The sequence below is a fragment of the Convolutriloba macropyga genome, chromosome 10, assembly GCF_964194025.1.
Source record: "Convolutriloba macropyga chromosome 10, txConMacr16.3, whole genome shotgun sequence".
In the NCBI taxonomy this organism is placed as follows: Eukaryota; Metazoa; Xenacoelomorpha; order Acoela; family Convolutidae; genus Convolutriloba; species Convolutriloba macropyga.
In genome coordinates this window covers 58,946,744-59,018,832 of record NC_134477.1, presented here as the reverse complement: position 1 = coordinate 59,018,832, position 72,089 = coordinate 58,946,744, and the positions used below count along the sequence as shown (strand labels likewise).

Sequence of the window (72,089 nt, the reverse complement as noted above, 5' to 3'; positions counted from 1 at the left end):
TGTGGCTGATTTCGCAGCTTCTCAACCGGAATCTTCTTTCTTAGCGTTTTTTTTTGTGAGTGCTCTGATGTTTCACAAGAAAGCGTTTTCGATATCACTAAGTGTATTTTTACCCTGCTTGATATTCAGTCTCCGTTTTTCTGAATTTTTTTGGTAATCCATGTACCATAAACTGACATCAGGTTTCCCAGTAAGCTGTGGGAGTATGTTTTGGCTGTTCTTGAGATGTCTGAGTTTTCCCCCGGCGTCATGTTACGGATGAACAAGCTAGTTTAAACAACGTTTAAAGAGGATTTGATTAATCTTGAACGTGATTTACAACGAAGTGATCTACATTTACTTCGTATTTTGGCATCAAAATGGTTAATAATACGAGGTCACGAACCAAAATATCAGTAGTTGTATAGAGCTAATGTTAACCCCTGTATCTTTTCCGTTTGTACCCCCCCCCACACCCAATACGATATGCGCCCCCAGCTACAGAGCACGTGCCATAACACAGTAACTCATTATGTAAAAATATGGCACGTGCATCTGGGGGTTAGAAATAATATGCACCCATTAGGCTAGGGGGAGGGGGGCACAACTGGAAGACCCAGCTAGCTTGATTGAGTTGACTTTTTGTCGAAAGAAACGAGAAAGACACAGTGAGGGAATTAACTCTCGGAGAAGCTCTACCACTATTGTCAACCCAATCTATCCCACGTAACAAAATCTCGAAGCAAAATCACGTTTGGAACACGCATGTGCAAGTTTCAAAATGCCAGATCTCACGTGCCAAATTCTAGAATGACTGATTCTAAAACCAGCGCAATTTTAGAACTTACTTTAGCAGAGTAACGTAACCTTTTTGAAACACGCGTTGTGCAAATTCAGACAAAAAGAATTTACTTGCAAAAGTTATTACAATTTTTGGTTCCGGAAAGAACATAACCTTGAAGATCTACAACCCCCATCCAATTAGTGCTGATAGTTACATCCACACACACACTATAATTGAACTATCATGCCGGAAAGCTAAACACCATATTGGAGGTTAGGTTGTAGGTGATTTGGGGAACCGAATATATAGTACTTTTTGAAAAAAAGAGGACAGGATAATCACTTCTTCAGACAATCAGCGCAATTTTTTTTCCTGATGAAACTTTTTTGATGAACAATTTTTTTACTTTTTGAATCATTTTGGGATCTTTTGTGGTTGTGCTCCCCAAGCAAAGTAGTTGCAGATTAATTGCAAGCAAATCCCTGACGCATGTGTCATATTTTTAAATAGTGATTCACCATATAATAGCACAGGCTTTGAAAACTTCAATGGCTGGAATAAATCTGAAAGATTCATCGAAGTTAAAAAACAATCGGATCTTAAATTCTTTAGAACTCCGATCGGCGGATCTTTGGCTTTTGAAGGAATTTCCAATTCAGGCTACTCAGCGTTGTACAAGCTTTTAGGCTATCAATTTAGTACCTATGCAAAACAAGGATCTCTTTCTTTTTGGATATTAAACATAACTAACGTTAGCAGCATTGCTTTCGAACGACTAGTTGGAGCTCGAACCAATTACAGCCTGCTCCAGTTGAAGGGCTGGCGGGGGTACCTAAAATCACTACGGGGACTTCAAAAGACGCGGGTTACATGGGGTAGCTATGGATGATGGGTGGGCAGTTAGCATCGTCAGTAGCTAGCCACGGTTTAGTGAGGCTAGCTTCTGCTTAATTAAAGGGGCGTGAGGTGAACACAGCGGGGGGGGGGGTGTTGTTAGGGGATCAACCTTTAAGAACCGCCCTTCATACCATAAGTGTAAGTCTCCAAAACAGTACAAGTTTCCAAGTTTCTGAGAATCGCATACTTGGAGAATAGTGAGCTGAAAGGCTTGAAGAGAACTTGACGCACGGTGGGCCCTACCTGTTTTTCCGTTTTTGAGGACGAAAAGGCAAATGGGTCAGACAAAAAATTGGTCAAGCGAAAAGTCGCATTAAAAAGACCAACAGAACAGGACTAATATAATTGCTACAAATTTAGTTTGAAAGCAATTAATTACTATATATGAGCAACATAGCTGGCAATTTGCCTGCCAGGAAATAGCCGCAATAGATACTTAGATATGCAGTCTCAAAAACGAAACAGAAAAATAAACCTTTTATAAAATGCTGAGATGTTATGCTTTGACTAAGAACCTAGATAATTATTGCCTCTTCTATTAGCTGCTCTCAAATAACCTTCCATTAGAGGGGCACTCTCATTTGACCTTATCTGTTTGACTTAAATTTCAAGAAGTCAATTTCAGAGTGAGTAAGTCATTTTGGAGTGAGGTAAGCCACATGTGACCAAAGATTGAATCGCGCGAATGAACAATAAAACTGACACCATCATGAACAAATGAACAAAAAAGAGATTTCTGACGTTAAATGGTGGTAACAAAAATCCTGTTGACGGAATAGAAAACCAAGAGAAGGCCAACAATAGCTGCAGCTATCGCTTTGCGGCTATTAAACCTCATGTTGGAAAAAATGCTCTCGAATGACAGGCGGGGAAATGCAATTCAGGATCAGGGCCTAGATAAAATTTTCTTTATGGGCGCAAAATCTACATACCAAGGCGGGGTTCGAACCCCGATATCCTGAGTCCGATTCATTCACCTCCACAGAGGCATTAACCAATCGGCAATCAGGGCCTTGTCATCGTCACTCTGAAAATCGTTTTATTTTTCACAACAAACTTTATTTAGGAGTAAGCGCAATCACTCAAAAATCAAAAAGTGTTTGAGTCATCTGAGAAGTCAAAGACTATTCTAGAGAAGCGCAAAATTGGTCAAGCGAAAAAATTGCATAAAAAAAAAACAAACTTCCATAATAATTGCTTCTCATATGAGAGCAATTGGCAAGCTAATCTACCGTTAAAGTGCAATATTCTGAAAACAGAAGTCAACGTTCAAAAACGGAGATAGGTGTTCGAATAGAAAAATGCCAAATGCAAGTCATGAACAAACTTGCTTCAGCTTAAAAAACCTGTAGAACACCAATACTCCTCTTCGAGTCGTAAATAAGACTAACACGTTTAAAATAATTGCTCCAAATTTCGTTCGAGACCAATTTAATGAGATTTCGTTGGACAAGATTTCTTTCACTCCATTTAATTCTTTTTGTTAACATGTAAATTATTCAGATTAAAACCCTAAGCTTAGATATCTACATGCTTTCTGACGTTAAATAAATTTATCAGTATTGTTATTAATATAATAATCTTAGAATTGGGGCTGTTCGTTCTCATTGGTAAAAATAGGGTTTGAAGTCTCCTATTTGTCTATTAACGGGTAAATTCTCGTACTGATCGAGCAAAAACTCGGCTAAAACATATAAAGCAAGTTTTACTGTTAAAAGTTCGCATTGAAGAGGGCAATTTGTTCCTTTTTTGAACAATTTTCAAGATCAGTCGTAGAAGCCAGCGACATAGGTGACATACAGGGGGGGGGGGGGGGAGCACTTGCAAAAAGATTTCCGCCCATCGAGACTCGAACAAGCGACATCCAGTGTATTGAGCAGGTCTTCTACCAATGGACCAAAGGTGCTAATAATCGTGGAAGCTATATTTGTAAACAATCTATTGTTAAGTCAGCTTTTATATGTTCTCCTGCTAAGTTGTTAGCTTTTATAAATGTCCTGAGTTGAGTGCTGGCAATCCTTCTGAACTTATTTTGTCGTTTGTACCCCATATACATTTGGGGGGTACAATTGTTAAGTTAGCCTGTATATATTTGCCTGCTAAGTTGTTAACTTTGATAAATGTCCTGAGTTGAGTGCTGGCAATCTTTCTGAACTTATTTTGTCTTTTGTACCCCACATACACCATCTCGAAATAAATATACCTTCATTAGACCGAAGAATAACAAACAGAAGCAAACTGACGCGACCTCATTGTTAACGCTTAATCACTGTTATATAGTGCATTGTCTAAAATCAGAGTCAAATTTTGTTTACGACCATCAAATTTTGGGTATAAATTTTTGTCAAAGTTCTCCGAAAATGTTGAGACAATATTGAACTCCTCTTCAAGTTTCTGACATCGTGATCATAATCTTCAAGAAAAATTCATCAAGCGTCTGGACGGAAAATAAGTACAAAATCTTTTCAGCTGACTCAGTTTTCGTTCCAGTTAACAAATCAAAGAAAATCAGTTTGTTCTACAATTATTCATTTTTTTGGTTGACCCAAAGATCAATTCTTCGTTTAAATTGGTGGATTTCATAGTAAGTTTAGAAACATCAGATTAAAATAGCAAGATGGTATAATAACTACTCCCAAGCAAAAAAAACTTTCATCCTTTTCTGTAGTGCAATTTATCCGTTTCCTGAACAAGTCCACCAATTTAGATAAAACCAAGGTATGGACTTCCACTGCAGAATCTTGGGTGCGATGAATATCAACTGATGTCTATGCCCCCGTTGTTCTTACATACTCCGGTAAATGTGACAGTTGTCAGACCAACTAATAACGATTGGACAAACTCAAATCAAGATTTAGATTTTTTGACCGACGTTGCTAGCGAAACACTAGAACTGTCTCAAAACGAACCAGTGGACAATCGAAATCGAGCGAGATGACGCTGAGAAAGATGTGGTGGAACTTGTTCTTATCTCCGATGATGAGAGTATTTCCAATAATTCCGAGCACAGTCCATCTCATCAAATTGTCCAGCTGGTGATGATTTCCATAGTGAAACAGACAAAGCCGACAACTCGGAACGTAGAACCCCGAGAGAAACCGAACAAATTGTAATTGCGCGACTTCCCTAGCCACAGAAAACAAAGAAAAAAATGAAAAAAAAGAAATCAACATCCAAGACTCATTAATTCTTTCGGAGATAATTTGGTTAAGAAATACTTTAAGAGAAGCAAACTTTTCACCTGTTTGTTTCAATTTAAAGTTTACAGGTCAACTTTTGTGTTTTGGATTTTAAGCTACCTGCTGGTTACTTAAGAGAGTTTTAATTTGTACATATCGAGAGTATTGGTGAAAAATAACTTGTGCATTGGCTGTTAGGCTACCTGCTGCATACTTAAGGGGGTTTTATTTTGTACATATCAAGAGTATTGGTAAAAAATAGCTTTTGTTTTGGATTCTAAGCTACCTGCTGGTTGCTTAAGCGAGTTTTAACTTGAATATATCGAGAGTATTGGTGAAAAATAACTTCTGCATTGGCTCTTAAGCTACATGCTGCATACTTAAGGGGGTTTTATTTTGTACATATCAAGAGTATTGGTGAAAAATAACTTGTGTTTTGGATCCTAAGCTACCTGCAGGATACTTAAGGGTGTTTTAACTTGAACATAAAAAAGTATTGGTGAAAAAAAACTTGCGTATTGGATGCTAAGCTACCTGTTGGATACTGAAGTGTGTTCTAAATTGAACATAGAGGAAGTGTTGCTGACAGTTTTTTGGAGCAATTCAAAATTCAAGTGGAGAACGCAAGGTGGAAAACCAAATCAGAGAGCAAGGGCTGAGAGCCAAAGCTGAGAGCAGGGGCGGAGAGCCGAAGCGGAGTGTACGGGTGGAGAGCCAGAGCGGAGAACAAGGCTGGAAAGCCAAAGCGGAGACCAAGGGCGGAGAGCAAAACAGGATATGTGCTCAGGTGGTCTGTCAAAAAGCATTTCTCGGTATTCTTCCCAACCCATCATCCCATATTTGGTAGAATAGCTTTCTTCAACTCTATTGGCTAATTTTTGTTTTTTTTTGCAACAAACTTTTTTAAAAAAATTGCAAATTTTTTATCCAAATTTTTTTCAATTTCCAGTTTTCACTTTTCTTCAAATTTTTTCAATTCATTTTTTTTCAAATTTTTTTTTCGACAATTTTTGGGAAAATTTTTAAAATCTTTTTATTCAATTTTTACGCATATTTTTTTTTCGAAAAATGTATTCAAATTTTTTTTCAAATTTTTTCAATTCATTTTTTTAAAATTTTTTTTCGACAATTTTTGGAAAAATTTTAATATTTTTTTTCTTTTTTTTCAAATATTTTTTTTCCAAAAATAATTTCAATTTTTTTTCAAAGTTTTTCATTGTTTTTCAAATAATTTGAAAAATTTTCAAAATTTCAAAAAATTTCAATAAATTTAAATAAAAATTTCAAAAAACATTGAAAACTTTAAAAATTTTTAAATATTTTTCAATTTTTTTCTCAAAAAAACTTGGAATTTTCGAATTTAGGAATTTTTTAAATATATTTTTCAAAACATTTTGAAAAAATTACAACAAATATTTTTTAGCAACAAAAATTTTTTTGTCAATTTATAAACTAGCAATTTTATAGTATAACATAACAAGAGCCCGCCAACGTTTTTTTTTTCATTTTATACATTATAAAATGATTTTTACAATCTTTTTTTGCTGTGTCTTGTTTATATAATATGTAACCTGTCCATTCAATTAATCTTTATTTAGTGGTTTTTAAATTTTATAATCAGTTCTAGCAAAAGGTTTCTCTAACTTAATCGGTTGGTTGGCTATTTCAAGCTTATTTCAAAAGCTCAAAATTGCAATGATAGACTGTGAACTCGGGAGGTTGAGCTCGCCGTAGAAGTTCTGGTCGTGAACATTTGAGATCAGCTTTGCAATGTATCGAGATGGAGATCAAGCAGCCGCTAGCAATTTAGCTAGTGGTCTGCAGCGAACGACGAGGGAGTTTTGTTTCTGGGTCAAGGAATTTTGATTGCGGCTTGAATCAACTGCTACTCGCTTCTGGAAAGGCACTTTTACTGAGAGAGTTCCTACTAGATATAGGTTTGAACAATAACTTTTGGAATACAAGAAGATGAGGGATCCGGGGTTCAGCACATCAAAAAACTCGAAAAAGTTCATCTCAATTGGTGCTTACTTATTGTATACTTCTGTTCGCGGGTTTTTCAATGGTACAAAACTCAGTTAGTCTGCCAGTATAAATACACAAATCACTGAGTTTATTATTCATCAGTTGAAGAATATTCTATAATGCAAGCTCTTGGTTTTTTCGGAGCTCCTTTTTTTGCTTTCTATCTCTTTTACTTTCCGGCGCTGGCAATATGTCTTGATTGTCACTTAAAAAAATTGCGTTATTCGATTCGACTGCTGGTCCAATATTTTGTCATCTCAAGCAGGTCTGTCGAGGATCCACTGTTTGACAAATTGGACAGTTTGTCAAAATCAACAAGGTTTTCATTCATTTCGTCCTCGCTATAACCTCGCTGATGAAAACCTGGGTAGGGAATACAACAAAAACTGTGATGTGGATGCTGCTCAGTTGTGGAAAGCGTTTGGTGTTGTTTCTTTTGCTGCATGTTTTTGTGCTGTCTTGCGCCCGGTGCCTGTTTTTCTGCTGAAATTTTGCTGCTGCTCTTTTTCGTTTTCTTCAGCCGCGGAGCCCCATTCAGGCTCGCTGGCTATTGTGTGGAAGAACATGACATCTCTTAGTGACTGATGTCCGAAGGGCAGAGTTGAGATTTGATCTCATAATGAATCGCTTGTCATCGTAGCCTGACAACGACTTTTCTTTCACAACATTTTTGTGGAGCCTGTAGTTCATCAAAGCAAAAACAGATCGAACGGCTGGTTCATTGAAAACCTATCAACACATATACCATAGAGTGAATGTATTAAGGAGACAAAGACTTCAATAATTGGTCAATCAGCTGCTTCAATGAAAGCCTATCAACACTTACACTATAAAGTAAAGGTACTGAGCGCTGAGTTACTGGTGGACTCTGCTCAATAGTAGATTCAGCGAAGTCTACTGTGATCTCCTCATCGCTCGAACTCCAGTCAGGATCATGAATCATTTTTCGCATGAACTTTTCCTCTCGCAACGCGTGATGGCAGTACGGTAGTGTAGTGATCCTATCATCAAAAATAAAACGTTTATCATCATAGCCAGACAATGATTTCTTGTCGCAAACTACAGTAATCAACTGGTGTTTGCTAGAGCCAGCTCTGGTGTTCACGAGTCCAACTGCTGCTCCACCGGTGAGAACCTGTGTGTACAACTCGTGAGTCATAGTACGTGTGGCGAGGAATGAGCACAAACTCCTCAGTCGGCATTTTTCTGTAAAAACTGTAGACATGATCTGGCAATTAATGGAATTACAGAATGACCCCTTGTTGTCTGGAACAGTTTACTTCTCTGTAAAACACTAAAATGTTTTTCAAAGTTGTCGCAGTTGAGATTCAAAATGTCGTAAATCTGCTTTGTTGATTGGGACAACACGAGAGAGCACGTTCATAACACAGTCACAGAGGAGCCAAATTAATTCAACAAGAAAATTTGGCTAAGAAAATTCTCTTGCTTTTCGATTTGGGGTTGCTGTTGATGCACCAGCGCTTCAGCATAAGCAAGTTTTTCTTTTTCATTCGTATTTGGTGTAACAACGACTTCCTCCGAAGGGATATAGGAAAGTGATGGTTCGGGACCAATGAGACAAGAAGAAAGTCGTAAGCCATGACTTGTTTTGGGATCTAGATCAATGATTAAATGTCCATAGGCTCGAACGGTTGATAATTTGTACGCTTCCTTGAGTAGTTGGAGACAGTTCAACTGTTTTCCGAGATATTCTATCTGTTGATTGTCGCGCAGAGATTTGAAAAAAATTATATGAGTTGTTATCAAGTCAACTGTTCGCGACCATTTACTTGGTTAAAACAAATATTACGTTTGACGTAGATCACATGAAGTTTTCCGTGTCTCCCTGACGTTGCTGTTTTTACGAACTCCTTGTTGAATATCTCCTCGCATGAGTCATCATAAACGAGCAGAGACTCCGAAAGCTTTTTCGTTATATCCAAGCCAGAATACTTGTTGAGCTCGATGTGTGGTATTTTACGCTGCATAGCTTTAAATTTGTCATGGAACTCTTTGTAAAGTAATAAAATTGTAAAGTAATTTTGGAAAGAACGAAGAACTTTGCAACATGTTGAACATTAGGTCGGTTTTCCCACAAGCACTTGGGCCTACAACTGCCATGAAGATTCTATCGTTTGTGAGAATGACTTTCTTCATAGTTTAGGATTCGGTAAAATAAAACCCACTAGACTGGAAAGCAATGCAATCCAAATTGTTTTTTTCTCACAACTTTCCGATATCAATAATAGCATAGCGAAACAGAGACTTATCATGAGCACTATGATACTCACTTGAACAAATATATATTCTCTGATCAGGGGACCACAGTATTGGAAGAGCAGCGCCATGGGGTTCTGTCCCTGTTTCCATAATCTAAGACTAAGTTTGTGATACCTCATCAATTTCATCTCTTACAAATCGGCGCGTCATTTTGGTTTTTCAAATCAAAGATAGGCTAGCGTTTTGTCAAGCGCAAAACGGGAAAATGGTTTTTTATTTTTACCTCGCTGTGTAGCTCAATTGAGTGGCTGGATTAGTATACTTTACATGTACCCATCGCGCGCAAAGGACTTTGAAGCAATATAAGCTTGAGGGAACATTTATTCTAAGTCCTAAATTTAAAAGTTCTCCCGCATTTAATGCATAATTAGCATGTAAAACTAAGCTTACATAACTAAGCTGGAATATATACAAAAATTTAATAGATTTTATACACCTTTGGTCCAGTGGTACACGATACACTTCCCAGGCACTAGATCCGGGTTCGAATCCAACCCATGTCAGACGTTTTTAGAAATGTGCCCCCCACTCGGTATGTTGCCCTAATTGCAACATTCTACTACTAAGATCAAAGATTTGATGCGCCACTTCGTTTTCATTCTCTTGTTTTGTCTAGCATTTTGGCGACTAAAAAACATTTTAAAATTTTCGGATGTTTCCCAGTTATATATCTGTGTCTTATATCTGTTTGTAGCTTCATTAAGCTAACTTTTGATATAAACAATTCAGCTGGCGGGATACGATCCCTAATGAGAAGATCAGTGGAGTGATCAAACTTTTCTCGAAAATAACAAACTATCATTCCTCAGTTAATTTGCATATTTACGCGTTTTATGATTTTTGCTGTTAGAGTTGGAAGGAATATTCCATTGAAAGAAAGAAGAAAGGGTACAACTGACTTGAAGACATTAACTCTTACTTTAAAAGGAATTTGATTTCTTACTACAAGATACAAGGAGTCATTTCAAGCATAGTCATGTTGCCTAAAACTGAGTTCCGGTGATTTTTAAAGGTTCAGTTTGAATCAATTTGTACTCCAGGATAACTACAAGCAAGAGCTGGTTTGATAACTTCACCTTTAAAAGAAAACTCTGGATCCGAATTAGTATGATTTGTAAAAAATAACATACCCAGCAGATTGCCGAAAACAGCCGCCGTTGATTCCAATAAGCATGATTGGGATTGAAAGAGTAGATATCGAAAAAAAAAAGATTTTTGTATAAAAACATTTTTAAGTCCGATTTAATTTGATTGCATTTCGTAGTTGAGCATACTTCTGTTTCTTAGAGAGAAGCTATTATCAATACCAATAAACAACAGAGAGGTAACTAAAACTTATAGGAACGACGTTCAAATAGCAGGCATCTAAAATTGTGCTTTATGGGTTTATCCCGTTTCTTTTTCTGATTTCATTTTTTATACTGGCTCTGTGGAGTTCTGTCTTGTAACTCATCTGCAACATTTAAAAAGTTTCGTTGACCAATAAAGATAAATAAACTCGGAAAATAAAAAAAAATCAAAAATATTTGAAAATAACCAAAAAAATTTAAATTGCAAGCTTTATTTATAAAATTACTTATATTTGCAATCTAAAAAAAACAGAAAACTATTTTGTTGCCACTAGAAACTCTGCAATAACTTACTAGCAAACTCAATAGCAGCAAAACCCTGGCCACTGACGAAAAAGACTAAAATTTCAGGAAGTCAAAAAAAATAATTTGACAATCGCTTTGAAAATTGAAAATTTTTTATATTAAGATCTTGAAACACATTCCCCATTACCACTAGAAAATTTGCAGTAACCTATTATCAAAACCTAAAGGAAAAGTTTTGGCTGTTCAGGTTAGAGAAACCTAAAAATTGACAACGATTTTTAAAAATTTGGAAAAATTGGCTTATGCCATGGCCAATAAAAATTTTGCAGTGAACTATTAGCAAATCCTAGACGAGATTTCTTGCCCCCTGGAGCTGGAAAACTTGAATAATGACAATTAATGTCAGAAAATTGGAAAAAAACTGCTAGATTTTTCAAAAAAATTGATAAAATTCGTGAAGTTGAAAACCATTCCATTATCACTAAAAACAATAAAATAACCTATTATTGTGACTCCAAGAGCTGAAACAACAAAATATTCAAAAAAACTGAAAAAATTTTAAAAATTAGAATAAATTACCGTGTTTATGTTTGGTGTAGCAATACATATAGCTCTTAAAATGGCCATAATAAGTAATTACGTCTTGCAAAAGACCTTTACTAACTTTAACAAACCTCATTTTCAGACTGGTCCAACAAATCCGAAAAAAAACGAAAAAATTGCAACATTTTGGGCTCAAAAATTTCTGAAAATGACCTGTTAACCTTGAATTACGGCCTTCCCAGTAGCTTCACCACTCTAAGTACTTGAAGAACTACTAAATGCGGCTAAGGGCCTCTAATGAAACTTGATGCCCGCTGAGCTTTACCTGTTTATCCCGTTTTGAAAGCTCAAAGTCATGAAAAAAGGTGTGAAAACATATTAAAAATGAAAAATCATAGCCGAAGAATTCCGGAAACGACTTGAAATGAAATACTATTTAACCGCCATCCAACTACTCATCAGAAAAAAATTGCCTCCACTAATTTATGATTTTCTCGAAACCAAACCAAAAAACAAAAAAGTAAAAACAAAAAAATCAAATATGTTAAAATATGATTAAAAAATCTGATCAAATTATGTCATAACTTGAGATCCCGAAAAAACTATCTCTGCCAAAATTACCTCATCAAAACAACTATGACTTACTAAAACCACTTAAGTGAATGTTTTAAAAATACTTGAGGCCAAATTATGAAAAAAGCTCTTAAAAACAACTTGCACTAAAAAACTGGAAAAAGTTAAATTTCTTAATTTTACAAAAGCATATAAATCCCAAGAAAAAGTCTTTTCAGCCAATAGGGCATCCAGATGCTCGCAAAACAATAGACAAGTCATAATAGTCTAAGAAACCTGTCCGAAAAAACAGAAAAAAACCCTAAAAACTGCAAAGAAAAAAATTTAAAAAAATAGTTCCAATTTTCGCCATATTTCTCAACAAAAAAATAATTCATATCCAAAAGTGCCCATACTTATCACTAAACAACTAGAACAACTATTATGAACCCTAAACTTTCACAAATGCCCTACACTTCCAAAAATTAAGGAATAGAAACGGCATTCAAAAACAATTCAAATTCAACAAAAAAACTATAAAAACTAAATGAGTTTTTTTTAATAGTACAAGGAAACAGAAAGCCGAATAAGGTTCTTTTGCAATTAGAGAAATGAAAAACTCGCAAAACAATGGGCAAGTTATAAAAGGGTGGGTAAGACACTTGTGTAAGATTAAAAAAAAAGAAAAACTGCAAAAAATGAGAAAAATGGTTTAGAATTTCTCAATTTTTCGGTCATTTTTCCTTAGAAAGAAATAATTTATACCAACAAAACTTTAGTCAATTGGTATCTGACAATTACTTAGGTAACAAGCTTCTATTCAAATCCCACTTAAAGCAGTAAAACAAAAAAAACGGGTAAAAAATCATTAAATTTCGTCTAAAAATCAGCAAAACTGATCAAAAAGCTCCAAATTAGCATTAAAACTCAAATTAACTACTTGAAACTTTCAATTCCTATCAAAACAAACCTAAAACTAATACAATATCATAAACAAACCTCATAACCGTCAAAAGTTGCAAAAAACTGCTTTTAAAATCCGCACGTGAACCAAAAATTTCGCTCGCTTAGAAAAAATTTTTTCACACATCAATTTCTCGCTCTCTCAAAAACAGCGGTGTGAACAAAAACCACTCTCTTTTCGCTCCGCTCTTTTTTTTGTTTAGCGCCAAAATCACTCCAAATTTTGTCACGCGTTTCATTTCCCGCTTCAAAAATCACTCCAATAAAACTGATTAAAAAAAGGACTTCTCCAATACTTCTCTTCGAGTCGTAAAAAAGACAGAGCACCAATGCAATTCAATTCTTGGATTGTAAAAAAACAGCAGCGCTATAATAGCCGGCTGAGAAGATGAGGGCGGCTATGAAACATCTGTTTTATCGGCATTTAAAGTGAGTTGATTCTGTCAGGTAATTTGATGTAGTGTACCCTGACAAACAAACTTCTGCTTAAAAAAGCGCTCACTTTTTTATTTTTACGAGGAGATTTTACCAGGCAGATAGAATTTCCAGCAGAACACTGGTATATAATACAAATTGGAAATTTATTATCAATATGAAAAGTGAATATATATGTATTTTACAATTTCAGCCGCCTTTTGTCTGATAAAAACAGAATGACAATGCTGGTCGGAAAAAGTTCAGAGCAATATAACTGCGTGTAGAGATTAAGATATCGAACTATTTTGTTACATTAAACGAGTACAATTCATATTACTTCGTTTTTAGCACTCGCATTATAAACACGGAGGGTAGGGTGGGAGCACCGACGGTACTCGTTTACTTCCACAAACTGTTCACAGGTAGCTAAAAAAATTTGGCAATTTCAGAGAAATATAGCCCACAAAGTGATGGTAATATAGCAAGTAGGGTAAATAAGGATTTCAAAAGTGGCCAAACTCAATAATGGAGAAGGTACAAGAAAAGAATTTGAGAAAATTCATGATTTGAGGACGAATTATGCAAAGTATAACTATCACCAGATTTAATTACTGTAAACCCGCGATGCAGAAATCTATATCACTATCTGAAACTAAATCAGTGAACATAGATACAAACTGCTATCTAGATTTAAGTTATAGATCTAGCTTCAACCCTCATTTCAAGTTCTTCTATTATTAATATTGTGCGTTCGTCAGATATTGCGTTAAACTTTTGGTTCAAAAAATTGTCATGTTTGTGAGTGAATGGTTGATTGCCTTCGATGTCACGGCTAAGTTGAATCCTAATTTTCCGTTCTTCAAATCGTCTTTGGTTCTTCGAGATTATCGATATTGTCCAACTACTGTTGACCAGCTGCCAGTTTTTGGTAGAACTCAGCCAGCACGTTCCACGCACTCGGGGCCATAAATCCATCTGGCGGAAGCTCCCCAGATCGGGCAAATCCCCTCATTTTTGTTCCCGAAATGAAGAGGAAATCGCCTTTTTTCTCGGGGTCAAAAAAGTCCATTTTACCAAGTTTCGTGTTGTAAGCTGCTACCCTTTAACAAAAAACGATCCGATACAAGCAAAAAAGTTTAATAAGATAGAAGATTAATGCTCCGCTACATTGCTCGAAATTTTCTGCAACTGACGATTTGATCACCATTGGGACAGAAACGAATACCATTTTTCTACTAAGAATCAATAACAATAAGCTCTAGTCCAACAAAACTCTAAACTACTCGTTAAGCATGTGTCTAGAAATGAGATAATTGGCACGTGAAAAATGAACAAAGACGGAAACCAATAGAATCTTAATTTAAGTTCAAAATCCGTCGGTTTCTGGTCTTTGGTATTAGTCACGTGAATTATCTCATTTCTGGATAAATGGTCCTTTTGCGGGAACGATAGAAGTCGCTAACGATCATGATTTGATAATTATGATATTGCTCAAAATGGTATTAGGAATAATGGATCTTTTCCGTTTGTGCCCTCTCTAGTCCGTCATGAACCTTCCATCCCCCAAGTTACATCATACGTGTATCAGGGGGTGCAAATAAAATACACCCACTCAGCTGAGGGGGGGGGTTGGTTGGACAAACGGAAAAGATCCGAAATACTATATTCGAGAGTCGTCAGAAATTTACCTGAAAGGAACAATCTCGAGTGAGTTGAGTCCGGGAGCCATGCCCAGCACTTTCCTTCCGTGAGTCGGTTCGTAGATGTCTTTCTTAGTTTCAGGGTGAGGCATTCCAGCTGGGTCTCTTCCCACAATGTAGAAGTTCGCACCCGCAACCATTCGCGTCTTGCAGTGCCATTGCACCTAAAAGCGAATCAATAGAGAATGTAGATATATCAACTGGAAAAAAAATTCATTTCGCCAATGCGAGGACGAATAGCGAAGTCTTGTGATCTTCATTTGCAATTCGCCCAAGTAACGGAATTTATACGGAAATTATTAAATTTAAACACTCGACTACCGTAGAAAGAATTACCCTCGAACAACATGCGAGGGGTAGGCTTTGATTCTAGCTCAAGCATTATGAGGCCAACCTCAGGTGGCGACGATAAAAGCGTTGAGGAAGGGTCCAAAGTCGTCATTCGAACCATGAATATCAGCCTTCTCAAGCTGAGTTTCTTGGCCACTTCTCAGAACAGTACACTTAAAAGATTTAGGAGAGCTGCTCAGAGACTTATGCACTAAGGCATTACCAGTTAATTCCGTTTTTCTTTTCGAAGAAAAGTGGAATCACTAGCGGAAGAACATTCTAGAAGAACACAGTCAAGCAAAAATTTTGCATAAGAAAGACACATATTTACAATACTTGCTTCAAACTTAATACGTTCAAGAGCAATTATTATTTATATACCTCACTAATTCATTGTTGCAGAGCAGATAGCAGCTTTTCAATTTGTTTAAGAAGTCTGTTATGCTCCTTTGCGAACGATTTTATTCAACAGATGAGATGATTTCAATTTATTAAAGCGATGCAAATCTGTTTTACTGACAATCTATATAAGCTTTCTTTTTTCAACTGCAACGCAAAAAAAATCAACCGAACTACCCATAATTTTAAATACTGCCAACTCATCAATGAACTACCGAAAGTTAGATTTTTGTCTAGCGCATTATTTTAGTAATACTGCGCTAGACAAAATTCTAACTTCGGTAGTTCATTGATGAGTTGGCAGTATTTAAAATTATGGGTAGTTCGGTTGATTTTTTTTGCGTCGTCTATGCACATAAATAAAATCAAACCTAAATAAAATTTTACTAAGTCCTCTATACACATAAATAAAATCAAACAAATTGCTCGCGAACGACAGGCCGAACAATTTAATTCAGAGGGACTGTAGCCTAGATTTGCTATATTTGCAAGAAATTCCGACCAAGGAGGGGTTCCAAACGTGAAAAAGTCACCTGAGAAGTTAAATCGAAAAAAAAAATGTTCTTGCAAACCTTTTCATGCAAAAATTTTGCACAAAAAAGACAGACACGCTTACAATAATTGCATCAAACTTCGGTCTATCGGAGGAGTAGCCGACAACGACCATATCGACATCAATAGTAGCTTCTAAATGTCAATATAGGCTTTCATACCTCAGTGGGTCCAGCGTACATCATGGGAGAGGGGAATATAGCCATGACAGTTGATTCTGGATCCAATACCCCCTCACTCAACACTGCCTTGTGTTGTTCCATCCTCACTGGAAGAGGCACATCATCGTCCTTCGTCCATCCACCTACACACGCACGTGAACAAGTCACAATACATACAAAGTGATGTCTTTTTTGTCAATACCACCCTTCAGTACAATCAACACTAGCACAATTTATCAATTTATAAGGTTAAAAAATTGTCACGTCCAAGCAGGTATAATATAACCACGAAGTTGGGGGGGGGGGGTAATCAATAGAGCCCAAGACCAAAATAATAAACATTAAAACATTAAAACTAGTGTTTATCGAGGATGCGGATATTAGATTGATTGGAGATCTGGGCTATTCTAATTCCTTCAGAAAAACCCACCCTCAGGCTCACAAAATACCCGATTTACACGGAAGTTTGCTGATTTATTAATTAAAGTCAATTATACAAGCAGGACCAATTTGCTGGGTAATCCTAGTTGTTGGAATTTCCGATTTTTTGAGCTTCAAATAAGAGTTGAACTATTTTTGGAAGATTATTATAAAGCAAAATTTGCAAACCACCATCTTAGCTTCGTTCTAATTCCAAACCAGAGCCAGAGACTTCTAGGGTGATTATGAAAGAAAGAATTAAATTCTCCGATTTAAATAATATCAACTTAAATATAAATACAAATACTACAAATATGGAGAGGGTGGACAAACGGGGACGTGTAGACCCACCTAAAATCTGCCCTGTGTTATATGATAATTTTTGTTTAACTTTATTCTGAAATAAAGAGAAAAAAACATTTAAACATAACCGACTAACGTCGGGCAAATTGCTCTCAAACGACCGGCAAGCAGTTGGCTTCGTAGCTCTAAGAAAACTTAATGCAACCTGGGCGCTACTTATTTATCCGCTTCTGAAGACGAAAGTCAAATGGCTCAGACGAAAATTAAGCCAAGCGAAAAAGTGCATAACATAGCCGGCAGATTGCCGGAATAGCTGCGAAAGAATAGACCTGCGTGCCATATAATAGAGATAGAAACAGATAAAGATCTAAATTGAAAAAAATTGACGCCGCTCAAAAAACTAGGTAAAAAACATTCAGCGATAAATTAATAAAGCTTGTTAAAATTCATTCCGCAGAAGCCTCTTATTAGGGACCTTTACTGCACAAATGAGTTCCTTTGACTTTAAACAAATTCAATTTAAACTTAAGTTTTAAAGTGCAAAAGTCATTTTATTGAGTGAGGTAAGTCACGTATGATCAAAATCTAATCACGCAAATAACCTAAAACTTTTGCTAAAGCGAGTGAGAAATGACGTCACGCGCGCGAATGCCGTTAGTGAGAGGAAGAAGTCAATCAGAAAATTTGACTTTTTCAGCTTTGCTGTGTGAACAAATGTAAAACGAAAAAAGAGCGTCAGACGACGAAACAAAAAAACCAAGAGCACCGCAATATAGCTTCGCTCAGCTTACAGCTTCGCAGCTATAAAAAGACAAACAAGATTAATATATTTGCTACAAATTGCTTTTGAGAGCAAATAATGATTTCCAAAAATGGCCTGTTAGGTCAATTATGATACAAACATTTCCACTATAACTCATTGTTAATGAGGATCAGAGATGACGACATTACGCCATTTAACAGCAGCTGAAGTGCGGCATCAACAAAAAAAAAGAGTGGGAAAGAGAAAACGTGAACGAGAAAGTGAAGGAAAGAAATCCTAACCGACAGATAAATATATATATATATGTATATATATATATATATATATATATGTATATATATATATATGAAAATTTTCCATGATGGGATTGCACTCTGCAACTTATAGTTTTTATAGCCTTGTTAGCAAATAAATCAAAGCAAAAAACTGAAAAAGGCAAAAATAAAAAAAGTTTTCAACTTCGCAGTAAAAACAATTTAAAAACATTTTTGTCTCAAAAGTTCTGTCAAGCAACCCATCTCCAAGACTTAAAAAGTTTCGTTGGCCACTAATGGTCGTTAACCTCAGAAAAGGACAAAAAAAATGAAAAATTTTGGAAACCATTGCAAATTTTAACAAAATCTTGCCAAAATTCAAGATATTAATATCTTAAGAGCCATTTCATTGTCTCAAGAGACTATCCAGTATCCATAATTCAAGCCTGAAACAGTTTCACTGGCTAATAAAGATCCATACACTTGGAACAAAAAAATTTTCTGCAAACTTAAAAAAAATGAAATTTATCAAAAAATTACTAAAACTGGAGTCATAAAAATATTGAACACCATTCCATTAACTCTGGAAACTATGCAGCAGCTTATTATGAGACCATGGAGGAGGTGTCAGGGCCTCTGGTGCCAGAACAAATCCAAAAACAATTGCAATATTTTAAAAAACTAATCAAATTCGTGATATTAAAATCTTGAAGAACAATTGCTCAAATTCGTGAAGAACATCCCATTACATCTATAAACTATGCAATAACATATTATTAAACCCTATAGGAAGTTCCGTGGCTCTTAGAGGCTAGAAAAACAAAAAAAAATGACAAAAAATTCAAAAAACCTATAAAACCCAAAAAGTTTTCTAAAACAAAATTGTTAAAACCCATAATATTTAGAAGTTGAAAGTTAACCCATGACCAACAAAAACTTTCCAGTAACTTATTATCAAGCCCTAACCGAGGTTTTCTGACCCTTAACGCTCAAGAAAACCTTGAAGGACTATGTCAAATAATTGAAAAAAAATGGCAAAAATTGTAAAAAAAACGCTAAAATTTGTGATGTTTAAATCATGCAAGACATTCCATTGCATCTAGAAATCATACAGTAACCATAGAGAAGGTTCCTTGGCTCTTGAGGTTGGAAAAACCTGAAAAAAAACAACGAACATTTTCAAAAAAACTTTAAAAAAATAAGTTTCATCAAAAAATAGCTAAAATTTGTGACATCAAACAGTTGAAAAACTATTCCCTGGCCAACAAAAATTTGTCAATAACTTATTATCAAAACCCTTAGGTTTCGCGGCCCCTGGGTCTGGAAAAAACCTGAATAAGGACAATTAAATGTCAAAAATGAAAAAAATTGCCCGTTTTGTCTAAAAAAAAAAGCAAAAATTCGTGATGTTGAAATGTTGAAACCATTCCATTACCACTAGAACCTATGCAGTAACCTATTATTAAAACCTAAAGGAGGTTCCTTGACATCTAGGGCTGATGAAAATCAAAAATTTTCAAACATACCCGGAAGATTGCCGGAAAATAGCCGCCGTTGATTCCAATAAGCATGATTGGGATTGAAAGAACAGAAGATATTGAAAAAAAAGATTTTTGTAAAAATATTTATTATGTCCGATTTATTTTCATGGCATTTCGTAGTTGAACATACTTCTGTTTCCTAGAGAGAGGCTACAGGGGCTACTACCAATACCAATGAGCATTAGAGATGGTAACTAAGACTTATAGGAACGACGTTCAAATAGCGGGCATCTAAAATTCGGCTTTACGGGTTTATCGTCTCTATTTCTGAAAAAATGAAATTTATCAAAAAATTACTAAAACTGGAGTCATAAAAATATTGAACACCATTCCATTAACTCTGGAAACTATGCAGCAGCTTATTATGAGACCATGGAGGAGGTGTCAGGGCCTCTGGTGCCAGAACAAATCCAAAAACAATTGCAATATTTTAAAAAACTAATCAAATTCGTGATATTAAAATCTTGAAGAACAATTGCTCAAATTCGTGAAGAACATCCCATTACATCTATAAACTATGCAATAACATATTATTAAACCCTATAGGAAGTTCCGTGGCTCTTAGAGGCTAGAAAAACAAAAAAAAAGGACAAAAAATTCAAAAAACCTATAAAACCCAAAAAGTTTTCTAAAACAAAATTGTTAAAACCCATAATATTTAGAAGTTGAAAGTTAACCCATGACCAACAAAAACTTTCCAGTAACTTATTATCAAGCCCTAACCGAGGTTTTCTGACCCTTAACGCTCAAGAAAACCTTGAAGGACTATGTCAAATAATTGAAAAAAAATGGCAAAAACTGTAAAAAAAACGCTAAAATTTGTGATGTTTAAATCATGCAAGACATTCCATTGCATCTAGAAATCATACAGTAACCATAGAGAAGGTTCCTTGGCTCTTGAGGTTGGAAAAACCTGAAAAAAAACAACGAACATTTTCAAAAAAACTTTAAAAAAATAAGTTTCATCAAAAAATAGCTAAAATTTGTGACATTAAACAGTTGAAAAACTATTCCCTGGCCAACAAAAATTTGTCAATAACTTATTATCAAAACCCTTAGGTTTCGCGGCCCCTGGGTCTGGAAAAAACCTGAATAAGGACAATTAAATGTCAAAAATGAAAAAAATTGCCCGTTTTGTCTAAAAAAAAAGCAAAAATTCGTGATGTTGAAATGTTGAAACCATTCCATTACCACTAGAACCTATGCAGTAACCTATTATTAAAACCTAAAGGAGGTTCCTTGACATCTAGGGCGGATGAAAATCAAAAATTTTCAAACATACCCGGAAGATTGCCGGAAAATAGCCGCCGTTGATTCCAATAAGCATGATTGGGATTGAAAGAACAGAAGATATTGAAAAAAAAGATTTTTGTAAAAATATTTATTATGTCCGATTTATTTTCATGGCATTTCGTAGTTGAACATACTTCTGTTTCCTAGAGAGAGGCTACAGGGGCTACTACCAATACCAATGAGCATTAGAGATGGTAACTAAGACTTATAGGAACGACGTTCAAATAGCGGGCATCTAAAATTCGGCTTTACGGGTTTATCGTCTCTATTTCTGACTTTAATTTTTTATACTGACTCTGTTTGATTTGAATTGCTTTGCTGAGCAACTGATGTTCAAAAATCACTTTTAGCAGAATCAGAGAAGAGAGAAACTAGCCTAGAGAAGTCCAAAAGATTTCACGCAAAATGTTGAAAAAGCGGCAAAATAAGGTAAAGCGAAACACTTTTTTGTTCGACGAAGTAAAAAAAATTAGGAGCGCTATAATAGCCGGCTGAGAAGATGAGGGCGGCTATTAAAAAGCTTGAAAAAAATTTTGCAAAATAGTTTAAATTTGCGCGTTATTAGCGAGCGGTCGTTCGTCAGTATCAAGAAACGGGTGGGGGGTGGGGGGGGGGGGGGGTGCACCGAGGGCTGATGGGGGGGGGGGTCAACAGTGGAGGGGTCTTCAACCTCTAAGAACCGCCCTTCACACCATAAGTATAAGTCTCCAAAACAGCTAAACAGAGGTGAAAGGCTCTAAGAGCGCCTAATACCCGCTGGGCGCTACCTGTTTATCCCGTTTTTGAGGACGAAAAGTCAAAAGCGTCAGACGAAAAATCGGTCAAGCGAAAAATCACATAAAAAAGACCGACAGGACCAATATAATTGCTATACTTCGTTTGAGAGCAATTAAAAAGGTTCTCTTTTCTCCCCCCTTTTTTTCATTCCTATGTGACGAATGAATGTCAAAATATTTCGCTCAGAAGGCTGTTAATCTTAGTTATAAACTTACCCAATGGGTGCAAGAGTAGAGTAGGGTTCTTGTACCCTCTCTCCAGCAGTCGTCTCCTCGTGTCCTGCATGAGAAGTGCATGTCCATTGTGAATTGGATTCCTCAGTTGGAATGCAAACACTGCATCAGCACCCAATTCCCTGAACCTGAACGCACGAACTCATCTTATTCACGCATTCCGTGTTGTTCCAGACGTAATTTGTAATTGAATTCATCTCAGCAGTTAAATTTACCTTTGATCAATGAGAACAAAATAGATCCCAAAATAGTTTGAGTTTGAGTTCTATTTCCATCCCATTTTTTACCATGCCTTTTTCTATTTACACTTTAATTTACTTTACACATTCTATTTACATTACAATTTAGTACATTTTATTACTTTTAACATTACCTGTTTCTGTGCTACACGAGAAGAGAATTACTAATGAGAACAGAACAGATCCAAAATCATTTCAACCATTTCAATAGCAAAATCCACATTCCAGCTCGGGACACCACCACCCCCCCCCCACTTCTAACATATACGCCCCATGCATAGAAACCGATTTTCACAAATAATTTTAATGATCATAAACGGGGCAAATGTAACGATTGTTGAAAGATATGACTAGAGTTGAGAACTGCTGCGAACATACCTGTCTCTAAGTTGGTTGGGGGTGAGTCTGTACTGATCCAATCCATCATTCCATGTGATTCTCTCCAACACTTGCAAGTCACCACCACACAGCCAGTCGCCTGAACAGCCAACAAAAATATACCAAGGCACTCAAACGGGTGATGGAAATAATTGTAACATAACCGACTACGTTCGGCCAACTTGCTTTCAAACTGTATACGGGGGTTCAATTGAGGGCATTCTTTAGCCGGTGCTGAAGTATAATGGCAGTAAAGGGCTTAAAATGATGGCATTAACATTTTAGTAGTAAACCGCCTCGAATTAAGCTAGCGCTTTAAAATCTGAACGAGAGCAATTTAGATCACGCAAAAATCAAAAAGTCAAACGAGATAAAAGTCACTCCCCAAGAGTCAAAAAGTCAGACGAAAAATTGGTCAAGCGAAAAAATGCATTTAAAAGATCACATGACTAATATAATTTCGACAAATTCGTTTGCGAGCAATTAATAACATTCTATATTCTAAGTGTCAAAGTGTCCTCATTTGGTGTGTAGATTCTCCTTATTCGGTTAGATTTTAAAATTACACTTAATTTAGCTTCTAAACTGAAGGCTATTAAGCATAATACTAATGTCAGCTACCAAAAGCTTAATGATCCTTGATAACCTAATGCACCTAATGACTTAAGGACCGGGCACCTTTTGACTTTGACCGTATTCACTACATTGCGTAATTCAATGCATGAAAGAATTTAAAATCCATTCAGTTGAAACAGTGAGTGAGGTAAGTCAGAAGTCAAACGTGAAAACATGTAAAACAAAAAAGGTGATCAAAAGGTAAAGCAAATTTAAAAAAACAGCAGGACAAGTCCTGACGTACAATTCAAAGAATTTTCATTGACTAAGCAACAACTAGGCCTAGAACGGACTATGAATGAATTGGGAAAACCATTTCTGAAAAAAAATCAGATAAATTAAAAAAAACTGAAAATCAATGTCAAAATGCCGCATGTGAACAAAAAATCACCAGCTATTAGCAGCATCAGATTAAATGATAACACAACAAAAAGTGCAGTAAATACTTGCAAACTCAAAAATTCACTAAATTTTTGAGAAAAATTAGTGTCAAAGTGATGAAAACTACTAGCTGTTAACTGGAGCCATTAATTAGGTTCTTCTATGCCTCATTGGCAACCAATTAGACCTGTCGATGATGGTACTAAGTGATAAGACAACAGATAATTTTAAAAAGGGGGCAAAATCTAAACTTCATATAGTGGCAAAGTCATAAAAAATTTTAGCTGCCCCATAATGAATTCAAGCAAAGGCAAAGAGGCATAATTACAACACATGTACCGTCTTAAAATCACTGAAGGAGAGGAAACTCTGAAAACAGAAGTCAAAATGAAAAAAATCATCTCAAAAACCGCCAAATTGTCAAACGCCAACTTCTCACTCCCCTTTAAATGTATTTTGTCACGCCCCAAACCTACTGGATTTTTCGCTCTCTTTAGTATTTCAGTGTGACCAAAATCACCACTCTAATTGGACTTCACACTGACGTGAAAAAGCCAAAAAAAGCGTGAACAGATCTTAAAAAAAAGACAGCGCACCAATACAATTTTCAAATTCTTTGAATTGTAAAAAGGACAGCTCCTAAATAATAGCCGTTGAGGCTGACGACGGCTATTAAAAACAATTAAATGAATGAAAAATTTCAACAATTCAGATGTCATCAAAGATTTTGGTTAGCAAGGTAATGACTTTGTTTCCATGAAAACGAACCCATGATTTTGAAAACAGGACCTGCTACCAAAAATATCAAAATAGTAGCGGAGGTTGTTCTGAATTAAGCCCTATCAGTTATCACTTAACGTTTCAAGCTTTATCGATCCCACTGAAAGAAAGTTGCGTTGTTGACTTTTAATCAAATCAGAGAAACAGCACTGACACTAACATACAGGTTTTGGAATGAATGCAGGATTAACAGAACTTTTTTTTACAAATTCTGTTCAACAAACTTATATTGAAAAACTGAAAAACAGGCTGTTGTCGAACAAGACAAATTACGTTGAAATGACAAGCCAGGGAGCAAAATTTTGACTCATTCAGCCGGGGGATAAAGGCTACAGCTTCCCTAAACGGTTCAAAATTATCCAATAAGAATTTATTAGGACCACGAATGAAACCAACTTTGGCTGAGTTTTACAGTAAACTGGCAACCACTCATACCAAAAATTAAGCCATCTTGCGTGAATAAGTCATTTTAAAAGTCAATTGGACCAAGAAAAAGTTGCATTGAAACAAAACGTCTCCAAAGTTGCATTGAAACAAAACATCTCCAAAGTTGCATTGAAACAAAACGTCTCCAAAGTTGCTCGTAAAACGGAAAATTTCGATGACGAAAAATAAACCGACTAACGTCGGACAAATTTGTCCCGAACGACAGGCGGAGCAATTCAATTCAGAGGTGGCTGTAGACTAGATTTTTTAAGGAGGCAAAAACATCCAACCAGGGTGGGATTCGAAACCGCGACCACCGGAGTCCCTGACAGACGAACTCATCACTCGGCTATGAGACCTTTGTATTTCCAACGCTACAATCGCGTCTACTCTAGCAACATACTTCAATTCGTAGTGAGAGAAAGTGATATCATTTAAAAATGAAAAAGCATACGAAAGTCACTTGAGAAGTCAAAGAAGGTTCTAGAAGAAAAACTCAAGGTCAGGCGAAAAATTTGCATAAAAAAGACACCCATTTACAATCAATGCTTCAAACTTCGTTCGAGAGCAATTAATAACGCTTAATTATCTTGCCAATAAGTGATTCTTGCGGACGTTGAGAACACCTAATTAATTATCCAAGCTTATCGGCTTCAATAAACATTTCATCGAGGTAGATAGTATTCAAACAACAAATTCTTCTCTAAATTCTTCGAGATTGCAAATTGCCTCAAATTTCAGAGTTGATTAGCATAAATTTATGAATGATACAACATTAAGCCACTCCAAAATCCAGAAATTATGCTCGTAAAAGATCATTAGAAAAGTCCAACGTCTCAGGCAGAAAAATCTACCAGACCTTGGGAAATGAAAATTCAACTTCTCAGCAAATTTGAGAACGCTTGTTCGAGCACGTTCTTAATATATCAATGATTTCGTTTGAAAAAACTCGATGTGGTCTGATTTCGAACTCCATTTAAAGGGAGGTTGGAGCACAGCGTAGTACAATTGATTCTACCTGCCTGGTGGAAATAAGCAAAAAAAACAGCAATCAACATTAAAAAATGAAGAAAATTATCAAATTACAAGTACTTCGATTACATGACAAAACAACCACGTGCTAATTGCAACAAACATTCGCTTGAAGGTAATTAGGTTTAAAAATTTTGCCGACAAGTTTCCGGAAAACAGTAGAGATCGAGTTTCCGGACCTCCATTTGGATTGAAACAGGCGACCAAATGAAAAAAGTGAGCCTGTTATTTGCAAAGAAGATAAAAATTTGGTGGGTAAATTCAGTAATTCTATTGATATTTTTTTTTTGGGGGGGGGGGGGGGTACAGTGCTTGAATTTGAATGAAACTGCGACTGTTAGATTTGCAGCTCTAAGTCTTACTTCATTTTACTTGCCATTAAATTGGTTTTTCTTAAGTTTACATCATAAACAATATCTAACTAGAAGGGAATAAAGTTGGACGAATTGCTTTCGCGCGACACGACAGGCGGGGCTAGATTCAATTGTAGTCTACAAAAGCCTGCGGGTGGTAGGTGGATAAGATGTCGAGCTTTCTTTAGACCACTACTAAGATTTAGAAGAGAAAAGAAACATCTTTTGATCCACTATTGATAGCAGAATAAGAAAAACGGAGATTGAACTTGATAAAATTTTTTCCTAAGTTTCAAAAATTGTTCTAATTCAGTGTGCAGTTTCAGTTAGATTCTAAACCTATACTTACTTCAGCTTATAAACTGAAGAGCATTAAGCTTAATATTAATATCAGCTAGCAATCGCTCTAATGAACTTTGATAACCTAATGCACTATGACTTACTGACCGGGCTTTATCGGTTTATCCCGTTTCTTTTAATTTTGCTCCTTTGACCTTGACCGTATTCACACGGTTGTTATCGCCACCGAGAAGTTATCAAACTCCGAGGCGAAGCCGAGGTGTTATGATAACTTCGAGGGCGCTCATGTTTGGTTTTTTTTAGACTACAAGTTTATCAAACTGTTTCCATCATTAGACTGCAAGTTTAGCACCAATCGTTTATCGCTACTGTTTACTTAGTAACGGTGGCGATAAAACTGTGATAAACTCGTAGTCAAATGCTGAAGTGTTTTTCAAGTGTCGATTGGGGATTAAAATTTATTACACTGGCAGTTTATTTAACTGCTGTTATCGCAACAGGTGTTGATTAATTGTTTTGAACTTCATTCGCGAGCGTTTAAAAGACCTTGAAGCACCCACAAACCTGACTCGTTGATCATTTTTATGTAAGGATGGTCCGGATGACTGAGTCCAAACTGCCTGGAGACCCTCTCTTCCTTCCTATGTTCGAAAAACTCTGGACTCCTCAAAACTGCCACTGGTTTCCCATCAAAATTGAGAGCAATAGAGGACGCATCTAAGAGTCTCTCCTTGTCCTCTGTTGAAACTGGCAGGACTATTGGCACTGATTGGTTGATCACTCCGCCTGTAACACAGGTGTCTATAAAACATGGAAACAAATACTCGGACTCAAAAACAGATATTGTAAGTAGGATATCCGATTCTTTTTGGTTTGTCCAGAAGCTAACAATTACTTGCTTTCTTACAGTTCGCTGCTGTAATTTTAAATTAAAAGATTTATTTAAAAATAATCAGATTTAATAAAAATGTCTTGGAATTCATATTTGAGCTTTCTTTAATTTCAAATCTGACTGTCAATTTTATTTCACTTTGAGTTTGCATAGAAATATCTGCACAGGATGTTCATAAACAACATACTTACCGCATTACCTGACCTTCAAAGTTAAAAATTCACATGACGAAGTACTACAAACGACAATATAGCATATCAATTACAAAAGAATGTCAAAAATTTCACGCTGACATTTCATGCAAAGCTAGTGAATCTAATCTATGCGGCAATTCATGCGTTTCTAACAAAAAGGATATCATATTTTTGTTTTAATACTTTGAGTATTTTGTCACAAATTTAAGCTGTGATTTTAGTTAATTTAGTTTTTTCACTACCATTGATAAATCTGATGCTTTCAGAAACTATACCTGCTATACCTGTAAACAATCAAACTTATCACACTTCGGCAAATTTGAGAAAATTATAAACTTTCCGATTTTAAAAACGGTGACCTGAAAGGCAGAAATTAATTACAAAAGCTTAGCAGACTGCATACTCTAATCTTTTGAAAAAAAATAGTTTCAAAAAGTAGGTACTACAAGACCATTTTTTGTCAAATCTAATTTTTGAGACGGTCTCCTGAACCGCAAATTCATCTTCGCAAATAACAACTCTTAAAATTCAATTTAACCTACAAAGCTTTGGCATACTTAAATGATACAGCCAACTTTTATTTTTAGAGCTCCACTAATTTAGTTGATATCAATTCATAGCAAACAATATAAATTTAAATAATCACAAATGCTGCCAAAGTTAATCATTCTAGGCGTAAAAATTTCATTATTTTCAGAATTTTATAGAGGCGAATCGATAACATAGCTGGCATATTGCCGGAAAATAGCCGCGATAGATGCTTGTGGCTATGACCACCAGTCCTCTAATAGACCACTAGACTTTTTGGGTTCGATTCGGACTGTCATTTTTATGAGACACATAAGCTCTATAAGGAGAAAGCCCTAATATGGCTTTTCAAAATTAATATTCGAAATCAAAAACTCAAGACTCTAATAATCAAGAACAACGCATATATGTCTGGCACTACCTAGATGCACACTTTGAGTTCAGAAGTCATTTTATTGAGTGTGGTAAGTCACGCAATTGACCTAAGAAACAAAAACGCGGGAAGCAGGGTAAGACGAAACAAAAATCTGTTAGACGCGGTTAAAAAAATAGAAGCGCAATAATAGCCGCCTGGAATTGCTGACGCGGCTATTAAAAAGCATTCATTGTTTCGAACTTTATCAGCAAATTAAGTGGATCTACAAATCACAACAAAATATATTCATAGACCGCTTTCTGTGCCACTCATTGTAAATCGTTTGTTACCAAAGTTATGCCAATTAAACAGTACACATTTTTAAGAAAAAAAGATTACCAAAGAAAAAAATTGCTAATTTCAAAAAATTTGCTCTTTTGAGATAAACTTAGACATCTTAGAGTTTTGAAAAACCATCTGCTCATGCTAAAACAAATCACTTGTAATAGTCTTTTAGTTGGTCAACCGAGAAAGAACGGAACTAGCCTCACATCAGGCGATGGTAGATACGCGTTCATACAGCTTATAAAAAATGAAATCTTGAAATTCTAACGTGAAAAAGAGTTACTAAGTCGGAAAAATTCACAATAAATCCTTAAAGATTTGAAACTGCATATACATCATCTGATCAAAATGCAAACATTGTAAAAATACATTTTTGGTGTATGAATCTTTTTTAAAAGTTCATAAGACCTTATTGTTTATTTTTCCAAACGTTACTATATCTGAAACATGCAAACTCAAATAAGCACGTGTTAAAAGTTACGTGTTAACAATTGCAAACCAATTGTATTTTGTTAACATACCCGGCAACTTGCCGGAAAATAGCCGCCATTGATTCCAATAACCCCTATTGGGATTGCAAGAACGAACAAATTAAAATTGATTTTTGCACAATAAGAGTTTTAAAGTGCAAACTTTTTTGAGGTCAATTCATAGTTTGACATACGACTGTTTTTTAATGAGGGTATACAAATTTTAGCAAAATTGCCAATAAGCATTGGAGATGGTAACTCAGGATTATTAAAACAAATGTCAAGTAGCTGGCTTTATGGCTTAGCACGTCTATTTTTGATTACTTTTTCGTTACTCCGTTCATTTCACATAGCTTTGCTTAACAACTGCTGTTTAAAAGCGCTTTGAACAGAATGATCGAAGAATGAAACTAGCCTAGAGAAGTCTAAAATATTTTTCGCAGTTTGAACAAGCTGTAAACTAAGGTAAAGCGAAACAAATTTTTGTTACACGAAGTAAAAATAGGGCCGCTATAAGAGACGGCTGAGCAGATAACGGCGGCTATTAAATACACTAAGATTAGGGTTAGGTTTCATCTCACAATCTAAAACATTAAAAAAAGTTTTTTCATCCTGCATAATGTTACCTGTTCGTGTAGTGTATTTCAACCATTTATTCTTTGATCTTTGCTTGCTTAGTTTATTCAACGTGTGAAGAAAATTTCTGAAAATTGAACCGTTACTCTGACTTGACTTACATGATGCTCACATTTATTGCAATGTCTTTGGTGAGGTTGAAACTTTTCTTGTCGTTTTATAGATTCAAACCTTCATAAGTCTGCTTTAAGAAACTTCTATAAGTTGGAGCGCTTTTTGAAGAATTGTTTGCTGGAAGAAACGATCGCGTGTAATATCATACAAGGCTAAGAAAACGCAAACCTTACATGTTAAACTTAATTCATCTAGTTTCTGTTAATTGCATAAAAAAGACAAATTGCGCATTTTAGAATTTAAGCGTACGTAGAAAATGCAAACACGAGTAACAGCATTTTTAGCGTCTTTGTTTCCATATAAAATTTCCATTTCACTGAACATTTGCCACAACATATATGTAAACAGATCTTGTTACTACCAGTTATTTTTCACGTCACTACATGGATTTGGTTTAGTTAAACTTGGATTTGGTTAATACTGAAAAACAAGACTACTATTCTTCACCGGCATTATCGTTTCCTTAATTTGACAACGAATTCTAAGCGCTACAAGCATACTTTATTTTGTAGTTCGACCTTCATGGCTCATTACGACCCATCTCCAGGGTTAAGTTAGCTCCAAAAAATATCGGTTTTATAAATGCCTCAATAACATATCACGAGGATTTCTCCAAGCACAATACGTGAAAATTTAAATTATCAGATTTTGCCAATATTTTCGCAAAAATATTTGGCACTAAATAATCTCAAATATTTAACTTTCCAATTCGAGTAAAATTATCCCTTCAAAAGAATGCAAATTTAATCGTGGTGATGGTCTGTAATGCTAGTAACTATGTAATTACAACAAATAGAGATATTAAAAATAGCTGTAGATAAAGAAAGTTAAAAATAAGTAGCAAGACGATAGAGGTAGATAGTTAGCCATACTCACTTCTGAAGTTATCACCAACACAGTCTGAAAGATATCAATCAGCGCACTAACACTACTATAAGCTACGGCTGAAAAGAAGATAGATAGAAATCGGTAGATAGAAAACCCAAGCCAATATCACTTCTTGTTCGGAATTAGTTAGAGCAATTAGTATAAATTATTGTCCTCTTTCTCCCCTGTCCCGTTCGTGAGCCCTGTCTACAAATTATGTGTTTCATTGTACAGCACCTTACTGTATAATAAAGTTGCATATGCCCTTGCATGATGAAAAAGTTATAAGTTAAGCCCGGCAGCTTTAAGCAAGGTGAACTTAGTAAAACAAAACCACAAGATTTCTCGTCAAACACTCCCAAACGACGACTGCGTATTAGGCTAGGATCATGCAAATTGATCCAAAAGATTTCTCATCAATTGCTCCCGAACGAAGACTGCTTCTTAGGCTAGGAGCATACAAGTCAGTCAAAAAAGATTTCTCGTCAATTGATTCCAAACGACGACAACTTCTTAAGACATACAACTCGGTGCAAAACATTTCTCATCAATTGCTCCCGAACGAAGACTGCTTCTTAGGCTAGGGTCATGTGAATCAGTCAAAAAGATTTCTCGTCAATTGATTCCAAACGACGACTGCTTCTCAGGCCAGGATCATACAACTCGGTCCAAAAAGTTTTATCAATTGCTCCCAAACGAAGAAAGCTTCTTAGACTAGGATCATACAAATCAGCCAAAAAGATTTCTCATTACTTGCTCCCAAACGACTTCTTAGGCTAGGATCATACAAATCGGTCCAAAAGATTTCTCATCAATTGCTCTCAAACGACGACCTCTTCTCAGGCTAGGATCATACAACTCGGTCCAAAAGATTTCTCGTCAATGGCTCACAAACGAAGACTGCTTCTTTGGATAGGGCCATACAAATCGGTTCAAAAATTTTCCATCAATTGCTCCCAAACAAAGACTGCTTCCTAGGCTAGGATCATACAAATCAGTCTAAAAGATTTCAAGTCAATTGCTCCCATATGATTAAATATTAGGCTTGAACCCCACGACGCACGTGTCACATTTTTACAAAATGATTTACTATATAATGGCATGTGTCTTGTAACAAGGGGATATATAACGTACTGTGGGACACAAACGGAAAAGTCCCAAAAAGACCGCGCGACTAATGTTATTGCTACAAATTCCGTTTAGGAGCAACTTAAAATAATAAAATGTGTACAAAATTTAAAAACTTTATAACAGCCTTACACGCCCAAAATTTCAACCCAAGCGATCGCTTGCGTAGTTGCCGACTAACTTCTTTTACAAACTGCTGGGTCAGCACGCAAAACTGAGATTGGCACTTCGTAACAATTACGCAGTAGCTTCACGCAAACTAAAAACGTATCCGGCAGATTAAAGGAAAAACTAAAAAATTATTTTTGTAGATGTGCGAACTATCTTGATTTTAATTTGGAGCTAAAAATACTCCTGTTTCGTAGTGAGACAACACAGGGGCTAGTATCAATACCAATAAGCATTAGAGATGGTAACTTAGAACTAAGTTCGAGTAACGAGCATCTAAAATTGGGCTTTATGGGTTTATCCCGTTTCTATTTCTGATTTCGTTTTTTGATACTGACTCTGTTCATTTTGTATTGCTTTGCTGAGCAACTGTTCTGAAAAAACACTTAGCAGAATGAGAGAAGAGTGAAGCCTAGAGAAGTCGAAAAGATTTCACGCAAAACGTTGATTAAGCTGTGAACTAAGTAAAAGAAATTAGGAGCACTATAATAGCCGGCTGAGAAGCTGAGGCCGCTACTAATTATATGCCAATGTTCATAGAGTTGATATCAATGACGTTGTATGGCAATTAAGTTGTATACCATTGCAGTAATTATTTTACTACATGAAGCGTGATTGAATTAAAAAGACTAACGTCGGGCGAATTGCTCTCAAACGACCAGCCAGCGACTGGCTAGCCACTGAAGGCGCTTGAGGTGAGCGCAGCGGGGGGGGGGGGGGGGTGCACCGGAGGCTGATGGGGGGCAACAAGGGGGGGGGGGGGGTTGAGCAACGGTTGGAGAGGAGTTTTTGGCTGCACGGGCCCTTTTACGGCCTGAACGATGTGTACGGGTGGGGATTGCGTGGGTGAAGTAAGAGGGGGGCTGATTGGAGAGCAGGGTTGCTGTGGGGGAGGGGTGGGGTCAACATCTACGAACCGCCCTTCACACCAGAAGTATAAGTCTCCAAATCAGTTTCTGTGAATCGCATACCTCTAGACTAGTGAGCTGAAAGGCTCTAAAGAGCACTTAATGCCCGCTGGTCGCTACCTGTTTATCCCGTTTTTGAAGGTTCGGACGAAAAATCGGTCCAGCGACAAATCGCATAAAAAGACCAACAGGACTAATATAATTGCTACAAACTTCGTTTGAGAGCAATTAAAATAAAACTGCTGGCAACTTTGAGAACAATTGAAAACCATTCAATTTCAACCTTAAAGCATTTAAAATTTATCTCACACTTCAACCCAAACACACCCCCACCCCTCTACATTATATCCAGTAGCTGCTCAATTAGTGCAAGATAGAACCACAACCCGAAAATTTAATCCAGGCACTCAATCTTAAACGCGATAGAGAACTTAATTTTCCCGGTCGGCCAAGAAAACCTACAACAAAGCTCTGCATTTTTACAATAATTAAACTACATTGCTGAGCCGTTCACGGGCGATAACCAATTTTGTTATTTACTTTATTATTGACCTTGGGTTTGATGACCATTTATTGTCAATTCACTTATTGCATTTAAAAAAGCTTGGAGCTGAAATGTATTAATTCACACGTATTAAGAAATGCATAAATTTGTCAACATCGACTAATCATCAATCAAATTTTTTCAAAAAAATAATTTAGATCTTTAATCAACTGATGTTGATGATATCAATTGCTGATATTAATCAACTTACCGTCAACCAGACATCCGAAATGCAAGCTCTGCAAGTACTCCCGCTCTCTCATGAAGCCATACAGGGGCGTAGCCCACCCCTCGCCCAAGACCTGGACCCACTGCAGGTCCAGTTTGGATATTTCAACACTTGGAAGCGACTGACACTCTTCTGTGAGGGCTGCAACTTGATCAGCTGGCACTTGTAGAGTCTTCACAACATCCTGAACAAACAAACAAACTACTCAAAACAAAATGGATCTAGTTTGTTTCGCGACCACTCGCCATAGTGGACCAAATAGAGCTCAACGCAGCGCATAAACAAAAAACTTCTCTCGCTCAGAAAAAAGTTACTTCATACGGCAATTCTACTCACTTTCACTATTAGGTCAAAAAGCCGCCTCAACAAATAGTACTTCCGGTTAGAAAAACCTCAAGACAACCAATACCCCTCTTCGAGTCATAAAAAAAAGACAGCGCCCCGATACAATTCCAATTCTTTGAATTGTAAAAAAGAATCCACGATGTCCCCAATAATAGCTGCTATCGCTTCGCGGATGTTTGTTATGAATTTCAGCCGGGTATCCAAACATTTTCACCTTGGCAGATTCTGGAACGATGCCGTGCTCCTGAAGTAGTTGGATAATAGCCTGGACACAGTCTGACAGGGACATGGACCCCGTCTTCAGAACCAGATCCGGATTCACGGGAGGCTCGTAGTCCTGGTCAATACCAGTGAAACCTAAACAAATGCATTATATGTGTGAACTGAACTAAATCGGAACTAAATTCTGTATCAGTTTATTGGAAAAAAGGTCAACGCTCAGCAAGACTTAAAACTTCTTATCGCATTAGGATCTTTTTCTCACTAATAAACGCCGTTTTAGTGGCTTAAGGAATGAAGCTCTCACGCATTGGCCTGATGTGAAAATAACACCTTTAAACATATTTCATCTCTCAAAAACAGCTCCGACTGGAGAGGTGTATAAAGCCATCAGGATATAAGTTTCTTTTTATGCAACCTTTAGATGAGACCTGAAACTGAACTTATTGAGCGTACATTGATTTGGTTAAATTCTTGAAACTTACAATTTGTTTACGTAATTATTTTTATAACCATTTTTTGTCAATTCGAGCTTGATACAAGTCTTTTTATACTTTAAGTCTTTCTCGTAGATTGTTTAAGCATGCCACAAACTGACGACCATCAGCTTTTTATTGAATGGCTTCGAAAGTCAGTCTGGACCTACCTTTGATGAGACCAGCTCTGGCTTTTTTGTACAGCCCTTTCACATCCCTTGACTCACACACGTCCAATGGAGCATCCACGAATATCTCGAAGAATTTCAAGTTCGCCTTCTCGTGCACTTCCCTAGCCTGATCTCTGTCCTACATTAAAACAATTACCCATAATTAATTGTGAAGAAATAGTTTCTCAAAGCATCCTTTGAGAACAAAAAATATATTTTGAAATAACAAAAAATATATTTTTTGCCGATTTTTCAATTCATGCCGTCAACAAACAAAATTGTTCTGAGTTTTGAAAAATGCACTGCGATATCACTAATTTATTCGATTTTACAACACAGAAATCAGCAAAACTTTTTTTCATTTTCTAATCTAATTTCCGCCATTTATCAAGACAGCCCCTTTTTTGTTGTTCTCAAAAATGATGTGCTTTTTGATAATGAATTGTTTCATATAATTAAGGATTGAATATACAAGTAATAATATGATGCCACCTATTATAAATATCACGCAACTTTTTTCTATAATTTCATATGCGCTTTTGTTTTTATTCACATCATGCTAGTGTTGAAAGACATTAAGAAAACAAATCAGCGACTTTCTGCAACAAATGCACACAAGTATTTATTGACTACATTTTGGTTTCAAGCTCTTCTAGAGAGGTAGTTGAATCTTTCACGAATTAGTTTCAGTTACTTAACAGTATCAAAGCGTAACTCATAGAGATTGTTTTCACAGTACTGTTAGTTTTATCAGCACTTCTTTCTCTTTGGTTAATCTGTCATTTCTTGTTATGAATACTAACTACAAGCAACTACATTTTTCACGATGACGCTTCAAATTTTAAGTGCTTAAAAGTTAACGAAGGCGTTGCTTGAGCTAGGAAATCGCTCTCTAACATCCGGCGAGCGGTTGGCTTCGGCAGTAACCAGCTGTGGCTTAGGGATGCTAGCAATAGGGGGGGGGGGGGGTGAGCGGAGTGGGGGGGGGGGTCAAGTGTTGTGGCGACGGGAAGACTTGTGAGTGGGGTGAGGTGGAGAGTTGGGATTAGAAGTGATCGTGCCTTGGGTTCTGGAAGCAGATGGTCTCTCTGGGGACTTTTCCCCTACAAATGTGCACTTGTGCCCGCGTGCTGTTACAGGGCCCGAGAGGCACCACGATTCATGTTAAAATTAATTGAGAAACAAAAGTGCAAAAAATTTGGCGCTTCTTATATATACTGAGAGAGTCAAAATAGATTTCGTCGTTGCAAGAGGGCGACTAATTGTAGAAAAACCTTAGACTAAGTAAGAAAGGAAATTAAAGAGGACAGCTAACTAGGCCCTCAGCTGTCACTTTTATTCCGACGCCTTGAAATGAGCAAGTTATTTACCAGGAAAAAACTTTGAAAACCCAAAATGACAAAAAGCGAGAAGAAAACAATATTTGTAACAAAACCGTCTAACGTCGGCCAGTTGCTCTCAAACGAACGGAGAGCGGTTTCTTTCGGTAGTTGAGCAATGAAACATAGCCAGCAAAGTGTCGTATAATATAGATAGCAACGCGTATTGAATTGAACTGATGGCGTGATCGACACAATCCATAACTATTTAAATTAACTGCAAAAAAAATTTATTTCTGACTTTATTTCCTCTCAAAGCCTTGATTGCATCAATCCTCATAACTCTTGTCCTTTATTGACATTGAAACGATCTGAGTCCTCTGAAATTTCCCTAGATGTCATTTATTAAATGAGGTAAGTCAATTATGATCAAAAAATTAATCAATTTATTCAGCAAAAAATCTACGCCAATGAGCGTATTAAATGACATCACGCAAATAAAAGTAGCTAATTCGCGGCATCAACATGTAATCAAAACCGCCATTTTGGGCTTTGCAGCGTAAAAAAAGTAAAACGAAAAAAAACGTCAAACGACAAAACGAAAACAAAGGCCAAGGTCACCGCAATATCGCCACGCTGCGCTTACAGCTTCGCAGCTATAATAACCTTTCTGAATGGTGAGATGAAAGCCGTGAGGGCCACAATGCCTCCATCTGCAAACAGTTTGGCCACCTCTCCTATCCTCCTAATATTCTCCTCTCTGTCTGTCTCAGAGAAACCAAGGTTCTTGTTCAGTCCATGCCTATAAGTGCCAAAACTTCAATTGAATCACAATTGGGTTGATCAGTTTGACGGCTCAGAAAACTCTTCCAAATTTTCCTATTTTTTAATATCACTTTTGCGGATATGAAGTTTTAATGCGTATTTATAAATTCCATTTTAACAATTCCTAGGTACAATTGTTTTTATAACATTTTCTCATTTAAATTCTAGCTGATAAGTGCGTTTTTTAAAAAAAAACTAGCCTAATGTTGTCTCCGTCGAGTGTGTAAGCTGGAATGCTTTTGGAACAAAGATAGTCTTCCAGATTGAAAGCCAAAGTAGATTTACCAGCACCAGACAGGCCTAAAATAAATACAAATAAACATTTGAGATGCCGTTACTTCACATCCAAAACGTATTGAAACCAATTCTAATGGACTCTAAGAACGGTCTATTTCATGAAAGCGACGCGACGAACATTTTGTTTTTTGCTTTGAACAAAATTTAATCGCTATACGAATCGTACCCATATCGGAGTTGGTTGAGGTATCATAGCCTCTTTTTTTTCCAAACATGTAAATTGATAATATAACCAAAAGATAAAAGTTTAGCCTTTAGAATAATAAAAATTGTATATTAAAATAATCAAAATTCTACATTCTATTAATGATCTTCTGGTTATTGCTTGATATTACTTTGTAGTGTAATTACCTGTGAACCAAATAGTACAGCCGTGGAACCCATTCTTGCCCCCTGGGCCCATTATCTGACCCCTCTGCTCTCTGCTGACCCGAGAGGGTTGGTAGGTGATGTTTGTTGACCTCATGGCTGTGGTGTTTGATGTAGCAGCCTGTAATAATTGACCACCACAGATAATCTCGCTCGTCATTTTTATATCGTTATATATCAAATAGAAACGGTAAAATCAAAAATAAAGCTCAAAGCTTATAAAAGTTACTAAAACCAAGAGAAAAATAGAAAAAGGTCAGCTGAAAACAGGCATTTTCGGTTTAAAAAAAGGTCAAAATGATTTGGGCGAAAAGCTGTAAAAAAGGTTAAAAAAGACCTTAACAAGTTAATGAATAAAAACGAATCAAATTAATTTTAGCAAAATGTAATTTTGAACCAAACTCAATTCATTTTAAGCAAAAATAATTCTCAACTTGACGAAATAAAGTTGTTAACAGGAAAGCATTTAATAATCTAGTTTGAAATTTTAATGTCTTTTCGCCGTTTAAAAATGTGTTGCATTAAACAGTGATAAAACCATTTAATGCTGCCTATGCGTTACACTGAATTCCATGATACTCAATTATGTTTAGTTTATTAGATATAAATGTGATTATAAATTCTAATGTGACACTTCTAGGTAGAGATTTACATTTCTCTGATAAGGCTACATTTTCCTGTAACAAGCAATGACACGCCGCCAGTATTTTTCAGCTAACCTTTAAAATTTCATGAACAAAATCGTTCCAAATACACTTTTCTGATCCACCGTATAACTCTGTGGACATAATTTTGATGTCGACATAATTTTGGTTACTCTCTACTCTTCGCCTATTTTTCGAGGAACAGTAGCAATTTTTCGAGCAAAATTGGCCAAGCAAGAATTTTGCAAAAAAAAAACGGTAGAATACCAGAAACGGCTCAAAGACTCGGGCAAGTAAACCCCAGAGCCCACAATACCCCAAACAGAGATCTATAGTAAATACGGAGCTAGCACAAAACAATCAAAATTATATTGCCTAAAAATACTAGGTGTAGGAAGGGTAAGTTGGGAAGGGGATTGGAGGTGTACGCAGGCTGCGAGTAGCGGAGAGATAGGTTGGTGAGGAGGGGTAGGCGAGGTTGGGTTGTGTTGATGGGCAGGATTAGATGGGGTTAGGGAGAATGGACTGGTCAGGTCAAAATTTCTCGAAATGACCTTTCACCCTTACCAAGTTACGTAAATTACTATCTACTGCGCATCTTAAAAAACCTACGGTTGCTCTAAATATTAAAGCAAAACTCGAAAATCGAAGTTCAAATTATGGACAGATTTGATTTAGCTGAAGAAAACATTTAAAACAGTACTACTTTTCAAGCCGTAAAAAGACACGCACGACTAAAATTGCTGCATATATCGTTCGAGAGATTGTTTGAAAAATTAAAAAAAAAATGCAGCTACCGAAATCCAAAACAGGCCAGTAAACTTTTGAACGCATAATTCAGTTAAAAATTGAACTCACTCACATTTAGACATACCCAGCAGATTGCCAGAAAAAGCCACCATTGATACCCATGATTGCTATTGCGAGAACAAAAAATGGTTGTTTTATTAAAAAAAAAATGGCAAAACTCGAGTCGTCAACACAAACGCACCAGCACAAAAAAATGACTTTCAAAATAACTGACTAAGCTCGAGTAGTAAAAGACTAGATGAAAAACAAAAATTGCTTTATATTTCGTTCGAGAGCAATTAAATGAAAGATGTTTAAAAACTGAAATCATAGCTACTTGAATCAAGAACCAGCCGATTGAGTTAGAAACGGAACTTTCAGTCAAAAATTGAAGCCATTCACGTTCATACAAACTAAGCAGATTGCCAATAACAGCCTCCATTTATTCCCATGATCCCAGAACATAAAAAAATTGTTTTACAAAAAATGACAAAAAAAGATCTGGTAGCTACGGGTATTAGAAAAAAGGAAAAGAACAAGGAATGAAAGAACAGAAGGAAATGAAAACAAAAAAGCAAAATTTTGCGCTTTATTTTGATGGAGTTCGTAGACAGACATAATTCTGTTTCTAAATGAGTTTCTAAACACAGAATAAAAAATTGGGGGTGATTGCTTTCAGACAATACGCTTACTCGGGCGATAAGTCTAACTTTGATAGCATGCTTCAAACAATGCGATTGAAATTTTATAGAACAAGAGAAGGGTTGAAACACTGATGAAAACCACATTTAGTGACAAAATTCCACCAATAAAGGCACCCAAATGCGCTCAATTGTTCAAAAATGTAACCAATAACGCACTAGGTCACTAAAAACTTAAAGGCTCAGGAGTGGAAAGTTCAAAAATGAAATAGTCAAACGAAATAAACGCTTTAAACATCACTGGATCCGCTATAATCCTAAATGTTCATCAACGATTTGCCAGAGGTTTTAAAACCCAGCGACTCATACATTTTCTTTCACGGGCTTTAAAGATTCGAACAATTAGGAGGAAAATTTCAAAATTTTCAAACTGATACAAACTTGGTTGAATGCTAGATTCGGGAAAAAAATTAAAGATCGTCCAGATTATCTAGGAAGGTCAGGTCTTTAGATGAAGATAATATGTAAGGTGGAAATCTTCTGAAGACGTTTAATAGTCAGTAGGAACTATAACTCGAAACACATACCAGTAAACGAATAGCAGTACAGAAATTGCAATCTTAAGTACTGTAAACTCCCACGTATGCCCGCGGATGTGACCTAGCAATCCTTAAGAAATTCCAAAGAGCTATCGAGTCAACTACTGCCGGGTTCTATATTAACCACTTATGATATCTCTATAGCCTGCCCTTGGCACTTTAATCAACTAGACAATTTACTCGAGCCCTCTAAAAAAAAGTCCAGGTGCCTTGCAAACAGCCTCGACAGGTAAATAGGAAGGAAAAGGTGATATTCTCAAAATCTAAAAAAAAAAACAGAGCGGAGAAGAGCTAATTTTAGAACTTGCAGAAAAGTCACCAAACTGAAACAAGAAGTAGAATTTCCAAGCATATTTGGCCTGATTAGCAGCAATCTGAAAATAATGAACATCGGCTTCTGCTGCAAATATCACAAAACGACAAATACCAACCACACTCAATAAAATCTATTCATCTATGGCGAAAGAACAAGACTATAGCTGACAGATTGCCCAAAAATAGCTGAGATAGCTTCAGAGAACTGTAGTCTCAAAACGATAATGAAACAAGCAATAGAACAGGACAAGAAAAACTTTTTTTTAAATTTAAAGATTTTTCAAGATTTTGCACACTTACGAGATTAAAGATTTTACGGATTTTCTTAACACAAATCATTTATCTTTTGTTTAATTCTCGTGGCGTCAAGGTTGCAAAGATACAGTACTCATTCCACAGAGATTATGAAAAATTATGGAAGCTCAAAATTGCTTCTTTCAGCTGTCCTTAAATAACCTTCAATTAATTAGAGTGACATACGCTCAGTTGATCTTATCTTCTTCTTCAACTAAAGTAACCAAAACATATTTTGAAATTGAAGATTAAAATCTGGAGAGTGAAGTAACGTGTGACTATAAAACATATTGACGCGATTGAACAAAAAACTCTCTCAACAAAGAGCGAAAATTACCGTTCCGCACACAATTCTATCAAGATTGCATTCTATCAAGATTGCATTCTATCAAGATTACATTCTATTAAGATTGGTGTTCTCAAATATTAGTATTCTGTGCACGATGCTCACTTTTTAGTCTTTAAGTGTCTTTCGATGCTCATCTTTTAGAGCAATAGTCGAATTATTTGCGAAATATTGTCAATTCTGCAAATAAGCAGTAGTTTTTCCATCGATTCACAAAATGAATCTTTCAGTTATGAGAATTAATGAGAAAGAAAAAATATGCAAACAAAAAGGTAGAGACACGAGTTTGCTAATTAATGGTAGTTTTCATTTGAGAATGTCAATCACTGCTGATAAATCAAATATAAACCGACTTATGAAGGACGAAATGCTCTCAAACAATGGTCTTCATTCTGTATGCTTGGGAAAGACAATATGTTTACTATTGGGCTTACATAATTGAAAACACAGAACTAAATTAGGTGCGCTTTTCAATCGACTGTTGGTAAACGACCACTAAATGAGTTAAGCTGCGCAGAACTGTGAATGAGAGATTTAGATCACGCAAAAACAAACAATCGAGCGTGAGAAAAGTCACTCAAAACGTTAAATTGTTCCAAGACAAATTTCACTTCAAGAACCGCCTAAACGTCGGAAGAAATGCTCTCGAACGACTAGTGGGAGCTCTAATCAATTGCAACCTGCTTCAGTCGGGGGGAGCCTAAATGGGACTAAGAAGTTCAATAGTGCGCATCAAATAACCACATTAGAGGTTAAGATATACCACCATTAAGATTTAAAGTGAAAAAATGGCACCAGTTTCGACGCACTTTTCATTTGACTTTTAGAGTTAAATTGCCGCCAATTGAGTTCAGCTGCTTGAAATTGTGATTGAGAGGGAACTTTAGATCACGCGAAACGCAAAAAGTCAAGGGCGTAAAAGTCACTCGAAAAGTCAAAACCGTCAAGCAAAAATTTTGCATAAAAAAAGACACACACGCTTAAAATAATTGCTATGAACTTCGTTAAAGAGCAAAAAAAATAATGTCTTGTTGTAAAATTAGGCAAACTGAAAAAATAAGGTCCGAAAAATAACCAAACACTTAAAATGCATTTGTGTCGTTTTATTTCTTAAAAGCATTCTAAACAGTACCCAAGTAAAATTATTTGCACAATACTCGCCTGGGTATTGTCTACCTGTTATGAAAAAAAATGCAATATCTGATCAATGTCTAGTCTAAGCTTACTAATTTGATAACTTAATATTTTTTAATTTTAATAGATCGCGCTAAACTGCGCCGCTGTTTTTGCTCATAGGTTAACCCGAGAAAACTTACTTTAATTACCTTGTAGCTGAGTTTGATAACAGTAAAGATATGCAGGAATAAATTAGTCGTACAAACTAAAACTTGATGACTTAGTTGCGTTAAATGTGAAGCTCTTCAAAGTTAAACTTTGAATACTTATTTGAAATCAATTTATCTTTTGTTTAATTCTCGTGGCGTCAAGGTTGCAAAGATACAGAACTCAAGTTCAAAATTTAATAAACGTATCACACGTTATCATAAATAAACTCGATTAACTACATGAAAGATTATTAACTTACCGTATCGACCATTTTGCTGATTTTGATTGCGTTGAGATGATTGAAAGTCGAGTTGTTTCTTTGGAGTTAACACAGAAATATAAATAAAATTAGTTTCTAAAGTTTTCTTAAAGAATTAAGGCACCAAAATTGTGAAATCTTGACCGATTCAGTCGTTCAACTTAATTTCTCGATTTGTAAGTCGGGTTTCTAAACTTCAACCTATGATATGTAGAAAGGGTTGTAGTTTATAACTAGTTATCTCCAGCAAATTTTGGGCGTTTATCCGTTGCTGCTCAGAATTGTGATAAGTTGACGCCTTTGATCAGTAATTGAGAGAGATTTCAAACCCAACGAAGTTGTTCACTGTGCTCAGTTAATTATAAGTAATATCGCCAATACAAGAGAGCTACTATCTACTCAACACATTACGTAGCGAAGGTTAAACTAAGTTCAAACCTTCGCAAGCTGATTTACTTAGTTTGACCAACAATATCTGAAAAGTAAAGTTTAAAACCACCACCAAATTACACAGAGGTTTTTAAACTGTAATTAACAAAAATCACTCATGTATCTGTCTTTATAGACGCAAAAGTAAAAAAGGCATCTTAATAATTGTTCAGGTGAGTAAGAAAAAAATGCCTTTTAATGAACTTCTTTAATTTTTTAACTAACAGTGCAGCGTCACCTCTTTTATTTTTTAAAGCTTGATATAATTTGACAGGTTATGACAATAATGTGAATTAATCTTTTAAACTTACCTTTTAACAGTGGAGCGTCTCTTCTTGTGTCTATTATTTCCCTCAAAACTTCCCAATAAAATTTGGCACGTTATGGTAAAATAATAGTCAATTGAATATCTATTATTGATATGCGTTGAAAAGATCGCGTATTATTCCTTATCTAAATAAACTCAATCGAATTACCATAAATATGCTAAACATGGAAAAATAATTTTCAGTTGAATGATTCGCAATTTGCCACATGTTGGAGCAAAATCATTTTTCACTTTCATTCACAAGACTTCAACTGCACACGTTTCATAATGCAACGTGTTCCATAAACGAAACAAAAAATAACACCACCATGAGCTAAAAAATCTTAGGGCGTCGATGCCAAATAGTTTAATAAGTAACTCTGCTCGTTCTCTCTGAACAAATGAAACCTTTGTAACACTTTGATATATACATATACATGACAGCTTAAATTAACGAAGCGGTCGATTTCCAGAACGGATCCTCGGATTTTTAAAAAAAAAACAATGAAGGCTCCAATGATTCTATGCAAGCCACAGACAGAAAGTTGCCACATCCACCTACGTATTTGACAGCAATAAACATTCAGATAAATGCTATAGGGAATCTTCTCCCATTATAATCCCCAAGTTAAAATTCGATAATAGGGGGCTGTGATTTCGAGTGGGTCTATGATTGGGACATGGCTATTTCATGAACGTACTTGCAAAAAATTTTGAATCTTTCCCATTATAGCCCCCATTGTGGTATAATTACCTAGCTTGGGGGGGGCTATACATTATCTCACCTCAAGCTGTGGTGAGGGGGGGGGTATGCTATAATGAAAAAACTCAAAATTTCTTCAAAAGTTTCAAAGAAAGCCATCAATAAAAATTTGTATCAGTAAATTCCGAAAATGCTCAAATAACGTTCAACTTTGTTTCGCCAGTTGACAGTGGAGGTCTAACACCAATACTATAGCGAGCATTGAAAGACTGTTTTCATTGCAAAAACAAAATGGCATTAGCATCAAGGACTTAGAAAAATTAATTGCAATTAATTGGCTAGACAAAAAGATAAACATAACCGACTAACGTCGGGCGAATTGCTCTCAAACGACCGGCGGGCGGTTGTCAGCACCTAGCCACTGTTTAGTGAGGTTAGCTTTCTCTTGATTGAAGAGGCGTGAGGCTAGGGTAATAGACGATATTATCACGCCACATAACAGCCGCTGAAGTCAACAAAAGAGTTAAGGAGAGAGAGAGAGAGAGAGAGAGAGAGAGAGTGCGAAGTAAAACGTGAGCGAGAAAGAGAAGGAAAGAAACGCCAACCAACACACACAGAGAGAGAAAGAGAGAGAGCTAGAAATTTTTTCCATGAGATTCTAGCCTCGTTAGTAACTAAATCATATAAAAAACTGAAAGTGCAAAATTCAGAAGAAAACTTTCCACATTTCGCAGTGACGAAAATGTTCAAAGAGCATTTTTTGCCTCTGGATTTTTGTCATGTAACCCATCTGCAAGACTTAAAAAGCTTCGTTGGCCAATATTAATCGTTAAACTCAAAAAAGGACTCAAAAACTGCAAATAAAATGACAAAAATTTCAAAAAAAATGGAAAAAATCATAAGTTTTATTAAAAAATCGATAAAATTTGTGATATTAAAAAGTTCAAAACTATTCTATCGCAATAAAACTTGTTCAGTAACCTATTATCAAAGCCTAAACGAGGTTTCTTGGGGCTGGAAGAACTTAGATAATGACAAATTTTGAAAAATTTGAAAAAAAAAGTTTTATCCAACAATTGCTAAAATTCGTGATTTTCAAATGTTGAAAAACATTCTATTACCGCTAGAAACTATGCAGCAACGTATTATCAAACCCTTCAGGAGGTTGTCTAAACCCTGAGGCTGAAAAATCTTGAATAATGAAAATATATGTCAAAAAATTTTAAAAATATAGCAATGTTTGTCAAAAAATGCTAAAATTCGTGTTGTTTAAATCTTGAAAATGATTCCATTACTTCTAGAAACTACATAGTAACCTATTATTAAACCCTCGAGGAAGTTTCTTGGCTCTGGAGGCTGGATAAACCTAAAAAACGACAAAAACTTTCAAAAACATTGAAAAAATTTGCAAAATTTATCAAAAAAATGCAAAAAATTCGCAGTGTTGAAATGTTGAAACCATTCTATTACCACTAGAAACTATTCAATAACCTATTATCAAATCCTAGAGTGGATTCCTTGACACCTAGGGCTGCTAGGGCTGAAAAAACTTAAAAAACTGACAAAAATTTTCAAAAATCTTGAAAAATATTGTGAAAATTAGTATAAATTTGCGTTTTTAGCTAGCGGTTGTTCGTCAGTAGCTAGCCACGGGTGGGGGGAGGGTGCACGGGGGTGCCGATGGGGGTGGTGACAGTCGGGTGGGGGGTGGGGGGCAACAGGGCGGTGGGGGGGGGCAATTGTGGGGGGTCAGCAGTGGGGGGGGGGGGTGGGGGTGGGGAGGGGTCTTCAACCTAAGAACCGCCCTTTACACCATAAGTATAAGACTCCAAAACTGTTTGAGCTGAAACAGAGCTAAAAGGCTCTAAGAGCACTTAATGCCCGCTGGGCGCTACCTGTTTATCCCGTTTTTGAGGACGAAAAGTCAAAAGCGTCAGACGAAAAATTGGTCAAGCGAAAAATCGCATAAAAAAAAAGACCGACAGGACTAATATAATTGCTACAAACTTCGTTTGAGAGCAATTAAACAATCAATTAATTTAATTGGAAAAACAAAAAAAATCAATTATTGCAATAATTGATCAATGAAATCTGACATTCTATCAACAATTTTTTGGGTAGTTTTATAACAATTATGTGCTGATTTTTTGCAAAAAGTGACCAAATGGTTATATTATCTGAAGCATTCAATTTGTCCTTCAAAAATTTTCAAAAAAAAAAGTTTCTCAACACAAAAATATGCTAAATTACATACAATCTGTGACCAAATTCCGTAATCCAAAACTTTCTCGCTAGTTTCAGGTTTGCGACCTCGAGGAATGTTATTTCAATTTTCTCCAATTATTGGGCAAATAATTGTGTCCTTCCAAACAATTGTTGCATATTAAATTAGAGTCACCAATCAGTTATTGCAATCAATTAATAGTCAATTATTGCAATTCTAGTTACGGGGATAATTTTGATTCTTTTATAGCAAAATCTGGTCTTTCCCATTATAGCCCCCTCCCCCACGAATATATAGCCCTACCCCCATTATGGTATACTTACCATGATGGGGGTATAGGATGATGGGGGGTATAGGTTATCTGACCACTAAGCTGGGGGCTAAGCTGATGGGGGGTATAAGATGATGGGGGGTATAGGTTATCTGACCACTAAGCTGGGGGCTATAATGGGAAAGACCCTGCAAAATCTTCTGCTAGCTAAAACAAACGATAAATTAAGAGAAATTCACAATTGAAACGGCATATTTTATGACAACTGGCAAACAGCCGGCAAATAAACATTCACAAACTGGTTCTGTAATGTGCGTTACAAATTGGAACTATAACGAGTCTTATACCCTAACTCTTGCTAATTTTTGTTCAAAACAGCTCAAAGAAGGCTGCAGCATGCAATTCCTCTTTTCTTTTCCTTTTATGTTGTTAAGATTGTCATAAAATGGTGCATGATCCACCCAAAGAACAAAACAGTAGGCCCCCAAAATGAAACCTAATGATTAGCCTAATCGGGATGCCGACACTCAACCCCAAAAATTTCTTCACAAGGCCCCTCCTAAGTGGTTTCCATGCTGTCCAGGAACTGGACATTAGTGTCTTTATGCGGGACAATGACAAGATTGTGTTCAAAAACTTGTATGGATTCCAAAAAAGGGAAAATGAGATATTCTGTGATGTTAGTAAGAATGTAAAAAAATTTTCTCTCCGAAACATTGAGATATCTGAGGGATCAGTTTGCGCATTGACGTTTCTCTTGTATGCTGAACTATTTTTAAACTGCTGTGGCGACTTCAAGCGAAATCCGGACCCTGAAAATGAAAACAAAAATTGTCAAAGTTTTGGAGAAATATAAACAAAATTTACACGTTGCTCATATTAACTTTTAAAAGGTATCGAAAAAGCGCATGCAGTTGAATATTTTGTTAACAAAATGGGAAGGAAGGTTTTTGTGGGTAAAGCAGAGCGTTGGTTGACAGCAGATGATAAAAACGTCTTCATGGAATGTAGCTCCCAATACTCATGTCTATTTACATGTGATATAAGTGCAATAACTCAAAAAAAGGGGGTTCGGCTATGCTTTTTGTGCCCTCGAAATTGGTTCGAAAAATCAAAATACGACTCATTGTGGGTTGAAAGTTGATGCAACTTTACAAACAACTGCAGCTTTAGAATTCTTTTGAATATAACATACAACCACCTCAAGTTATATCAAAATAAGTTCCTTCAGCAAATATTGACTAATCTATTTAGTTATATATCAAAGGATTATTTTAACATGTTTGTTAATTAAAATGTAATATCCGTGCACTGTTTACGGTTACGGTTTGGGTTGGATGTTATTTTTAAGCACTTTAAACCTCGGAGTTACTGAGAAAAATTTTCCAAGTTTCAGACTTGAATTTAATTGAACAGATGTATATGCACAATCAGTTTAATACAAAGTCAGAACTATGGCTTCTAAATATTAGAAGTTTTGTGAAGATGAGAAATGTAAAGCAATTAAAGAGAGGCAGCTCGATTGTGTAAGTTTTAAATTTGAATATAATCTAGGTTTCAGTCCTATCAATGGTTAATTAATCTAAGGATATTTTAACCCATTTTCGTTAATCTCTATGGGATTTTCTCATAGTTATTTTCTACCGCACGGGTCCCTGTTAGTTAAACTAACAGACAACAGGTTTGCCTGCTTGACGAATCCCGTCATGAACAAACATTCCTTGACGTGTCCCGTCAAGATGAAATTCCATGATGATTCCCATCATTATTTCTCTATATTGTTAAAATCCGGTTTACTATTAGTAACCATCTCTTTTTGTTCTATTTGTTTGTGAAAATTTCGAATTATGCGTTAAATATGTAATTTATGAGCATGTCATACATTATGGTTCACTATACTGCCTCCCTCTTAGAAAATGTGAGTGTTCCATTCACTCACACAGCAAGAATTTCAAATGTCCATTTTTGAGTTCATATATTCTTGTGCTTTTTCAATCCCGTACTTGTCATAAATATTAGCGGCCTCCTCGTCTTCCATAATTTTCTTTGCTTGAAGAATGATTTTGAACATGTCCTCACGTCCACCATTGTCCGGATGACAGAGCATTGCCAACGTCTTGTAATGTTTCTGGATAGTACTGGTTGTGGCCCCCTGTGGCAGGAATAGAAGTTCATAAAGTTTGGAGGTCGACTGAACGGGCTCTGCGCGTTGATCGCCTCCAGCCTCCTCTGTATGACATTCTTTGAGGTTTGCTCTGTTTTTACTCTACACCTTAGCTTTCTATTGTCTATCTCGGCATTCTCCAACTCCCGAGCTAAGCACTCCCGCTCGTCCACCAGAGCGATACATTCCCTTGTTTTTGTTTCGGCTACATTTGTAACCTCCTCCAACTCTTTCTTCAATGTTTCCATCTGCCTCCTGCAGGACTCCCGCTGATTCCCAGCGTATTCAAGTTGCCGTTTGGTCTCCAGCAATTGATCACCTAATCTTTGACTTTCAACATTTAACTGCCGGAGCTCCTCTTCAAGCCGAGCCCCGGCTGTTCCCAGCATTTCGCTGTTGTCAATCTTCTTTTGTTGTTCCTCGATTCTGTGTTGCATCTCACTTAACTCCCCAACGCTAATTGCGGCTCTATCCACTATATTGGGTGGTTGCAGCTGCGTCAGTGGCACCACGTACCTTTTGTTTGAGGTTACTCCAACAATCCGATACACTTGGTGCCTGACTATCGACCTGACCTCGAACAACTCGGGTAGATAGTGGCAATAATCACCGACTTTTGGTTCTGCCATTTCTACATATCATACACGTAAATTAGTCTAATGTATCAACCTCATTTTCTGCTATATCTGGTATAGATTTTGCCTTTTTTGCTTTTATAACTACGATGTTTGTTTCACCATCACACCGTTCGACTGTCCTTTTTCTTGTCACTTTTTGTTCCTTTGTACGTTGTTTTAGATGATAAGAATAACCTAGTTCCCCCATTGGGTTAATGGGTTGCTGTGCAATTACAGGATTGGTGGCACTGCGTAGCATATCGATTGAAAGAAACACGCGTACCAAACAAAATATGATTTTAGATCCAATAAAAATAGTCATCAAACTGATGGCTATTTCCCTGGCCACATGCCAGATTTGTTTCACTTCATTACCCAAGTATTCAAAAATCAGCAATTCATGCCTTTTATTATTGTACTTTAAGTCCGTGTTGAAATACTCTAGAGTCTCATGCTCATATAATCCTCCTTGTCCCAGGAAAACTTCTCTTCCTGTTATCGTCTTTCTCGAATGCCTTAACTTTTGCGCCCTTTTGCTAAGTTCCAGGTCCTTGACGTTGAAAAACCCTTCCATTGGCGCCGAAGTTGACCAATTGACGTTAACTCTATAATTAGGCATATCATTGCGTTTTTCAATTAATTGTATCCTTCGCCCATATGTTATCCATGACCCATTCTGCAATTCAAGAGCCTTCGGGTACATGGGGTTGCAATTAATCAGTGTGAAATTTCTATAGAATACTCTAGAAATGGGGTCCATGTATCTAATTACTTCTGAGGTATTGTCAGAAAACACCCTAACTGGTACTTCCTCCGTACAAAACTGATTTTCGACAACATGTGCGATTACTTTAGCGCAACTCTGGACATAAAGTATTCCTCCCGCTCTTTCTGCGTGTGTACCCAGAGCGTTTTGTTGACTTAAGAATATTTGGTGTGAATTTCCGTTAATTGATGTCGTTAGAATCATAGCTCTGTGCAGTTTTTCTATGTGACAATTTAATAACTCTATTTGTTTCAGGTTTTCAAACATGCCTCGAAAATCCCACACAAAAAATTGATCGAGTTTTATGTCCCTGAGATCTGTCTCAGATATATCTGTTGTTGAAAAATTTTGTTCCGTGGCGGTCAACTTTTCCGTTGTGTAAAACAAATTTCTATGGTTTGTTTCAAAAAGCAGAAAATTGTCGATATATTTTGTCTTGTTTTTTAACTGGACAACTAAATTTCTTTTTCTGTCTAATTTGCTCGTCAAGTACTTTTTGTTTCCAGCGCGGACTATTTTTGCTGTTACCGAGTCTGAAAATTTAACGATCGTTAAGATGTTTGGTTTTTTGTCTTGATCAAACAGATATAGTACTGAATCTAATTCAAATGTGTCTGCTTGATATAACAAGGTCTGCTCCTGCTTCAAAGGGTCTTTAAAATATAACCATGTTCCTTCATTTGCTTCCCTAGTTTCAATGAACAAAGTCCCCATGACAATTTCAGCAATTATCATGATGTTACTTTTCTGTGTTTCACCTTTTGGATTGATCCAATCCACGGGGTGGACATAATTCACTCCTTTCTCATCTCCGCCTTTCATGAAAGTTTTTGATATCTTCTGAACAAATTCAGCGTCGGTTCGGTCAACATTTATCTCGTTGAGGACTTCTTTGGGAGCATTGAATTCAAAATCACCAAGACCCGGTAACCGCGCTTTGTGTCCCTACCATAGATTTTGACAGACTGACTCTTTTATTGGAAAAAACGTTGGAATTATTTGTGATTTTTCGTTTAAGTAAGTTGCGTCGTCATACTAACTACTTTTTGTCAGCACAGTTACCGTATATGCAGCCCTGTACATGCAGTATTTTAGTTTACTCATGCTGCATTTGGCGTTGATCAGTCCTCTTTTGTGTACCTGCTCCTCATTTATATGTGACGTTTCACAATTTGTCGGTTCAGTCATTGCAAATTTCTGCGTCTGTAGAATATTCTCAAAATCATACCCAACAATCTCCAAGTATTGTGAAAAACCTAATATGCTAACCAACTGAAGAAGTTTCCAATTCAGCTGCGCGATCCAATGTGGGTTCCATTGGATTTTAAAAAAAATACATCATTATCAAATTTTTCATCTGCATCGTTATCCTTGAATAAAAAATAGTTTTTCAGTTTCCCTGGTCTTGTTATTCCCGACGCACTTCTTGTTTGATATCGTCATTCGGCGACATTTTGCGAAGTAGAAGCCGTGCTCCTGTTCGGAACTTCTTTGCCTTCACTCCTTTCGGATGCTGACACCAGACTATCCCGCTTCTGCTGTGTGGCTACTTTTGGCGCAGGTATCTTTGTGCTTCTGTTCTTATTGTTGGTGTTAGTATTTATTGATTCTCTTTTACTCCCACCCATAGGTGTTTGAAACGATTCGTTTTAGACTGTCTCATTGTGAGTTTCAGTATTAATTTGACTAATATTTCCTTCAGTTTGAACTTCTCTTCTTTCTGTGTCATTCAATTTTGGGGTCACCACTTCAATTTCCACAAAATCATTGTCCTCCGTAAGGTCGTTTTGTGTTATTCTCGGTTCAATTTTTCCCTTCTTAGGTATTTTTTTTATCAGTGGTAGCTTTTCTACTGTTAAAACGTTTGAGTCGATCGTAGTGGACCTTTTGTTGTTTTTTTTTGTTTTCACATCCTCAATAACAAAGTTCAGATCGTTTATTATTTCACGTATTACCTGCGGTCCGCTGTAAAAAGATTTAAATTTCTTTGTCTGGCCATTTTTTATTGTGGGGTTGAACACCATTACTAAATCACCTACTTCATATTGTGGTCCAAATGTGCTACGGTCATAGTAGGTTTTTTTGTCTTTCGTGCTCCACATCCATGTTTTCCCGTACCAGCTCATGGCACGTTTGTAGTTCGTCTTTCAAGCAACCAACGTAATCACTCAAAATTGGGTAGATTTTGGTTTGTATTTTTTGATACATGCAATCAATCGGCAGCGCGCATGATCGTCCAAAAAGGAAGTAAAAGGGGCTGTACTTTGTAGCAGAGTGAATTGATGATCTGTACGCCATCATTACTAGCGGAAGGTAGTCACTTCAGGTGTTGTGATGTTCACCCACATATTTTGCAAGACTCTCTTCGATTGTGCGATTGGTGCGCTCTATCATTGCGTTTCCTTGAGGATGATAAGCTGTTGTTGAAGTCCTGTTAATTCCCAGCTCTTTACACATGTTCTTGAAAAGATTCGACCTAAAATTACCATTGTGGTATAATTACCTAGCTTGGGTGGGGGGCTATACATTATCTCACCTCAAGCTGTGGTGAGGGGGGTATGCTATAATGAAAAAACCAAAAATTTCTTCAAAAGTTTCAAAGAAAGCCATCAATAATAATTTGTATCAGTAAATTCCAAAAATGCTCAAATAACGTTCAACTTTGTTTCGTCAGTTGACAGTGGATGTCAAACACCAATACTATAGCGAGCATTGAAAGACTGTTTTCATTGCAAAAACAAAATGGCATTAGCATCAAGGACTTAGGAAAATTAATTGCAATTAATTGGCTAGACAAAAAGATAAACAATCAATTAATTTAATTGGAAAAACAAAAAAAATCAATTATTGCAATAATTGATCAATGAAATCTGACATTCTATCAACAATTTTTTGGGTAGTTTTATAACAATTATGTGCTGATTTTTTGCAAAAAGTGACCAAATGGTTATATTATCTGAAGCATTCAATTTGTCCTTCAAAAATTTTCAAAAAAAAAGTTTCTCAACACAAAAATATGCTAAATTACATACAATCTGTGACCAAATTCCGTTATCCAAAACTTTCTCGCTAGTTTCAGGTTTGCGATCTCGAGGAATGTTATTTCAATTTTCTCCAATTATTGGGCAAATAATTGTGTCCTTCCAAACAATTGTTGCATATTAAATTAGAGTCACCAATCAGTTATTGCAATCAATTAATAGTCAATTATTGCAATTCTAGTTACGTGGATAATTTTGATTCTTTTATAGCAAAATCTGGTCTTTCCCATTATAGCCCCCTCCCCCACGAATATATAGCCCTACCCCCATTATGGTATACTTACCATGATGGGGGTATAGGATGATGGGGGGTATAGGTTATCTGACCACTAAGCTGGGGGCTAAGCTGATGGGGGGTATAAGATGATGGGGGGTATAGGTTATCTGACCACTAGCTGGGGGCTATAATGGGAAAGACCCTGCAAAATCTTCTGCTAGCTAAAACAAACGATAAATTAAGAGAAATTCACAATTGAAACGGCATATTTTATGACAACTGGCAAACAGCCGGCAAATAAACATTCACAAACTGGTTCTGTAATGTGCGTTACAAATTGGAACTATAACGAGTCTTATACCCTAACTCTTGCTAATTTTTGTTCAAAACAGCTCAAAGAAGGCTGCAGCATGCAATTCCTCTTTTCTTTTCCTTTTATGTTGTTAAGATTGTCATAAAATGGTGCATGATCCACCCAAAGAACAAAACAGTAGGCCCCCAAAACCAAAACAGTAGGCCCCCAAAATGAAACCTAATGATTAGCCTAATCGGGATGCCGACACTCAACCCCAAAAATTTCTTCACAAGGCCCCTCCTAAGTGGTTTCCATACTGTCCAGGAACTGGACATTAGTGTCTTTATGCGGGACAATGACAAGATTGTGTTCAAAAACTTGTATGGATTCCAAAAAAGGGAAAATGAGATATTCTGTGATGTTAGTAAGAATGTAAAAAAATTTTCTCTCCGAAACATTGAGATATCTGAGGGATCAGTTTGCGCATTGACGTTTCTCTTGTATGCTGAACTATTTTTAAACTGCTGTGGCGACTTCAAGCGAAATCCGGACCCTGAAAATGAAAACAAAAATTGTCAAAGTTTTGGAGAAATATAAACAAAATTTACACGTTGCTCATATTAACTTTTAAAAGGTATCGAAAAAGCGCATGCAGTTGAATATTTTGTTAACAAAATGGGAAGGAAGGTTTTTGTGGGTAAAGCAGAGCGTTGGTTGACAGCAGATGATAAAAACGTCTTCATGGAATGTAGCTCCCAATACTCATGTCTATTTACATGTGATATAAGTGCAATAACTCAAAAAAAGGGGGTTCGGCTATGCTTTTTGTGCCCTCGAAATTGGTTCGAAAAATCAAAATACGACTCATTGTGGGTTGAAAGTTGATGCAACTTTACAAACAACTGCAGCTTTAGAATTCTTTTGAATATAACATACAACCACCTCAAGTTATATCAAAATAAGTTCCTTCAGCAAATATTGACTAATCTATTTAGTTATATATCAAAGGATTATTTTAACATGTTTGTTAATTAAAATGTAATATCCGTGCACTGTTTACGGTTACGGTTTGGGTTGGATGTTATTTTTAAGCACTTTAAACCTCGGAGTTACTGAGAAAAATTTTCCAAGTTTCAGACTTGAATTTAATTGAACAGATGTATATGCACAATCAGTTTAATACAAAGTCAGAACTATGGCTTCTAAATATTAGAAGTTTTGTGAAGATGAGAAATGTAAAGCAATTAAAGAGAGGCAGCTCGATTGTGTAAGTTTTAAATTTGAATATAATCTAGGTTTCAGTCCAATCAATGGTTAATTAATCTAAGATTATTTTTACCCATTTTCGTTAATCTCTATGGGATTTTCTCATAGTTATTTTCTACCGCACGGGTCCCTGTTAGTTAAACTAACAGATAACAGGTTTACCTGCTTGACGAATCCCGTCATGAACAAACATTCCTTGACGTGTCCCGTCAAGATGAAATTCCATGATGATTCCCATCATTATTTATGATGCCTTCTCTATATTGTTAAAAGCCGGTTTACTATTAGTATCCATCTCGTTTTGTTCTCCTATTTGTTTGTGAAAGTTTCGAATTATGCGTTTAATATGTAATTTATGAGCATGTCATACATTATGGTTCAATATACTGCCTCCCTCTTAGAAAATGTGAGTTTTCCACTCACTCACACAGAAAGAATTTCAAATGTCCATTTTCGAGTTCATATATTCTTGTGCTTTTTCAATCCCGTACTTGTCATAAATATTAGCGGCCTCCTCGTCTTCCAAAATTTTCTTTGCTTGAAGAATGACTTTGAACATGTCCTCACGACCACCCATGTCCGGATGACAGAGCATTGCCAACGTTTTGTAATGTTTCTGGATAGTACTGGTTGTGGCCCCCTGTGGCAGGAATAGAAGTTCATAAAAGTTTGGAGGTCGACTGAACGGGCTCTGCGCGTTGATCGCCTCCAGCCTCCTCTGTATGACCTATTTTGAGGTTTGCTCTGTTTTTACTCTGCCCCCTAGCTTTCTATTGCCTATCTCGGCATTCTTCAACTCCCGAGATAAGCACTCCCGCTCGTCCAACAGAGCGATACATTCCCTGGTTTTTGTTTCGGCTACATTTGTAACCTCCTCCAACTCTTTCTTCAATGTTTCCACCTGCCTCCTGCAGGACTCCCGCTGATTCCCATTGTATTCAAGTTGCCGTTTGGTCTCCAGCAATTGATCACCTAATCTTTGACTTTCAACCTTTAACTGCCGGCGCTCCTCTTCAAGCCGAGCCCCGGCTGTTCCCAGCGTTTCGCTGTTGTCAATCTTCTTTTGTTGTTCCTCGATTCTGTGTTGCATCTCACTTAACTCCCCAACGCTAATTGCGGCTCTATCCACTATATTGGGTGGTTGCAGCTGCATCAGTGGCACCACGTACCTTTTGTTTGAGGTTACTCCAACAATCCGATACACTTGGTGCCTGACTATCGACCTGACCTCGAACAACTCGGGTAGATAGTAGCAATAATCACCGACTTTTGGTTCTGCCATTCCTACATATCATACACGTAAATTATTCTAATGTATCAATCTCAATTTCTGCTATATCTGGTACAGATTTTGCCTTTTTTGCTTTTATAACTACGATGTTTGTTTCACCATCACACCGTTCGACTGTCCTTTTTCTTGTCACTTTTTGTTCCTTTGTACGTTGTTTTAGATGATGAAAATAACCTAGTTCCCCCAGTGGGTTAATGGGTTGCAGTGCAATTACAGGGTTGGTGCCACTGCGTAGCAAATCGATTGAAAGAAACACGCGTACCAAACAAAATATGATTTTAGATCCAATAAAAATAGTCATCAATCTGATGGCTATTTCCCTGGCCACATGCCAGATTTGTTTCACTTCATTACCCAAGCATTACCCAAAACTGATTTTCGACAACATGTGCGATTACTTTAGCGCACCTATGGACATAAAGTATTCCTCCCGCTCTTTCTGCGTGTGTACCCAGAGCGTTTTAATGACTTAAGAAAATTTGGTGTGAATTTCCGTTAATTGATGTCGTTAGAATCATAGCTCTGTGCAGTTTTTCTATGTGACAATTTAATTACTCTATTTGTTTCTAGGTTTCAGTCCTATCAATGGTTAATTAATCTAAGGTTATTTTTACCCATTTTCGTTAATCTCTATGGGATTTTCTCATAGTTATTTTCTACCGCACGGGTCCCTGCTAGTTAAACTAACAGATAACAGGTTTACCTGCTTGACGAATCCCGTCATGAACGAACATTCCTTGACGTGTCCAGTCAAGATGAAATTCCATGATGATTCCCATCATTATTTATGATGCTCTCTCTATATTTTTAAAATCCGGTTTACTATTAGTAACCATATCTTTTTGTTCTCCTATTTGTTTGTGAAAATTTCGAATTATGCGTTTAACATGTAATTTATGAGCATGTCATACATTATGGTTCACTATACTGCCTCCCTCTTAGAAAATGTGAGTGTTCCACTCACTCACACAGCAAGAGTTTCAAATGTCCATTTTCGAGTTCATATATTCTTGTGCTTTTTCAATCCCGTACTTGTCATAAATATTACGGGCCTCCTCGTCTTCCATAATTTTCTTTGCTTGAAGAATGATTTTGAGTATGTCCTCACGACCACCCTTGTCCGGATGACAAAGCATTGCCAACGTTTTGAAATGTTTCTGGATAGTACTGGTTGTGGCACCCTGTGGCAGGAATAGAAGTTCATAAAAGTTTGGAGGTCGACTGAACGGGCTCTGCGCGTTGATCGCCTCCAGCCTCCTCTCTATTACCTTCTTTGAGGTTTGCTCTGTTTTTACTCTACCCCTTAGCTTTCTATTGCCTATCTCGGCATTCTTCAACTCCCGAGATAAGCACTCCCGCTCGTCCAACAGAGCGATACATTCCCTGGTTTTTGTTTCGGCTACATTTGTAACCTCCTCCAACTCTTTCTTCAATGTTTCCACCTGCCTCCTGCAGGACTCCCGCTGATTCCCATTGTATTCAAGTTGCCGTTTGGTCTCCAGCAATTGATCACCTAATCTTTGACTTTCAACCTTTAACTGCCGGCGCTCCTCTTCAAGCCGAGCCCCGGCTGTTCCCAGCGTTTCGCTGTTGTCAATCTTCTTTTGTTGTTCCTCGATTCTGTGTTGCATCTCACTTAACTCCCCAACGCTAATTGCGGCTCTATCCACTATATTGGGTGGTTGCAGCTGCATCAGTGGCACCACGTACCTTTTGTTTGAGGTTACTCCAACAATCCGATACACTTGGTGCCTGACTATCGACCTGACCTCGAACAACTCGGGTAGATAGTAGCAATAATCACCGACTTTTGGTTCTGCCATTCCTACATATCATACACGTAAATTATTCTAATGTATCAATCTCAATTTCTGCTATATCTGGTACAGATTTTGCCTTTTTTGCTTTTATAACTACGATGTTTGTTTCACCATCACACCGTTCGACTGTCCTTTTTCTTGTCACTTTTTGTTCCTTTGTACGTTGTTTTAGATGATGAAAATAACCTAGTTCCCCCAGTGGGTTAATGGGTTGCAGTGCAATTACAGGGTTGGTGCCACTGCGTAGCAAATCGATTGAAAGAAACACGCGTACCAAACAAAATATGATTTTAGATCCAATAAAAATAGTCATCAATCTGATGGCTATTTCCCTGGCCACATGCCAGATTTGTTTCACTTCATTACCCAAGCATTACCCAAAACTGATTTTCGACAACATGTGCGATTACTTTAGCGCACCTATGGACATAAAGTATTCCTCCCGCTCTTTCTGCGTGTGTACCCAGAGCGTTTTAATGACTTAAGAAAATTTGGTGTGAATTTCCGTTAATTGATGTCGTTAGAATCATAGCTCTGTGTAGTTTTTCTATGTGACAATTTAATTACTCTATTTGTTTCTAGGTTTCAGTCCTATCAATGGTTAATTAATCTAAGGTTATTTTTACCCATTTTCGTTAATCTCTATGGGATTTTCTCATAGTTATTTTCTACCGCACGGGTCCCTGCTAGTTAAACTAACAGATAACAGGTTTACCTGCTTGACGAATCCCGTCATGAACGAACATTCCTTGACGTGTCCAGTCAAGATGAAATTCCATGATGATTCCCATCATTATTTATGATGCTCTCTCTATATTTTTAAAATCCGGTTTACTATTAGTAACCATATCTTTTTGTTCTCCTATTTGTTTGTGAAAATTTCGAATTATGCGTTTAACATGTAATTTATGAGCATGTCATACATTATGGTTCACTATACTGCCTCCCTCTTAGAAAATGTGAGTGTTCCACTCACTCACACAGCAAGAGTTTCAAATGTCCATTTTCGAGTTCATATATTCTTGTGCTTTTTCAATCCCGTACTTGTCATAAATATTACGGGCCTCCTCGTCTTCCATAATTTTCTTTGCTTGAAGAATGATTTTGAGTATGTCCTCACGACCACCCTTGTCCGGATGACAAAGCATTGCCAACGTTTTGAAATGTTTCTGGATAGTACTGGTTGTGGCACCCTGTGGCAGGAATAGAAGTTCATAAAAGTTTGGAGGTCGACTGAACGGGCTCTGCGCGTTGATCGCCTCCAGCCTCCTCTCTATTACCTTCTTTGAGGTTTGCTCTGTTTTTACTCTACCCCTTAGCTTTCTATTGTCTATCTCGGCATTCTCCAACGCCCGAGCTAAGCACTCCCGCTCGTCCACCAGAGCGATACATTCCCTTGTTTTTGTTTCGGCTACATTTGTAACTTCCTCCAACTCTTTCTTCAATGTTTCCACCTGCCTCCTGCAGGACTCCCGCTGATTCCCAGCGTATTCAATTTGCCGTTTGGTCTCCAGTAATTGATCACCTAATCTTTGACTTTCAACCTTTAACTGCCGGCGCTCCTCTTCAAGCCGAGCCCCGGCTGTTCCCAGCGTTTCGCTGTTGTCAATCTTCTTTTGTTGTTCCTCGATTCTGTGTTGCATCTCACTTAACTCCCCAACGCTAATTGCGGCTCTATCCACTATATTGGGTGGTTGCAGCTGCATCAGTGGCACCACGTACCTTTTGTTTGAGGTTACTCCAACAATCCGATACACTTGGTGCCTGACTATCGACCTGACCTCGAACAACTCGGGTAGATAGTAGCAATAATCACCGACTTTTGGTTCTGCCATTCCTACATATCATACACGTAAATTATTCTAATGTATCAATCTCAATTTCTGCTATATCTGGTACAGATTTTGCCTTTTTTGCTTTTATAACTACGATGTTTGTTTCACCATCACACCGTTCGACTGTCCTTTTTCTTGTCACTTTTTGTTCCTTTGTACGTTGTTTTAGATGATGAAAATAACCTAGTTCCCCCAGTGGGTTAATGGGTTGCAGTGCAATTACAGGGTTGGTGCCACTGCGTAGCAAATCGATTGAAAGAAACACGCGTACCAAACAAAATATGATTTTAGATCCAATAAAAATAGTCATCAATCTGATGGCTATTTCCCTGGCCACATGCCAGATTTGTTTCACTTCATTACCCAAGCATTACCCAAAACTGATTTTCGACAACATGTGCGATTACTTTAGCGCACCTATGGACAAAAAGTATTCCTCCCGCTCTTTCTGCGTGTGTACCCAGAGCGTTTTAATGACTTAAGAAAATTTGGTGTGAATTTCCGTTAATTGATGTCGTTAGAATCATAGCTCTGTGCAGTTTTTCTATGTGACAATTTAATTACTCTATTTGTTTCTAGGTTTCAGTCCTATCAATGGTTAATTAATCTAAGGTTATTTTTACCCATTTTCGTTAATCTCTATGGGATTTTCTCATAGTTATTTTCTACCGCACGGGTCCCTGCTAGTTAAACTAACAGATAACAGGTTTACCTGCTTGACGAATCCCGTCATGAACGAACATTCCTTGACGTGTCCAGTCAAGATGAAATTCCATGATGATTCCCATCATTATTTATGATGCTCTCTCTATATTTTTAAAATCCGGTTTACTATTAGTAACCATATCTTTTTGTTCTCCTATTTGTTTGTGAAAATTTCGAATTATGCGTTTAACATGTAATTTATGAGCATGTCATACATTATGGTTCACTATACTGCCTCCCTCTTAGAAAATGTGAGTGTTCCACTCACTCACACAGCAAGAGTTTCAAATGTCCATTTTCGAGTTCATATATTCTTGTGCTTTTTCAATCCCGTACTTGTCATAAATATTACGGGCCTCCTCGTCTTCCATAATTTTCTTTGCTTGAAGAATGATTTTGAGTATGTCCTCACGACCACCCTTGTCCGGATGACAAAGCATTGCCAACGTTTTGAAATGTTTCTGGATAGTACTGGTTGTGGCACCCTGTGGCAGGAATAGAAGTTCATAAAAGTTTGGAGGTCGACTGAACGGGCTCTGCGCGTTGATCGCCTCCAGCCTCCTCTCTATTACCTTCTTTGAGGTTTGCTCTGTTTTTACTCTACCCCTTAGCTTTCTATTGTCTATCTCGGCATTCTCCAACGCCCGAGCTAAGCACTCCCGCTCGTCCACCAGAGCGATACATTCCCTTGTTTTTGTTTCGGCTACATTTGTAACTTCCTCCAACTCTTTCTTCAATGTTTCCACCTGCCTCCTGCAGGACTCCCGCTGATTCCCAGCGTATTCAATTTGCCGTTTGGTCTCCAGTAATTGATCACCTAATCTTTGACTTTCAACCCTTAACTGCCGGAGCTCCTCTTCAAGCCGAGCCCCGGCTGTTCCCAGCATTTCGCTGTTGTCAATCTTCTTTTGTTGTTCCTCGATTCTGTGTTGCATCTCACTTAACTCCCCAACGCTAATTGCGGCTCTATCCACTATATTGGGTGGTTGCAGCTGCGTCAGTGGCACCACGTACGTTTTGTTTGAGGTTACTCCAACAATCCGATACACTTGGTGCCTGACTATCGACCTGACCTCGAACAACTCGGGTAGATAGTGGCAATAATCACCGACTTTTGGTTCTGCCATTCCTACATATCATACCCGTAAATTAGTCTAATGTATCAATCTCAATCTCTGCTATACTTGATACAGATTTTGCATTTTTTGCTTTTATAACTACGATGTTTGTTTCACCATCACACCGTTCGACTGTCCTTTTTCGTGTCACATTTTGTTCCTTTGTATGTTGTTTTAGATGATGAAAATAACCTAGTTCCCCCATTGGGTTAATTGGTTGCAATGCAATTACAGGATTGGTGCCACTGCGTAGCATATCGATTGAAAGAAACACGCGTCCGAAACAAAATATGATTTAAGATCCAATAAAAATAATCGTCAAACTGATGGCTATTTCCCTGGCCACATGCCAGATTTGTTTCACTTCTTTACCCAAGTGTTCAAAAATCAGCAATTCATGCTTTTTATTATTGTACTTTAAGTCCGTGTTGAAATACTCTAGAGTCCCATGCTCATATAAACCTCCTTGTCCCAGGAAAACTTCTCTTCCTGTTATCGTCTTTCTCGAATGCCTTAACCTTTGGAACCTTTTGCTAAGTTCCAGGTCCTTGACATTGAAAAAGACTGTCATTGGCGCCGAAGTTGACCAATTGACGTTAACTCTATAATTAGGCATATCATTGCGTTTTTCAATTAATTGTATCCTTCGCCCATATGTTATCCATGACCCATTCTGTAATTCGAGAGCGTTCGGGTACATGGGGTTGCAATCAATCAGTGTGAAATTTTGATAGAATACTCTAGAAATGGGGTCCATGTATCTAATTACTTCTGAGGTATTGTCAGAAAACACGCTAACTGGTACTTCCTCCGTACAAAACTGATTTTCGACAACATGTGCGATTACTTTAGCGCAACTATGGACATAAAGTATTCCTCCCGCTCTTTCTGCGTGTGTACCCAGAGCGTTTTGTTGACTTAAGAATATTTGGTGTGAATTTCCGTTAATTGATGTCGTTAGAATCATAGCTCTGTGCAGTTTTTCTATGTGACAATTTAATAACTCTATTTGTTTCTAGTTTTCAGTCCTAACAATGGTTATTTAATCTAAGGTTATTTTTACCCATTTTCGTTAATCTCTATGGGATTTTCTCATAGTTGTTTTCTACCGCACGGGTCCCTGTTAGTTAAACTAACAGATAACAGGTTTACCTGCTTGACGAATCCCGTCATGAACAAACATTCCTTGACGTGTCCCTTCAAGATGAAATTCCATGATGATTCCCATCATTGTTTATGATGACTTCTCTGTATTGTTAAAATCCGGTTTACTATTAGTAACAATCTTATTTTGTTCTCCTATTTGTTTGTGAAAATTTCGAATTATGTGTTTAGTATGTAATTTATGAGCATGTCATACATTATCGTTCACTATACTGCCTCCCTCTTAGAAAATGTGAGTGTTCTACTCACTCACACAGCAAAAGTTTCGAATGTCCATTTTCGAGTTCATATATTCTTGTGCTTTTTCAATCCCGTACTTGTCATAAATATTACGGGCCTCCTCGTCTTCCATAATTTTCTTTGCTTGAAGAATGATTTTGAACATTTCCTCACGACCACCCATGTCCGGATGACAGAGCATTGCCAACGTTTTGTAATGTTTCTGGGTAGTACTGGTTGTGACCCCCTGTGGCAGGAATAGAAGCTCATAAAAGTTTGGGGGTCGACTGAACGGGCTCTGCGCGTTGATCGCCTCCAGCCTCCTCTGTATGACCTTCTTTGAGGTTTGCTCTGTTTTTACTCTACCCTTTAGCTTTCTATTGTCTATCTCGGCATTCTCCAACTCCCGAGCTAAGCACTCCCGCTCCTCCACCAGAGCGATACATTCCCTTGTTTTTGTTTCGGCTACATATGTAACCTCCTCCAACTCCTTCTTCAATGTTTCCACCTGTCTCCTGCAGGACTCCCGCTGATTCCCAGCGTATTCAAGTTGCCGTTTGGTCTCCAGCAATTGATCACCTAATCTTTGACTTTCAACCTTTAACTGCCGGAGCTCCTCTTCAAGCCGAGCCCCAGCTGTTCCCAGCATTTCGCTGTTGTCAATCTTCTTTTGTTGTTCCTCGATTCTGTGTTGCATCTCACTTAACTCCCCAACGCTAATTGCGGCTCTATCCACTATATTGGGTGGTTGCAGCTGCGTCAGTGGCACCACGTACCTTTTGTTTGAGGTTACTCCAACAATCCGATACACTTGGTGCCTGACTATCGACCTGACCTCGAACAACTCGGGTAGATAGTAGCAATAATCACCGACTTTTGGTTCTGCCATTCCTACATATCATACACGTAAATTATTCTAATGTATCAATCTCAATTTCTGCTATATCTGGTACAGATTTTGCCTTTTTTGCTTTTATAACTACGATGTTTGTTTCACCATCACACCGTTCGACTGTCCTTTTTCTTGTCACTTTTTGTTCCTTTGTACGTTGTTTTAGATGATGAAAATAACCTAGTTCCCCCAGTGGGTTAATGGGTTGCAGTGCAATTACAGGGTTGGTGCCACTGCGTTGCATATCGATTGAAAGAAACACGCGTACCAAACAAAATATGATTTTAGATCCAATAAAAATAGTCATCAATCTGATGGCTATTTCCCTGGCCACATGCCAGATTTGTTTCACTTCATTACCCAAGTATTCAAAAATCAGCAATTCATGCCACTGATTATTGTACTTTAAGACCGTGTTGAAATACTCTAGAGTCTCATGCTCATATAAACCTCCTTGTCCCAGGAAAATTTCTCTTCCTGTTATCGTCTTCCTCGAATGCCTTAACCTTTGGGCCCTTTTGCTAAGTTCCAGGTCCTTGTCATTGAAAAACCTTTCCATTGGCGCCGAAGTTGACCAATTGACGTTAACTCTATAATTAGGCATATCATTGCGTTTTTCAATTAATTGTATCCTTCGCCCATATGTTATCCATGACCCATTCTGAAATTCAAGAGCGTTCGGGTACATGGGGTTGCAATTAATCAGTGTGAAATTTCTTTAGAATACTCTAGAAATGGGGTCCATGTATCTAATTATTTCTGAGGTATTGTCAGAAAACACCCTAACTGGTACTTCCTCCGTACAAAACTGATTTTCGACAACATGTGCAATTACGTTAGCGCACCTATGGACATAAAGTATTCCTCCCGCTCTTTTTGCGTGTGTACCCAGAGCGTTTTGTTGACTTAAGAATATTTGGTGTGAATCTCCGTTAATTGATGTCGTTAGAATCATAGCTCTGTGCAGTTTTTCTATGTGACAATTTAATAACTCTATTTGTTTCAGGTTTTCAAACATGCCTCAAAAATCCCACACAAAAAATTGATCGAGTTTTATGTCCCTGAGATCTGTCTCAGATATATCTGTTGTTGAAAAATTTTGTTCCGTGGCGGTCAACTTTTCCGTTGTGTAAAACAAATTTCTATGGTTTGTTTCAAAAAGCAGAAAATTGTCTATATATTTTGTCTTGTTTTTCAACTGGACAACTAAATTTCTTTTTCTGTCTAATTTGCTCGTCAAGTACTTTTTGTTTCCAGCGCGGACTATTTTTGCTGTTACCGAGTCTGGAAATTTAACGGTCGTTAAGATGTTTGGTTTTCCGTCTGGGTCAAACAGATATAGTACTGAATCTATTTCAAATGTGTCTGCTTGATATAACAAGGTCTGCTCATGCTTCAAAGGGTCTTTAATATATAACCATGTTCCTTCATTTGCTTCCCTAGTTTCAATGAACAAAGTCCCCATGAAAATTTCAGCATTTATCATCATGCTACCTTTCTGTGTTTCACCTTTTGGATTGATCCAATCCACGGGGTAGACATAATTCACTCCTTTCTCATCTCCGCCTTTCATGAAAGTTTTTGATATCTTCTGAACAAATTCAGCGTCGGTTCGGTCAACATTTATCTCATTGAGGACTTCTTTGGGAGCATTGAATTCAAAATCACCAAAACCCGGTAACCGCGCTTTGTGTCCCTGCCATAGATTTTGACAGACTGACTATTTTATTGGGTAAAACGTTGGAATTATTTGTGATTTTTCGTTTAAGTAAGTTGCGTCGTCATACTAACTACTTTTTTCAGCACAGTTACCGTATATGCAGCCCTGTACATGCAGAATTTTAGTTTACTCATGCTGCTTGTGGCGTAGATCAGTCCTCTTTTGTTTACCTGCTCCTCATTTACATGTGACGTTTCACAATTTGTCGGTTCCGTCATTGCAAACTTCTGCGTCTGTAGAATGTTCTCAAAATCATACCCCACAATCTCCAAGGATTGTGAAAAACCTAATATGCTAACCAACTGAAGAAGTTTCCAGTTCAGCTGCGCGATCCAATGTGGGTTCCATTGGATTTTAAAAAAATACATCATTATCAAATTTTTCATCTGCATCGTTATCCTTGAATAAAAAATAGTCTTTCAGTTTCCCTGGTCTTGTTATTCCCGACGCACTTCTTGTTTGATGTCGTCATTCGGCGACATTTTGCGAAGTAGAAGCCGTGCTCCTGTTCGGAACTTCTTTGCCTTCACTCCTTTCGGATGTTGACACCAGACTATCCCGCTTCTGCTGTGTGGCTACTTTTGGCGCAGGTATCTTTGTGCTTCTGTTCTTATTGTTGGTGTTAGTATTTATTGATTCTCTTGTACTCCCACCCATAGGTGTTTGAAACGATTCGTTTTAGACTGTCTCATTGTGAGTTTCAGTATTAATTTGACTAATATTTCCTTCAGTTTGAACTTCTCTTCTTTCTGTGTCATTCAATTTTGGGGTCACCACTTCAATTTCCACAAAATGATTGTCCTCCGTAAGGTCGTTTTGTGTTATTCTCGGTTCAATCTTTCCCTTCTTAGGTTCTTTTTTATCAGTGGTAGCTTTTCTACTGTTAAAACGTTTGAGTCGACCGTAGTGGACCTTTTGTTGTTTTTTTTGTTTTCACATCCTCAATAACAAAGTTCAGATCGTTTATTATTTCACGTATTACCTGCGGTCCGCTGTAAAAGGATTTAAATTTCTTTGTCTGGCCATCTTTTATTGTGGGGTTGAACACCATTACTAAATCACCTACTTCATATTGTGCTCCAAATGTGCTACGGTCATAGTAGGTTTTTTGTCTTTCTTGCTCCATATCCATGCTTTCCCGTACCAGCTCATGGCACGTTTGTAGTTCGTCTTTCAAGCAACCAACGTAATCACTCAAAATTGGGTAGATTTTGGTTTGTATTTTTTGATACATGCAATCAATCGGCAGCGCGCATGATCGTCCAAAAAGGAAGTAAAAGGGGCTGTACTTCGTAAAAGAGTGAATTGATGATCTGTACGCCATCATTACTAGCAGAAGGTAGTCGCTTCAGGTGTTGTGATGTTCACCCACATATTTTGCAAGACTCTCTTCGATTGTGCGATTGGTGCGCTCTCTCATTGCGTTTCCTTGAGGGTGGTAAGCTGTTGTTGAAGTCCTGTTAATTCCCAGCTCTTTACACATGTTCTTGAAAAGATTCGACGGAAAATTACTGAGATTACGGAGATTTCTTTTGACAGCATTCTTCGCAAGAACTTACCCACTCGTGGACATCTTTTTCCATCCCGGGCCAGTAGAATCGTTCTCGAACCCGATCAAATGTCTTTGCCATACCAAAGTGTCCGCAATGTTCATGAAGGTAAGGTAAAATTTCTTTTAAAAGTGATCTCTGAATGACTATTTGTGTTAAGTTATTAAATTCGTCAATACGTTTCTGTCTCTTGATTAGATCATTCTCAATCCGTAAGTTTCTGAAATCAGTGCAAAGTTTCCACAGTGCCCTAGAGGCTCCTGTCATGTGTTTTCTTTGAGGGCGTTTCCCGTTCTCAATCCATTTTCTCAGTATAATGAGGTCGGCTGCATTTTTCTGATGTTCAACTAGTTGTTCAACAGATTTCCCTAGTCCAATGGACCAGACATTTTTTTCTTCCGTATTTATTTGGTTCACTTGATCGCAGTCTTTGACTTGGTCTTCTGTCTGTGGAACTCTCGACAGACAGTCTGCGTGAGGGATCTTTTTTCCCGCTCCGTGTTTGATTTCAAAATCAAACTGTCCGAGCTTTTCTATCCATCTGACCAATAATCCGTCTGGTTCCTTAAAACTATGTAACCACTTGAGGGCCCTATGGTCGGTAACAATTAAAAACTTCTGTCCCAGAAGATAATTTCTGAAGTGTTGAGTGAAATAAACTATTGCAAAAAGTTCTCGTTTTGTCGCAGAATAATTTTGTTGACTTTTGCTGAGCGTTTTGCTTGCGTATGCAATAACTCCTTCACCCCATTGTTGTCTTTGTGAAATATTTGCGCCAATGCCAAACAGAGAGGCGTCGGTGGTTAACGTATAGGGATCCGTGTCATTCGGATAACCCATTATTGGTGCTTTCTGTAATGCTTGTCTTAGTTGTTCAACTGTTCGATTCACACTCTTTGCTCCAAGAAAAACGTTCTTTTTTTTAATAGCTTATAAAGCGGCTCTGCTATTTTTCCAAAATCTTGTATGAATCTTCTGTAAAAACCAACTAGTCCTAATATTGCTCTCAATTTTTTTATTATTCGTGGACTTTTCATTTTACTGACTGCCTCTACCTTCTCCGGATCCACTTCTATTTGATACAATATGTCCCAGGAAATGAATTTTTTCCTGAAAAATCTACATTTTGAGCCTTTTATTTTCAATCCAGCGTCTTTAAGTCGTCCAAGTACGAGATCTAGACGATTGAGATGCTCCTCAAAGGATCTACCGAAGATGAATATGTCATCCAGGTATACTAAAGCCACTTCGTAGGAGAGTCCCGACATGATCAATTCCATTAAATTTTGGAAAGCTTCTGGCGCTGACGCCAAACCCATGGGTAGTCTCTTCCATTTGTAGAATCCCATTGGAGTTACAACAGCTGTCACGTTCTGTGACTCTTCATCGAGTGCCATTTGAAAATATCCCGATGTCAAATCGATACTGGAATAGAAACAATTTCGGTCTAGAGAATCAATAACGTCATTTATTCTTGGTAGTGGCCAACTGGTTTTCTCGATTTGTTTATTCAAACCTCTGTAATCCACAACTAGTCTGTAGCTGCCATCTTTCTTCTTCATCAATATTGATGGTGCTGCCCAATACGAATGGGTTGGTTCAATTAATTTTGCATCCTCTAGATCTTTGACAATTTTTTTCCTTGCTTTTCTTTTATCAAAGCTCATACTGCAATAACTTCTTCTGAACGGCTGTGCATCTTTGTTGAGTTTAATCTGGTGTTTAATTTTGTCAAAATATCCTAAGTCATTCGAGTTTCGCGAGAAGACTTGTTGATGTCTCGTGAACAATTTCTCTACTCTCTCCTTCTGCTGGTCATTTAGTTTAGAATCTTCCAAGCTTGCGTGTTTTCTCATTTGAAAAGTTTCCAATGTTTGTGGCTTATTTTGATTTAAGAAAATTTCATTCACAACTAAGTTCTGTTTGTTTTCAAAGTAAGTTCCCACTTTAGTGCTTTTATACACGTTTACTCTTGCGTCCGTTAGATTTAACACTTTTATCAAACTCCAACCATCTTCCATTGATATCATACAGGCGGCTAAAAGCAAACCAGTCTTTAATTCAAAATCTTCATTTACTTCCACTAATCCTTCCACTCCCGGAATTTCATCTCTGTTTTCATCAGCTAATCTAATTTTCATTAGACTTTCAATTTTACTCTTTATATAAGTGTTTTGTTCCGCAATTGCAAAAACTTGAACACCTTGCGTTTTCTCTGTGGTGAGCGGTATTGAAATTTAAAGCGACTGCTATATAGTTTCGCTTCGTGTAAGTTCAATACACATTTATTGGTTTTCAGGAAATCAATTCCCAGCAGAAATTCTATACCTTCGTCTGCCGTTATCACAAACTCCGGATCCACTTCTACGCCTTTATTCGACACAATGTGTCCCAGGAATTGAATTTTTTCCTGAAAAAACCTGCAATTTGAGCCTTTTATTTTCAATCCAGCGTCTTTAAGTCGCCCAAGTACGAGATCTAGGCGATTGAGATGCTCCTCAAAGGATCTACCGAAGATGAATATGTCATCCAGGTATACTAAAGCCACTTCGTAGGAGAGTCCCGACATGATCAATTCCATTAAATTTTGGAAAGCTTCAGGCGCTGACGCCAAACCCATGGGTAGTCTCTTCCATTTGTAGAGTCCCATTGGAGTTACAAAAGCTGTCTCGGTGACTAGGTCCTGGCATTGGAAATCGCCGCCGATCGTTAAACCCACGATCTTGTTGCTGTCCTCTGTCACGTCTGTCGTCACCCCACCGTCCCCGGGAACCGCTTCGCTCCCTAGATTGATTTCGACGGTTTTCTCGCTGTTTGTCATCTTCTGACAATTGTTTCACAAGCTTGGTGACGGCCTCCAATAAATCTTTTGTTTCATCTCTTCTAAATACCGCAACTTTTGGTGTTTGCTCTTCCTCCTCTATATTTGTTACAGCTTCACGATGCAATGCTCTTTCCAAAACTGTTTCAATTTTCATATCCTTGTCGCCGATTTGCTTTCTGAGATCTAACCTCACCTGACTATGGTTGATTCCTTCTAGAAATCCTCTCAGAACGAGATGGTCTCTAATGTCTTGCGACTCCGTTGGGTAAGCTTTCAAAGCCAACTGCTTTAAATCTCCCAGAAAATCTGTCAGTTTTTCTCCTGGTTGCTGTACGCGGCGAGCTAGCCGTCGCCGGAAAACGACCGGTTTTTCGCTGTAGTGTTCTCGAAAAGCTTTAACGCATTCATCATAATTTTCTCGTGTAGCTTGCGGTAGAGTGCGATAGAACTCTATGGCAGATTTTTGTAGCCTGAGTGCAAAGTAATGCGGCCGTTCATCAACTTCGCGAGCCGGGTCTCCTTCAGTTCTTCTCCACTTTTGTAGTTCCGCTAATAGCTCAAAATGCGTCACGTAACTTTCCAAGTCGTTTGAACCGGTAAATGCTTCCGGCAATAGCATTCTAGAGGTTGAGCCCATTGCCATTTTTTTGTTCCCCTACTTGTATCGTGCCCTTTTAAAACTTTATTAAGTTGTTGAAATTAAGAGTTTCTATAAAACAATTATCAAGTAGATCGTCACTGGAAGGTGTTTTCTATTTTTATCTTTGAATTTCTATAGCACTCTCTTTATTTTACTGTTTAAAAACTTTTGTTCATAAAAATCTAACGCTTATTTTAATTTTTACTAATTCATTTATTTTTTATATATTTTTAAGGAAGTTTTAATTTATAGTCTTATAGACGACTGTCCCACCTAATTTTTTTTTATTTTAATATGATTCTGGCTGAATTGCGATTTTCCTTGTTTTATTGATGTTTTTAATATATTTTCTTTTCTATTTACGACAAGGATGATATTAGTTGCTTTAGTTTTCTTTTACTTTACCCTGCTTATTGTTACCTGATCCATTTTTTTCGCTTTATATTCTTTTTTTTTAATGGTAGTTTCAGAAAAAGTCAATATATAACTTTCGGCAACTGTTGCAATTGATTTAACAACGCGATTATCCCGCACTGTTTTTTTCGATGGTTATGCCGCTCGTTTTCTAAAAGTCAAATTAGCGACTAAGGTCAAAAGAAAAAATTTTTTTCTATACTAATAAGAATTACGCAGTGGCGATCAGTTTCAATTACGATCGACAAAAACAAGACAGAACTCTTTAATTCTACTCACTTGGTATGATGCGGTCTTTCCTTACAGGGAAGTTTCTGTCTCCACCAACGAGTAAAAGATAGCACCACGCGAGTAAATTCTCACTTGTTTTCCTGCGACTGATTTCCTGTAACTGATGTCCTCCGCTGTGGCTTCTGCAATTGATTCTCACAAAAATTGGTGGAAATTTTCTGGTAATTGAAGATTTGTTATCCCAAATCTTTGTGTTTGTTTCGAGAATAATTCGATTCTCGGAGTTTTTGGAGTTAAAGTGCTTTTTATTT

General features: G+C 37.1%; 1 protein-coding gene across 5 annotated transcripts; it reads right to left on the bottom strand.

The window, feature by feature from the left end:
- Window positions 1-13,749: 13,749 nt before the first annotated feature.
- LOC142348229 (bifunctional 3'-phosphoadenosine 5'-phosphosulfate synthase-like) lies at window positions 13,750-43,971 on the bottom strand. Of its 5 annotated transcripts, none has more exons than XM_075399512.1 (14): window positions 43,796-43,971; window positions 37,825-37,963; window positions 37,377-37,476; window positions 37,018-37,153; window positions 35,033-35,171; window positions 34,382-34,524; window positions 33,805-34,006; window positions 30,855-30,878; window positions 27,009-27,230; window positions 22,558-22,657; window positions 21,923-22,068; window positions 16,357-16,499; window positions 14,903-15,078; window positions 13,750-14,314 (listed from the first exon to the last, which is right to left on the bottom strand). In XM_075399512.1, exons 2-14 carry the CDS (start codon window positions 37,937-37,939, stop codon window positions 14,116-14,118), a joined length of 1,845 nt encoding a protein of 614 aa, XP_075255627.1. In that variant the 5' UTR covers window positions 37,940-37,963; window positions 43,796-43,971; the 3' UTR covers window positions 13,750-14,115. The 5 variants fall into 5 exon arrangements, with proteins under 5 accessions (XP_075255627.1, XP_075255625.1, XP_075255630.1 ...); XM_075399510.1 differs by lacking the exon at window positions 43,796-43,971 and adding an exon at window positions 43,056-43,550; XM_075399515.1 differs by lacking the exon at window positions 43,796-43,971 and adding an exon at window positions 42,787-42,963.
- Between the last annotated feature and the right edge of the window lie 28,118 nt (window positions 43,972-72,089).

Coding starts and splice junctions, on each gene's coding strand:
- LOC142348229 (XM_075399510.1), bottom strand. Junction 37,154..37,376: donor CTCGACGGAGACAACATTAG/GCTAGTTTTTTT, acceptor TGGCACTTATAG/GCATGGACTGAACAAGAACC. Junction 34,007..34,381: donor TCGTTCCAGAATCTGCCAAG/GTGAAAATGTTT, acceptor TTGTTTGTTCAG/GATGTTGTGAAGACTCTACA.